Below are 60,094 nucleotides of genomic sequence, written 5' to 3' on the forward strand. Positions count from 1 at the left end.
TATTTTTTTATTCCTATAATCCGTATATTAAAAATCTACAGTGAATATATTGTAATTAATTACACAGATACGTTATACTTACTGGACATCGTTCGACACAGTACTAGGATATAATCTTTAGCTGATATCTCTATACACAACGCGATTTTTTTTCATAAGAAAGTAAATTGCTAAGAAAATACTTATAGTTGTAAGAATTGCTCTACAACAACTCTCTAACTAAATAACAATCAAGACAAAGCTTATCCGGTAACTTTATCAGTTACGCTCAGTACAATTACTTTTAAAGTGCTTTAAATAAAGTTGTTATTGATCCACAAATTACATCTGACGAAATGTTTTGTGGCCCTTAATCACTGCAGTAATGATGACATGCGTTTTATATGGACGGCTGTCTTTTACAATATTTTACTGAGGAGTTCTTACAATCATGATTTTCAAAAAATATACTTAAGAAAAATATACAATAATTTAAGCTTTACCTTTACTTATTTTTTCGTATAGAACTGAAATAAAGTTAGAAACAAAAATATTTTTCTTAGTGCTACACAGAAACGAGAAAAAAACGGGCGTAACTTGGCGATACATAAAAGAAATATAAAATTAAAATAACGATGATGAGACATAGAACATTTCAATTTGTATCGCTTTCAACTTAGCCGAACTAACTTTTAAGTATCACCGAATTGTGCCTTCTCTTATCCCACGTATCATCATAGAATTAAGGCCGCAAGTAAATAAAAGTTTTCGATACTTTAAATTATTTGACACTAAAAAATAATAATGATTATTACACTTTGGTACCAAAAACACACATCTACTTTTGTTTTTAATCCTCATTAAGTCAGACATGTCAAAACATTCAATTCTAAGCGCGTTAGCTCATTAAATTAATAAGGCATAAGGTAATTAAAACTAACTGGTGATGTCGCAATCTAAATTTGACGCTCTCACTACTTGACTTTACAATAACGTAGAGTACGATTAGGTTACCGTGACAATGAGGTGTCAAAAAATATCCGCAGCTTTTGCAGAACATATTGTAATGTGGCGGTTTGTATTACAGTCTAGAATTTCAGCTTCGGAAGAAGTCGAGATGACGGATGTTCTATACTATGATGTAATAAACAATTATTGTATTCAGGAAATTAATTCTTATTTACTTCAATTATTCTCAAGCTTATTTCGGTTTGACTTTACGTTAAAGTGTTTTACTTTCATGACGATGTAAGTAGGTATATTTAAGTATGAATAATTTGTTTCTTTTAGAGTAACATACAAAGAAGTATTTAAGGATTAAACCCTTCTTTTTTATATACAATTCTTATCTTATATATACAATTCTCGTGTCACAATGTTAGGCCGCGTACTTCTCCGAAACGACTTTACTGATTTTAACCAAATTTTATATGCATATTCAGTGGGTCTGAGAATCGGCTACTGGGTACTTTTTATATTGATAAGTGCATCTGTTGAATAAATAATAGTAAATTATTACAACTCGAGACTGACGGCGACCATTGTTTGTGCGACGGGATAGCGATGGACGTTGCCATGGTGACATACATATTTAGTCACTTCAATAAAATAATATGGGTGAAATACTTTATATAGCAAAGAAACGTTTGCCGGGATAGCTAGTTTTATAATAAAAAATCGGAGTGTGTCTGTCTGTCAGCTTTATTTGCATAAACCGTGATTAAAGGTATGGAGTTTAAGTCCCGAGAACAGTTCTAACTAAATGAGCGAATTTCGGCTCAACAGAGTAGCGGGCAACACCTAGTATATTTCAATATTGATGTAATTAATATACCGGTCCAGTAGTACGAGTATGGCAGAGGTTACGCAACGTGGACCTGCACTTGACGGGTTCACTTTTTATAATACGCCCGCGAATATCGGCTGTGACATAAAATACTATCACTATGACATGAATCTTATTAGCTCTACAACTTAGATAAGATAGATTTAACCTTTGGGATCTAGTGATTAAAAGTACTTTAGGTTAGTAGTCTCTGGGTTTTGTAGGTAATAAACTCACGTTTGAACAACGTATTAATTTGATTCCTTTATAAAATGAATTATTTTTTAATTATTTTCTTTTACGTAGGGTTGGATCTCCTAGTACATTTGTGGCAAGAAATTCTATCTTGGGTTGTCGATTTAGGCAATATATTTTCAGTGCTTTGGCACAGAATACATATTAGTAGTACCTACCAAGCTTTGGTCATACGTGGTCCACCATGTAGTTGGGGGTCTGCCTCTAGCTCACTTAGCTGACTAGAGAGACTTTTTTTATAAAATAAGAGGGGGGAAACGAGCAAACGGGTCACCTGATGGAAAGCAACTTCCGTCGCCCATGGACATTCGCAGATTCGCAGCATGAGAAGAGCAGCAGGTGCGTTGCCGGCCTTTTAAGAGGGAATAGGGTCATAGGGGAGGGTAGGGATGTGTATAGAAGGGAATAGAAAAGGGTAGGGAAGGGAATAGGGTAGGGGATTGGGCCTCCGGTAAACTCACTCACTCGGCGAAACACAGCGCAAGCGATGTTTCACGCCGGTTTTCTGTGAGAACGTGGTATTTCTCCGGTCGAGCCGGTCCATTCGTGCCGAAGCATGGCTTTCCCACGTCTAAAATAATTCAGTATTCAATATCTTATATTATTATACAGAGGTAGATCAAGGGTCTTGGAAGACGTATATTGTTCCATCTGACGAGAAAGATTATCTAACAGTTGATGGGCATGCAAAAAGTGTGTACCTGATCCACTTCCCAAACATAGTAGTAGGCAAATTGCTAGTCCTTATGAATAATATTGTACTATGTTCAAGAAAGGTTATTTAAATGTTGCCATAGGGAAAGGCTCGATATTCTTGCAATATTTACTTAAATATTCAATTCAGAAAGGTAAACAAACAGTTGTGAAATAATATATTTTTGCAATGAGACTACAATGTAATAAAATATACCTTCACTTAAAAAGTTAAGTAAGGAGAACCACATTCATAAAATGCACTTTATGTAGATAATAATAAAGATTAGTGCTATGTACTATGCACCTAACTTCAGAAAAACATAGATACCTGTCATCAACAGCGGTTTCGGTCTACAGCTCTTTTCCTGTCGGCTTCACTTTCTTCTTATAATTTAAATACAATCGTCCAAATTTCCATCTACTGGCTAGAGCTTATCTCTATTAAAGAAACAGCCCTTCACCGCCGTTAGTAGAATTATTGATAGCAAAGACAATTATTGTAGCCTTCTTTTCTTTAATTTATTTTTCACTAGCTGTCCCGGTGAACTTCGTATCACTTAAAAACCTTCCTTGGACTTCTACAAATATTTTAAGACTAAAATTAGCCCAATCCGTTTAGCCGTTCTCGAGTTTTGCGCTTAGCAACACATTCAGCGACTCATTTTTATATTATAGATTATTGGACTGTAAAAATGGTATTTTGATACTTTTGTATGAGGTGAACTAGAAAAAGCATCAGTAGCCTTAGCACGGCCACCAGTAGAAATGCGAAAGTATGGACAAACTGTGGGCATAAACTAAAGGTGCCGTTCCGATCTTTACTGCAGCCAATCGCGACCAACAAAAATTCAATTAAAATGCCACTTTATGACAGACTATAGTATATGTCATAGAGTAGGATATTATTTGAATTTTTAGGACTATAGTCTGTCATAAAGTGGCATTTTTGGGAACGAAAAAAGCTCGAAACGCTACCTTAAGTTTATCTCCACAGTTTGTCCATACTTTCGCATTTCTACTGGTGGCCGTGCTAACTACTGATGGTAAGCGATAGCTGCCGCCAATGGACACTCGCAAGTTGCAACACCAGAAGTGTTACACGTGTAGTGTTAACATCCACCACTGCCTAGGTCAGTGACTAGTCAGGTGACCTAGGTAGTGTTGGATGTTAACACTAAAATAGTGGTACGTGTAACTATTCTGGTGTTGCAACTTGCGAATACTTTACACATCGTTGCTTTACGCCAGTTTTCTGTTTGACCATGGCATGCAACGCTATTGAAACGGAAAACAGCTCGCCAAAATTCAAATGCAATTTTGCATTTCAGATTCATTTTGGTGTTATACAAGAACAAATATGCAACACTGATTACAAATGAATATTAATTATTATCAACTACATACTCGTAAGTTATACTTGCTAACATTATAATATGTACCTAAGAGCGTCCGTGGCCTAGTGGGTAAACCTTTGGTTCACACTCGAGATGTTTGATCCCAGATGGAGGCGTACAATGATCTCAAGTACATAATACGGACACTCGTGTACTGTGAAGGAAATCATCGTGAGGAAATCCGCACATAGGTGATCCTAGACGTATTGACCAGTTCTTTCCTCTGGACTAGGCCGACTATGTTGCGAGAATGCTGAATGTGCTTGGGCATACGGACATTCAAAATCTTGTCCCAGGCACTACAGTATATTTTGAAAAGTGGTTTCTTCTTCTTCTTCGCTCTGAAAATACAGTATAAATCAGGGGTCACCAAATGGCGGACCGCGGTCCGCATCCGGACCGCCGACCCATTGTGTGCGGACCGAGCATGTTCAGAGACGATCTTCGATCATCTTAGGACTTCAACATCTCTAAGATAAAGGATTTAATGTCAATCTATAGCTTGCACCAATATTTCACGCCAAACTTCAGAGAGATAATTAGCAACAAAAAATGGTTCCTTTCTCATTGATATCTAAAAAATAGCTTTGTAATTTCGGTAATTACCTTTGTTTAATTTTTTTTTTATATTAAATGTGTGGACCGTGAAGGTTATTTCATGTCTTAAAACGGACCCCGAGCGAAACTAATTGGTAACCCCTGGTATAAATCATCCACAACAGATGAAAATGCTTTGTTTTTTATATACCTAACTAATTTAAATGTTATTTTCTAAAAATTAGCATAAAGCATTATGAGATAGAATGATGCGATATCCGTTTTCACCCGGAAGTAAAGACGCTTTTCCGGAAATAGTCACAAACAAACTAAAAACTGAACTGTCACCGAATATAATAGACAAAATTCTTGCATTTAATTAACAAGCTATTTTAATATACGACTTATTTTAATTTAGTAATCTGTCCGTTTAATCCATACTAATATTATAAATTTGTACGTCTATCTGTCTTGACTCTTGTCTTTATGGAAAGTCTAGATTGCCTAGAAGTTAACAATCTCCTTGCAATATCTCGCCATAATCTAGGTGCGATTTGAACCCAGGACTTGTAAAACACGCTTATCACAAAACCAATGGGGTCATCGGGTAAACTAGAACATTATATAACCTATTGATACCAGCGGATACAAATCAAATAAATTCAATACCTAATTGGTACAAAGCCCACGTACATACGACAATATATTTCAAAACTTAGCCTTAAAGATAATCTTTATTGCCTAGAAATATTGGTAGCCGTTCCCATATATCACAAACATAAGAGCAGTATTCTAATTAGCTAGCGGACTTGGGTGGAATTGAATTCGTAAAGTTACGAAGAAATTTGTAGTTTCGTTAACGGCAATTCAATACAGAACATTTTGTCCTAGTCAACTTCAGGTGAACTGTCGTATCGCTGATTCTATAACGTTTCTGAAAGACTTTGTCCTGTATACACGGTCTATATAAACTTTTTTAACCGACTTCGAAAAAAGGAGGTTATCAATTCGACGCGTATGTATGTAATATTTCCAAAACTGCCCAGTTTTCATATATGTTAGTCTATATCAGCGTCTGAACAAATGTGCCTTCAAAAGTGTATGTATGTATGTATGTTTTTATGTTTGTGTTTGCATATCTCCGGAACTACAGTCCCATTCAAGTGATTTTTTTTTCGTTGTATTAGGTATTGTTCAACTTAGGGAATAGTGCAAGTTTCATCAAAATTGGTTCAGTAGTTTTGGAGATAGGAAGTTTTAATTCTCAATTATGTACAATTTTGACGTCGGTTTTATCTTTTTAAAATACAGTTATGAAATAAGCTGTTACAATCCGTACCATAAAATTACAATTTACAGAAAAACATAATCTATTAGATCAAATTATAATTTTAAACTATTCTCAAACCCACTAAACGCACACGAAAACTATCTTCCTAATCAGTCCACCTGTTTTAAATTGTGAAGCTTAATCATTCTCACGACTAAGAAGAAAGATCCTTATGGCATAATAAACGGCATATATAAATTCGGTTCTGCTGCTGATCTCTGATCTCTCGTCTGTCGTGTGACATCCATTCCACTGGATTCTGAGAGTAAAGGTCAAGAATCAAAAAATATTTTTGTGTATTGCGCATACTTGAAATTTGTAGGAGCTTTTATTAATATCTATGTAATAAGGTATACTAGCTATTTGACCGAGGTTTGCTCGGTATTCGATAAGACACGAATAAAATGACATTTTCTAAAAATGATTCCTAGCTAGATCGATTTATCGCCCCCGAAACCCCTTATTTACTAAATTTCATGAAAATCGTTGGAGCCGATTCCGAGATTCCAATTATATATATACAAGAATTGCTCGTTTAAAGATGTAAGATTTATGACGTATAATAATAATTGAATACACCCAGAAATTAGTGGTATGTAGGTACTTACCATGTTATTTGAGATTAAATTAACTTAGGTCTGAGTAGAAAATCTTGAGTATTGCATATAAACTTGCCCACTAAAAAAATGACACAGTAAAATAATTCAATGAAATCTGCTAGCGACATCGAAATCTATAGGAGTTCTTACTACTATTATTCATAGAGTACATAGGCAAAGTACGGAGTCCACGCAATTTGAGACTAAATGCACTAGATCTATAATCTTGAAATATAGAGTCATGGGGCCGCACCCTCTATATACGACGGCGAATGTAAAAAAGTATGACCCGTTCTTACACATATGTGTTCGGTATATAAGACTTTGCGGGCACACTTTGCTCTCATTTCAAAGTGCGGCTTGCCAAATGCAATTAGTCCTTAAGTGAGTGTACTAAGTTACCGATAAGTGCGAGTGACAATGAAAACGGTTAGTATTAGACTAATTACTAATTACTAATAATTATAATAATAATTAATCAGTTAGTGCTATTAATTATAATGTTGTTAACTAGTTTTGATTTGTAGGTTTTCATTTAAGATTGTAATTTGTAAAAAAAATGTAAAATACTAAAAGCTCTATCTTATCTAGCTTATATTTTAATATTTCGTTGTACTTACGTAATTATTACGATAAGTATGTAGTATTTTTTAACATAATAATATTAAAAATTATAATTTTTTTTTCAACATTGACACTATTTTGGTAGGTACCCATTTAATAACATTTTTCTGTGTGTACCTTTTAAATTTTAATTAGTGTCATAAAAATTATCATTAGTACATAATATTTTCTTTGCAAGTGTTTGTTTTTAAAAATTAGTATTTTAGATTATTTTTAAGTTTCAAATGCATCACCTTTTTTGGTTAAGCGACTTTTTATAAATATTTACAATCTGAACTCTTAAGTAAATATGGTATTACCGGATTTAGATTCTAGGCCTACAAAAACATTAGGTAGCGTACATATAATGCTATGAGATCTTGATATTTGTAAAGACAATTTTAGCCCACAAAACCTGAGCATAGAAGGACATAATTATTATGCTCTAAGCAAGCTATGTTATTGACTAAGCAGGCCCTATCATTACCTCTGACCCCAGGTGTTGTTTCAGATAATACTCCTAACCTTTGCCTGCCTGTCGACTGCACTCGCTTATCACGATCCCGACCTTAACTACCACCTCAGCAAGCTACAGTCAACCCAAGGATGCGGTGATAACGGCTACAACTACGACGCACCCTCGGTCCAACTCACCACGAAAGGAATCGTTTCCGTAGAAAACGCTGACTACTCAAACTCCAATGACTACTCACAATCGCTTTACGATGCACAAAACCTGTACCAAGGAGGATATTCTGCAGCTAACACTGCTGGTCTGAGAGAGCAGTTCGTAGCTCATAAGGAGGAGCACGGGTACACAACATCTGAGGGACTCTCGTCGTCAACCCGAACGGTCGTTCCTCAGCCGACGTATGCCCAAGCGCCAATCATTGCCAAGATTACCGCTGCACCGCTGCAAGCCAAATTCACTTTATCTCCGGCTAAAACATACCTGCCACAAAACCAGGTATCTCAGCAATCTATATTCACTGGTGGATCCTATGCTAAGGCCTCTCTGAACTCCTACACGAAGTCCGACGGCCCTGTGGTCTCTCAAGTATACTCTGCAGCTCCCAGCGCGCAGTACACGACTCACCCGGACCTGAAAGTGTCCAGCTATAATAGCTACAACAGCTACAACCAGGGGCCGGTCGCAAATGCCCAAATTTATAGGGCGCCAGCTGTACAATACAATTCCGCCGTATCGTCTCCAGTGTACAGCCAATACTCATCCAGTAATTATGCTTCTGGTGGATCCAATTTGGCATCATCGTTATCTGTGATCGGAAATCAGTATTCGAGCCCGTCGGTCGCTCAGTACTCAGTTCCTGTTATTCAACAAGCACCTCTTATCAAGCAGTACTCCACACCAGTGGTTGCACAGTATTCTGCTCCTACTGTCGTCCAGCACTCATCAACGGTGACACAGCATGCTGCACCAGCTATTACCAAATACTCAGCACCTGTGGTCGCTCAGGCTGTCAATCAACACGCATATTCTGCGGTCACTCAGCACGCTGCGCCAGCAACGCAGTATGCTGCACCAGCAACGCAGTATGTTGCACCGGTTGTTACACAGCACGTTGCACCAGTTGTAACGCAGCACGTTTCACAAGCAACTCAGTATATTGCACCAGCAACGCAGTATGTTTCACAAGCTGTGCAGTACGCTGCACCTGCGATCTCACAGTATGCTTCATCTGATTCATCAGCATATTCGTCGTCCAGCTTGAACAAGCAGGCATACCGAGTGGGGTACTCTTCGCCAGTGGTTTCTCAGCAAGTGTCAGTCGCCGTAGCTCCTCTGACGAAGCTCTCTGCAGGACACTCGTCTAAAAATGTTCACACTGACTTCTTGGAGAATTATGTAAGTACTAGATGACGCCCGCAACTACGTTGCGCCAAATAGCGTTTATCGCGCAGGAACCGTTCATTTTTCCGGGACAAAAAGTGTCCTATGTCCTTTCCTGGGACTCAAAGTATCTACATACCAAATTTCAGCAATCGATTCAGAGGTTTTGGCGTGAGGAGGTAACAGACAGACAGACAAACACACTTTCGCATTTATAATATTATAGTATATAGTATGGATATGAATTTTTCGTTATTATTATTCTCATTTAAAAATAGGGGTTTTAAGCGGCTATATAAATAATAATAATAATAATAATAAATTAGTTAATTGCCATCAGAAAAATAAATATATAACATTTTAAAGAACATTATAAAGCTGTTATTTCATAGAATATCTTGTTATTATAGCCCCTACACTAAGAAATTCTTGTGCTGTAGGGGTTGCCTGCCAATTATTAACATAAATTATGAAGACGTATTATAAAAGACATCAGAAAGATTTATTTAACAATTCATAATATTTGACCGAGCTTTGCTCGGTATTCGATAAAACACGAATAAAATGACATTTTCTAAAAATGATTCCTAGCTAGATCGATTTATCGCCCCCGAAACCCGCTATATACTAAATTTCATGAAAATCGTTGGAGTAGTATATACAAGAATTGCTCGTTTAAAAATATAAGATATTTACATGAACTAGCCGCTATTAACAGAAGTAAATAACCGCTATCGTAAATACATATTTAAATACTAGATGTGGCCCGCAACTTCGTTGCGCCAAATTTCGTTTATCGCGCAGGAATCGTATATTTTTCCGGGATAAAAAGTGTCCTATGTCCTTTCCCGGGACTCATAGTATCTCCTTACCAGACACACTTTCGCATTTACCTCTACAATATGAAGTACGGAAGTATGGATCTCAACGGTAGAACTAACAAACATGTAATATTTTCATAAAAAACAATAATTATAATTTTAAGTAAAAAAGCTCTTACAGGCGAAGGTAGTTTTATGATTTTACAATTTTTGAGACAACTTTTTGTTATTACTTAACAATTCCAATTTCGTAGCTTTATGATTAAATAATGGTTATGGAGGTGTTTCAAACTGGATTCTCACGCAATTTCTTGTTTCAATGTCATTGCAATCGCGTTTACTTTCAATTAAGCATGGCGCACTTAGAGCTTTTACTGCAAAAAGCTTCGTAAAAAAAGCTTCAACCTAATAATAGACAATTAGACTTGAGTAGGTGGCGCAATGATAATTTATGTGATTCGGTTAAGTTAATAACTTTAATATTGATCTTCGTTTCTAAAGAACACATTCTATTTTTAGAAATCTAGTTTTTGGCCTCGCACTAACTAATATAATAATACTAATAGGTATTTTGTCTTAACGCAACGAGCTAACAGAATAGATTTATTTTTTATGTAAAAATTTGAAATCCAAATTTTAAAGAAACTTTGCCTTTGCCGTGGCTTACTCTCCCTAGCCTGGTAAATTTCAATTAAGTCCGTCCAAATAAGAGTAAGTATAGAACATAAATTATGTTCTATACTTACTCTATAATTCTATACCAACGGACTACTGTCGAGTTTGTCACGAAGCTATATTTTATTCAAACATACAAACAGTAAAATTAAAAAATTATAATACTAGTTTGTTTAATAGTACTTATAACTATACATTAGGCGACAATCAAAAGGAAAATCTTTTAAGATAAGTATCGGAAAAATAATTACGAAATAGATCCAAAGTTTGGGTTTTTCTATTCGTCAAGTTCACTTGATGTATAATCGGTTCATTGCTCTAGATTTGAACCGATCAATCAACTCAATCGCTTTAACCGGCACTTACTGACAATTAGCTTATGTAAAAAATAATCCCAATTATTTCTGTCACTTGTTCTATGCTACCACATCCCAGTTTTGGTGACGCAATGGTCAGCAACAAACAGGTTTCTTACGACACAAAATATGATTTACAAAATATACATACACTCATTTTCGCATTAACTTCCGTCAATCAAAAACGGTGATTAGCCAGTTTTTACTACTTCCTAAAACGTACATTACTTAAGAATTTGATAGTTTGTTTACATTAGTTTTTTTTTTTAATATGGTCCAAACTAGGAGGCAGGTCGCAAAACTTTAAGTTAAGAACAAAACCTCAAGTTTATAATAAAAATGTTACTTACGACCGCACTCAAAGAAATTCAACGATTATTAAACTTCAATTTAATGAAGAGTTTGACAGGTATCATAATATTAATACGCGCACGAAAAACTTTGTAACCCTTTTTACGAAAAATGAGGAAACATAGGTGCATGAAATTTTGCACAGTTATAGTTTACTAGATGTCGCGCGCGGCTTCGCCCGCGTAAATTAGGAATTTTACAGAAACCGTACGTTTTCCCATAAAAAATATTTCCTCCGTTTTTCCCACATTTTCCTGAGTTTCTTCGGTCGTATTAGTCTTAGCGTGATAATACAATATAGCCTATAGTCTTACTCGATAAATGATCTATCTAACACTGAGATAAGTTTTTAAATCGGACCTGTAGTTCCTGAGATTGACGCGTTCAAGCAAACATACTCTTCAGGTTTATAATATTAGGTAGGTATAGATTTTTTAAAATTATCGCTTGACAAACTCGAGTCTCGATCTAAAAGACTATGAAATGGTATAATATGGTAGTGACAGAGTAGACAGAGTTATATCTATTGTGGTAGTGATGATGATGATGATGATGATGAATGTAATTTGCATAGTAGCATATGCTTTCTGTTCTTAAAACAACGCCGAAACTCCCAAACTTGTATCTATAAAGAATCAGGAGTTCTCACAGCACCTTCCGAACCACGGTATACCAGGTATATCTCGGTGCAAAATTTTACTTGTTAGTAGCATATGCTTAGAATACTTCTCACGAAACCGAAGTCACCACATGTTTCCCTATAAGTTTTGAGGAGTTCCCTCGATTACTTATGGATCCTTCATCAGATCACCACTTTTGTGAATATAATACCAAATTGGGATGATACCCTATATATCAAAAGAAAAATTTTGAAAATCGGTTAACAAACGGCGGAGTAATCGTTGAATATAAGAAAACGAACATAACACCTCCCCCATTTTAAAAGTCGGTTAAAATTGTAGCCTATGTGTTATTCTGGTGTATAAGCTATATTATTGTAAAGTTTCATTAAAATCCGTTCAGTAGTTTTTGCGTGAAAGAGTAACAAACATCCATACATCCACACATCCACACATCCATACATCCAAACAAACTTTCGCCTTTATAATATTAGTAGGATACGGTGAAGGAGTGCATCGAACTAATATTATTTTGAAATTATGCTTTTATCATACATTTTTTTAACAAATAAAACATTACACACACTACAACACACACACACATGAGAAATTACAGATTTTTGAGTGACGAGCCTTATTAGCTCAGCTAGCTTAGAGCCGACGATACGAATTATACTCATTTATTTATGGTTGAAGTCTGTTGACAACTTGACAACAAGTTGACAAATTGAAAATAAATTATAGTTTTTTTTATTGAATTTAAGATACTGTTAGACAATGCTTACACGGCCAGTCTGAGATCAGCTAAGTCCCAGAGACAAGAGTTGAAAAAACAATGATAGTCAATATTATTTTTTTACAAAATATAGGTAGTAGTTGGTAGTAGTCCTAATTTCGTTGAAACTAAGGTCGAATTTCGACCATTGGGCGATCTCTAGTAATAATAATTAAGTAATTTATATTATTATTCAAAGACGAATAAGAATGCAATGCAGCAGTTATACTGTACTCGGCAAAAAAGCTACCGCCAGTTATAGGCGATAGCAGTCATTGACCCCCTGTCAAAAAACTTGTCATTTTCTATATAAACCGCGATTGACAATGGACTAGGAACATCTTACACTTCATTGTCAATTGTGGTTTATATTATAGAAAATGACAAGTTTTTGACAGAGAGTCAATGACCGCTACCGCCATGTTTCGCCGAGTACAGTATTTTATTTTAAGCTTTTGATATTTCCTTACTCCATTATTTTTTCTTATTTATTTACTTTTCTTCTATTGTATTTAATCTATATAAGGACCGCCTTTGGCGGTAAAAGCCTCCTCCAAATTTTGCCTCCTGTCTCGAGCCAGTCTCGTCCATAGGACTCCAGCTACTTCTTATGATGTCGTCTTTCCACCTTTTGGCTGGCCTACCACGCCTTCTGGTTTTGTATATAGGGTTCCAGTTAGTCACAGTCTATGTCCATCTCTCATCTGTCGTTCTTTGAATAGGGCCTGCCCATTTCCATTTCTTGGATAGTATTTGTTTAACAGCGACAGTGAGTACAGTATAGTAACATCATAATATTATATTATTATCTCATTCGTTCTTCTATGTGATTCGTAAGCGGAGTATGAAGTCGAAAACCTACATACCTAATTTATCTACTATTTTAGGTGTGTTTTATCAAGACAGGTAGGTAGGTGGTGTCTGATTTAGTCCCACAAGTAACTTATAGAAATGGTTTATTGCTGTGGAATATTCAATACATTGCAATAGACTTAGTCATAGGAATTTTGTTTAACCTAACCCAGAAGCGTAGCGTGCCTTGATGGGACCCGTACAAAAATTTGTTTGGGGGCCCTCAGGAAGGGTACCTAACTTAAGCACGTTTGCGTTGGCCCGGGGGCCCCGTACAATTGATAGCTGTACATCAGATACGGCGGTAGCTAGTAGCTACGCCACTGTCCTAACATAACCTAACATTCATTCTATAAATTTAACAGACTCTAAGATTTACTTTTCGTACTGTCTTTATATGCTACCTACTTTGCAAATAGCTATTCAAGGGATATACCTACTCGTAACTCGTAAGCATGTCACTGGAATAGAACTTATTTGCATTGTTTGCTGTAAACTTCTATACTTATAAATTATAATTTATTATTTATTTATTTATAATATTATAAAGCGTATGAGTTTGTTTGTTTGTTCTTTTGACCGCGATAATCTCAGGAACTACTGGTCCGATTGGAAAAATTCTTTCAGTGTTAGATAGCCCATTCATCGAGGAACGCTATAGGCTTTATTTTATCACACAAAGACGCGATAAACTAATAGGTGCTAAAAATAGAGGATAATGTGAAAAAACCGGGAGAAATTATTTGAAATAGCTTATCTCACAAACTACTGGAGCAATTTTTATGTTATAGGTATGGCACAGATAAGAAGTAGACCACGTGAAGGATCATAGGCTATTTTTTGTGGACTAATTTGTCTGTGAAATATCTAATTTACGCGGGCGAAGCCGCGCGGAATGTCTAATTTTTCATAAATAAGGTTTAAGTTCGTATTTACCCCAGAACTTTACGCTCTACCTAGTTTACCAACTAACCTTTAGATCGGTGTACCACAAAGCACGGTATACAATAGTCGTAAATATATTCTGGCTAGTTACTGCATTTCCTTAGTACTTACAAAACTTGTTACAGTAAAGGGAAATCAATTAGCCGATCAGAGTTAGTTGGTCCGTGACCCAAAATACAAACAATTTACTCTAGAAAACTCTTTCCTGCCTGAATTCTGTGCCTAACGTTTTAGACTGTTTTTTTTCCAACATTCTGCGGACTTCGCCGCTTATTTCGACGGGAAATACCAATCGTATTAATCAATGTTTGCATTTGAAATAATGAGAGAATGGCTGAGGATCACGTATACGAGCTACTTAAAATATGTGGCCAGTAATAGTGTGATAGTGGCCAGCGACAACTTTATAATTTTATACCTGCTGCATAATTAGTTTTCATTACTCTTTCTCTACTATGGTCCAAAATACAAGGAGAATTACAAAATAATTTAGAAAATTTTATGACTAATTTCGTTTCTTGGGAAAAAAATATATCATGCAATAACTATAATAATAACTACCACACCGGTTTCGGTGACGGTGGCCGGCTTCATTGAAACCAGGCCAGTTACGCAGGAGTAATTTTATAGTGCCCAAGTGTGTGCGCAGTACACAAGAGCACTCTGTATTCCTTTTACTCTCACAATCCAGTGGGGCACATCAGGCGCAGGACCGACTTTTTACATGCCCATCCGAAGCATGGATCATCTTATTTGTCAAACAATCAGGCGATCGCTGATCAGCCTGCATTGTCCTAGCCAAACTTGGAAATAACATGTTTCCAACGCAGGAATAGGACCCACGACATCCGAGTCAAGAGCCACGCTCTAAACCACTGGACCACGGAGGAAAATAAAATAAACTATAATATAGTCTATACGCACAGTACCTACCGACTTGGAGCAGTGTGTAAAGAAAATCTAATTATATCGTCAATAGCTTGTAGCTCGTCTACACCGACCCTAAAGGGTTAGAGACATCTCAAGGAATTCATGCTTTCAAACTCATTTTAAGATTACAATATTACAAAGAAACTTGCGGGCACTTGTATTAGTCTTGATAAATGATCTGCATCAACAAAACTACTTCATTTAACGGTTGATTTACCAAAATACAATACAGATAAATTTGTATATCTGACTGTAGACATAAAAGCATTAAGTAAAATTACTGTAGCAAAATGATGGTTTAGTCCGGCAAACGAGCAGGTAATTCTCCTGATGGCCGTCAGGCATTAGATTTATTTAGTTCTTTACGTTCTTTATTCAATTTTTTTGCTTGAGGGGTATAATTAAATATTTCAGGCATTGAAATAAATTAAGAAATTGACCCTAAAGTGCAATCTTTTCAGGACGCGCACCCCCGCTACGCGTTCGAGTACGGGGTTAATGACCCGCACACCGGCGACATCAAGCAGCAGAAGGAGGAGCGAGATGGAGATGTCGTCAAAGGTTCGTCTTTTTATTGGCCAAACTTTTTTCACTCCCCCAGCCTTATGTAAACTACTTTAACTATACTGTACCTACTCGGCGAAACATGGCGGTAGCGGTCATTGACTCCCTGTCAAAAACTAAACTTGAAATTTTCTATATATAACAGCGTTTGATAATTAAGTGTCAGATGTTGTCAATCGCGGCTTTGTATAGAAAATGACAAGTTTTTGACAGGGAGTCAATGACCGCTACCGCCATGTTTCACCGAGTAGGTACAGTATAGTTAAAGTAGTTTACATCGTTAAAGTAGTAGGATAATCAGAACCAAACTATACTGTACTCGGCGAGTACAGTATAGTTTGGTTCTGATTATCCTGAGAGAACCTATAGGTACACTATACTGCAGTGTAAGAAAACTAAGTGATAATACTTTAGGGTGTGTATGTCTTCCTAATACTATCAGACTTATCAGAGAAGTTGATTCCTAGGCAGTTGGGGGACCTACGTAGTTTGGTCGCGACTCGCGTTACGTCAAACCCAGCCGACAGATAACAATTGACATGATGAACATTGAATTGACATGATCCGACTAAATGACGTTGGTCTGTCAACTGCCTAGGAATCGATTTCCTAGATGGTACATAATATAGAGTTCGCTGTAAAAGTATCTAGCAGCGGTGATAGAGCAAATATTTTTCGTGATTTGTATGGGCAAATTCGTGACGCATATAAGGAACACAATATACAATCCCTAAAGTATCACTTAGGTAGTTTTGTTACACCCTCAACAACCCTCTGCAGAAACTAGTAAGTGACCATCGTAAACAGAAGGCTTTGTTTTACTGAACGCCGAGCAGGGGCGGATCTACTATAAGGCTAAATGGGCTGCAGCCCAGGGCCCCGCGAATACAGAGGGCCCCCAACCGAACTGAAACCAATAGACGATATTGTCAATAATAAAAATTATAAAATTTAAAAAAATCGATCATAAGGTTGGCACTTGGCGCATTATCCAAATGCCGTAGACAAACATTTAATGAGTGCATTCAGTTAAAATCTTACTTACTGCAGTCTAAGACAGAGTCTTACACCTCTTGCAGTGAAATTTTTTGGCTAATTTTAAATTTATGAAAAGAAACATATTGATGTTTTCCTAAACTGCTATACCATCTTAAAGATTTTTAACGATGCCGATCTCTAGCTGTGAAGCAGAGCCATAGAGAAATATAATACACGGGGAGCAGAACGTTCTTTCTCCAGGATGTCGTATATAGAAAACAAATACAGGACAACAATGTCAACATTAATATTATCAGTTCTTATATAATTTATAAATTTCGATTTAACAAAGGACCTACACTGCGATGAACAAATAAAAGAGTTTGTTAGTTTGAACGCGCTAATCTCAGGAACTACTGGTCCGATTTGAAAAATTCTTTCAGTGTTAGATAGCCCATTTATCGAGAAAGGGTATAGGCTATATTTTATCACGCTAAGACTAATAGGAGCGAAGAAATAGAGGAAAATGTGGAAAAAACGGGGAGAAATTATTTGACAGGGCTTATTTGAACGCGATAATCTCAGGAACTACTGGTCCGATTTGAAAAATCCTTTCAGTGTTAGATAGACCATTTATCGAGGAAGGCTATAAGCTATATTTGTTACTCTAAGACTAATTGGAGCTAAGAAATAGAGGAAATTATGGAAAAACGGGGGAAATTATTTGAAAGGGCTTATCTCACGAACTACTGGAGCAGCAATTTTTCTGTTATTTGGCATAGTTAAGAAGTAGACCACGTGAAGGATCATAGGCTATTTTTTGTGGACTAATGATGATGGGCAAAAATGTATGGGCTCTGGTATTGGGCTATTGGTATATCCATGTACATTAATGACCAATAGTACGCTTGTCAAGATTCGTTGTACTTTTTGAGTAAATCCATGTCAGTCCATGTTAAAAGTGACATCGGCGCTCATACATTTCATACTGTTAACACGTTACAATATAACATGATTATTTTTAGGGTTCCGTAGTCAACAAGGAACCCTTATATTATAGTTTCGGTCTGTCCGTCCATCCATCCGTCTGTCCGTCTATCCATCCGTCCATCTGTCCGTCCATCCAACCGTCTGTCTGTCCGCGGTTTTTCTCAGAGACTATAGGACCTACAAAGCTGTAATTCAGCACGAATGCACATATTAATGATGCCGACAAAATAGTTTATAAGATCTTTAAAAATATTTTTAAGGTACCTCCCCCTACACATCAAACGGGGATGTTTTTTTTTAATAATGCTCTTGTCCCTGATTTTAAGTTAAGGGATTTAAGTTCTTAACACAATTTATACACTTATACAGTCTTATGTCTGTACACACACTTATCGTATATTTATATTTTCTGTTCTATCATCGTTACCTGCTCCGCCGTCCAAGGGTGAGCAGTATGAGGAAGGGGTTAAAATACTACTGTGAGCGTAAATCTAAGGTGTACTGTCTAAGACAAGACATTCGTAACCTTTCTAAGCGCAAATAAATCTTACCAGATAGACGACAAAAACTACGTCGGTAACGCCGGCCTTGTACGTTGACTGTACATTATTTCAAAAAGTACAGTTGCTAGGGACTGGGCGCCATATAACTTTTTTACCTACTCACTAAAAGCTATCTAATGGTATATATTTTATCTCTGTTGAGACTTATACCAAAATGCCCATGATCCTTTGTCTGTGAAATATCTAATTTACGTGGGCGAAGCCGCACGGAACGTCTAGTATAACATTACCATTTATAACCCATATAAATTTTTTTTTTTTCCTATTTTCTTCCTGTACTTAACATAATATATTACATAACACATATCTTATATCTTTAAACGAGCAATTCTTGTATATATATAAACCTCGGAATCGGCTCCAACGATTTTCATGAAATTTAGTATATAGGGGGTTTCGGGGGCGATAAATCGATCTAGCTAGGAATTATTTCTAGAAAATGTCATTTTCATCGGATACCGAGCAAAGCTCGGTCAAACAGCTAGTTACATAATTATATACATACATATATTACATTACATAACATTACATAATAAATTAAGTAGATATTTCACAGACAAATTAGTCCACAAATAGCCTATGATCCTTTGCGTGGTCTACTTCTTATCTGTGCCAAATAACAGAAAAATTCCTTCAGTAGTTCGTGAGATAAGCCCTTTCAAATAATTTCCCCCGTTTTTTCCACATTTCCCTCTATTTATTCGCTCCTATTAGTCGTAGCGTGATAAAATATAGCTTATAGCCTTTGTCAATAAATGGACTATCTAACACTGAAAGCATTTTTCAAATCGGACCAGTAGTTCCTTAAATTAGCGCGTTCAAATAAGCTCTTTCAAATAATTTCCTCCCGTTTTTTCAACATTTTCCTCTCTTTATTCGCTTCTATTAGTCGTAGCGTGATAAAATATAGCTTATAGCCTTTTCCGATTAATGGGCTATCTAACACTGAAAGAATTTTTCAAATCGGACCAGTAGTTCCTGAGATTAGCGCGTTCAAACAAACAAACAAACAAACTCTTCCCAATTATAATATTAGTATAGATAAGTATCAGAAAGTTAATATACCTAGCGGAATAGAGAAACAAAGGCCTGAGCAAGAGAGATGTCACTATAAGTAACACTGCGTGGTAAAAAGAGACGTGTGGTACATGACAGCAGTACTCTTTTTTTGACGGCCAGTCGGCACGTGCCGCACGATGACAATTTAATCTCATAGAAATAATGTTCAATCATGCTTGTGTAAGTGTGTATGTACACATATTTTTACACACAGATGAAACCAATTTCAGTTACGTTTGACAGCTCGAAATTGTTGCTCTATTCCGCTAGGTACGGTATATTAACTTTATGATTAGTATACCTACATAACTACAGAAAACAGTTTCTTGTCAAAATAGCAATTAGTTGAGTAATTAGGTAGGGCCCCTAAGCAGTATTAGCCCAGGGCCCCACAAATTCAAGATCCGCCCCTGACGCCGAGCCGCAAGCGAGGTTCGAACCAGGAGGCTGGAGGCCTACTCTGAAGACTGAAACGTCGCATTCAAATCTTCGGATTCGACCGAAAGCTAACCGAGGTTTAGAAATTGCCTTACTTTGAAGTTACATCGGGCTCCCTGTCGGCTATTCTAGTCGCCGGACAAACTCGGAGGCACGTGACAGACTTCGGCGATCCCCGGAATTTAGAACGAAAGTGTTTTCGAGTAGGAAACGGCCCGATCATTTGGCCGTAACCTTGAAATTTGCACTTCGGAGTAGACCTCCTACTCCTAGAAGAAGCGATTACGTTAAAATCCCGATTCCCGACAAAAATATTGACAAGTAGCTCAAATACGGCTACGATCCGTTTCCGAGTTGGTATATTGTGTGCTGTAGGCTGTTATATTGTGTGGTTGGTATTTTGTGCCTGTAAGCCTTATTTACTTCCAACAAAGCAGCTACAATTATTCGCGTATGAAAATACAGGCTCTTAATGTAACTTATTTTGTAGGTCAATACTCCCTGGTGGAGCCGGACGGCTCAGTACGGACGGTGGACTACGTGGCGGACTGGGAGACCGGCTTTCACGCCAGCGTCAGGAACAGCAAGGACCAACATTAACAACATCTTGGGGACCGATTGACAATACGGCTCGGATTCGATAGCTATCGGATGGTTAAAGCGGCTTTCCGATCTTCACGGCAAGCGAAAATACTTCATGACATAGCTGGCTACATTGCCTCGCGACCGCAACCTGACACGCGTTAATCGGAACGGTACTCATAGTGTCTAAACATACTAGGCCGAAGTTACGCGGCGGAAATTCCGCATGATTACGCCCGCAGTGTCAAACGCATACAATATACGGACGGAACGCGACGGAATAGTGTGTCATCGGTAATTTAAAATACATTGCAGGCGTAATCATGCGGAATTTCCGCCGCGTAACTTCGGCCTAGTGTGTTTAGACACTTAGAAGAGATATTTCATTTGCCGCTAGGAGGTGCCGCCGTTGCCGGAATTTTGATGAACCCGTGGCTTCGGCAAGGATGGTGCTATTGCAGCTGTATCGCTAAGTTTAAGTGAGTAGGGTTGCGTCCACTTTTTATAATTTGGTAATTTGGTTTGGTAGGACCCAATGCCCAATGCGAAGCGTCGCCTGGTGGACTTGTGTTTTCAAAAACTGTCAAACATTTAAACAACTTTCCGACACTTTCTTACAACCAGATGGAGCTTTGTAGCCAAGGCCTTTCGTGTAGTCGTGTCAATCAGCATATCACACGACTTTCAAAACAATCGCACTGCTGAACCTCACCTAGCGTTGACCAGTAACCGAAAGTTTTCGAATCCGAGACGAATAGAAATTGTGATTCACCCTTCGATCACTAAGATTCACCCTGCATATTTGGACCAGTGCCGTAAATAGGGCGGTGCCACCGGTGCCCAGGCACAGGGCGTAGACTCTGGGGGGCGCAAGAATGGCCAGACCAGGCAGACTCTTATTCTTTCGAATTGCTCCCGAAAAGTACTTCCCGCTGCGCCCCAGAGATGTTTTTCAATGTAGTAAAAAAAATCTACAGCCGAACATAATTATTATAACCTCCTTTTTGGAAGCCAGTTGAAAAACAAGGGTGCAGTTATAAGCTCGCACAGGGCGAAAAAAGACTATTTACGGCACTGATTTGGACAGTAGGAAACGCCGGTATATTCACTGGATCTGCAATATATAATTTACCAATACATGTCTAGTAGTAGCAGGCGCCTACTACTGTATCAAATATGTACTTACATAATACATATCACTGTAGTAAGAATTAAGTTACATATTTTTAAGATTAAATCGAAGTTAACATGGTGACTTTTATGCCAATGGTACAAATGGTAAGCAATCTTATCAAGACTATCCTCGTTAGGTTTGCAGTGAGTAAGAGTAAAAACTCTTTTAAAACCTTTTAAAATTATTTAAAGACACTTGCATAGATATATCAGTGCAACTGTTTCTGTACGTTAGCTTTTGCCACTGGTAGATAATTTCGTAAGATGGCGTATTGAGTGTTCTAAGCTCTCTATTTTCTGACTTAGTATGAATGTATTATGTAATATAAATTTATTTTTAATTTACAATTGGACTCGTTTCTATGATAAAAGACAAATACTTACGTAAAATATTTGTAACTTGTAAATACTATTCCTGTAACTTAATTATGTTTATTTCTAGAGTAACTAGATAGTAATTTGCTTTTAATAAAGTGCCAATCAAAAAAATATTGTCTTTTATTTTAAAATGCTTATAAAAATAGTAACAATTTGGTAACAATTATATAATAACAAACTTCCCACCTAAACTCTGTTCACTGGAGAGAGAAATTTTGAAGAAAGAACTAACGCTTCTTTTCTCTTTCTCTCGCGTACGAAACTAGTAGTAGTCGCGAGGAAATAAGTGGCAAAATAGTGCGCCGCGCAGGTGAAAGAAAAAATTAGCGTCAGGCATTTTTTTGTCTCTATCTGTATCACAAGTCAATAACCTCAACTCTACTATTAAACTATTGAACTTATTGTATAAGGACACACATCTTTGCCATTGAAGTAGCACTTTGGACACACAAAATCCGCATCAGCCATTTTGTTTGCCTGAAAATAAATTACAAATAAATTAGATCTTTTAGAACACCAGTAGAGTAACTTCAATTTAAAAACTTACAATACAATATCGAGATTATATAATTTTTCTAAATAAAATAATTAATTTCAATTACTTATTCAGCAAAGAACTTATCTTTAAATAATATATTGAATGTACTGTAACTTCTTGTTTCAATCATGTGTCATAGTTATTAACTTATTACACACTCATTGAACCCATCAATCCCCAAGCGGCAGCCGCCTGCTGCATAACAATTGAAAATCTATTGTGTCTGTGATACCCACGATGGAGATGCTATTAATGGTTCATAATAATTAATATTACATTAACTTACCATTAAACAATAATAGCAAAATACATGCGAGCAGCCCATAACATGAGGCAGGATAGGCCTCTTACTGCAGCAGGGGCACACTGTGTGTATGGTCATCACAGAAGAACCCGAAATAACAGATGATCGGGTATAACTCTTCCACCACATGTGTCTCAGTAGCTTTGTCACCTTTTGTCTCAATCCAAACATGTTGACTAGAGATAGTACTGTCCCAGTCAATTCCTAAAAGAAGATATAAACTTTAAAGAGATAAAGAAAGAGATAGGATACAATCCATACTAAAAGAAACTCTGCCTTACTGTGACATTCTAATTTCTAACCCAACAACCCCTAAACTGATTTAGATGAAATCTGATATATGGAGATACTTTAAGCACAGGGAAATTCTTATACTTATTATGTCGGCAAGATGTAGGATTTTCTGCATAAACAAACTTGCAGGTTAAACATTAAATTACAAATACATATTACAATGTTTATTACTTTTAAAAAACTTACAATAAGATTATGCCAAAGCAATTCTCTAGTCCAGGAAAAATCACTGAGATTTTCTCTTGTTATTCTATCAGCAGACAAATGGAGGCCAAGGATATAATCAATCAGCATAGGATACTTTCCACTTTGAATGAATCTGAGAAAATTCAGTATGTCACCAACTAACTGAACTTTTTCCACTCTGTTCAAAACATTTTGCACTTTGATATTTGAGGTGTAACTGTAGAGAGCTCTATCTTTTAAGTATCTTAATAGTACTGTATACACATAGTACCAATACAACTTGGAGGTTGTAAAGTTTTCTGTTTTGTATCTCATTGACAGCATTTGCTGACCAAATGTACACTTTTTGTTGTACATGGAGTATTTGAATATCCATGTTCTCAGCAATAATTCTAGCTCAGGTAAAACAGGCTGTAGCAATCCTGGCTGAAATTAAGAAAAAAAAATGTGAGAAAAATAGCTGATATAAGAAATATGAAATAAATAAAGGTGTTTATTAAAAGTGGCCTTGGTAAAAGTTATACATACCTCAAAATATTTGGTTGTTTGAAACAATAAATGTTTGAACAACTCCTCTAACTGATCATCTAAATGGATTGAATCGAGCTGAAAATGAAAAGGAAAATTGTTTGAAGTAAATGTCGGAAGACCGTAGGATTTTTAAACTATCGTTTTACTCGTAACAGATTTACGAGTAACGTTTATAATAAACAAGTACTACTAACATATTTGATATTATATATATTGTATATCAAAGAATTTTTACCTGAGTTACACGGGGTATGTAAGTAATCGACATGGTTAGGACTTAGGAATATTACAATTTCTTAAATTCCAGTTTCAAACTTTCAATTTCCCACACAAACGCACAACACAAACCAATAACTTATTCTTTGAAGTAATATCTTTAATTATTGTACATAATTAATTGAAGTAACATGAACCCTGTATGTAGTTCCCTGTTGGCTGTTCCAAAAATCAAATAAACACAGTTTCCTTTATTTATCATTTATCAGCTGATAAGAACCTTCTACGCCTTCTTTTTTATTTTGATAAAAAATTTAAAAACAATTTGATCGGACGTTAAGGTAATGGCGAAACGAATGAAGAGGATGAATTGATTTGACAGTTAATCAGTTGGTGAATTGTTGTCAAAATACTACAGCAAAATACAAAGCAAATTTAAACTAGTAATCTGTGATACAAAGCACTAGGCAAAAATTTCAATAACATAAAATTTTATAAAATGGTGTTCTTTGAAATGAAAAAGTTTAACGTGTTATTAGTACTACTTCTCTACGTTAAGTTTACCATTTGTGATATTAACTATAACCTGAATCTGATACAAAAAAATGATTTGTAAGTACCTTTTTGGTACCTTTATAACATTGTTTTTACACTTTTCGAAGCAGAATTCGAAGTTTCAACGGATTTCTTTTGCAGTGGCTATAACGGAGAGGCATATCTTAACCCTTATCCCAGAGAATGCTTTGAGATCTTAGAGGCTTTCGCTGCTCATGCCTCAAATTTTACATCATGCTCTATCTTACACGCGCGGCCAATAAGGCTGTGTGAGAAGTGTGTAGACAACTATATACACTTCCATGCTAAGTATCAAGAACTGTTGAAAACAGTTATCAATGGCACGTCTTGTGGCTCTCTGTTTATGGCACAAGACAGACTCAACACAATCAAACAGCAACATGACAGTTTACTTACCATTTGGGACGGAGGACATTGTAACAGTATGTACCTATAACATAGCAATCTCATGTTTATTTTTAACTAACTTCAAAAAAGCAGGTATCAATTTAACAGATATGTATGTAATATTTCCAGACCTGCCTAGTTTCATAAGCATTCAGGCTATGACTTAAATTATAATAAGAATAAAAAAGTTATATGGGGATCTTTCATTTTTTATAAAATAAGACAAAAGCTTTTTTTACATTATTTATTTCACTAATAAAAGTTTATTCTATACAGCATGTTTTGACTGGGGAACAAATGGACCTGAGCTTAAAAATGACACCAAGAACTTTATAAAAAAGTTTAACAACACTATGGAGTGTATCATCAGCAATTTGGGTCCGGAGGATGACATAGTGTGTGAAAAATGTATGAGCACTTATATTGATCTCGATGAATTTTACAAAAGCCTTAGCGAAGATTCTATTGGGGTTGACAGTGTATGCATGGATATTGTTGATTCTGTAAGTGATTACTACTACTGAGCTTATTTCTAATTGTCTACCTAATCTTTTTTAAACTATTGTAATTAATATCAACACCAAAATACATACAGAAGTTATAATTCTTATCTGTCAAGTCACTATTGTACCATTATATCACTATAAAACATAATATTATGTATAGTCACGGTTTTTTTACAGATGTTTAATTTTTACTAATTTACTTAGTTTTATTATAACTACCATTACAGATGAATACAACAAGATCTATATGGAGTAAGACTTTGAAGTGCTGTGGACTACGAAAGTCGCCAGAAATATTTTTCTTATGCTGTACTGGAATAATTTCAAGTTTACCATTGATATTTTATTTGGCAGTAAGATTTTGTAGACCTGTTGGAGGTTTACAAGTTACAGTACTCAAAGGTATGTACAATAGCCTTATAATCGTAATAAAATAAATATACTATAAAATGGCTTAACCCATCAAGCTCACCAGTGAGCAAGACACAATAGATTTCCAAGAATCCACAATCGAAGGATTGATATAATTTTGTAATTAAAAATTACCATTGTTTCAGATTCAAGATTCAAACAGTACTTCTCTGAAAACTAGTTAAGTTTAAGGACATTTTCTAGAAGTGACAGATTATTATTAATGTAAAATTATGTATTTAAATGTATTTAATTATTAAGTGACTTACAAATGTGATAAAATTAATATCCTTTTAGAATTGTTAGGTTAAAAAGTGTTGTCATCAAATTTTTATTTAACATTATTATTATTTTACTGCATTATTAAAGGCTAGCTAAATCCAAATAAGAAATATTATAAAAATTGAATCTCTTGCAGTTTAATTAATCTCCTACACTCATTTGTTTACCGGTGCCTTGCTTTTTTGTTGTTGCTTTTCTTTACGCTACCACTACTACTACTAGATAGCTTATGTTTCAGAGAGTTTGGTGTAGAGTCTCCCTTAGTTAACATGCTGAGATCCTTGTCTTTCGGAGTGCCAGGACGACTGTCTAGTCCGACTGCAGCTAACATTTTTGTGTCACTTGGATAGCTTTTTTGATGAACGATACCAGATGTATTCATTTTTGGTGTAACATTTTGTTTAGCCAGCAATGTGCTCATAGTTTTTTCGATACCACCATTAGTATGTTGTTTACCAGATGGTTTAGAGGCGATGCTTTCTGTAGAGCCATGTATGGTTGTATGATTCAAGCTTCCAATTGCCATATTGCTGCTCAGTTGGGTGTCTGATGAATCTTCATTAGTCTGCGACTCGGTTTCACTATTTCTTTCATCTGTGAAAAGTAATAATTATTTATAGCAACAAATATTAATATTAAAGACATGGAAGTAAATACTTATAAATTAAGTCCAGAATAGTAACTTACTTTTTGGGTCAGCTGGATCAACCAGTCCACTTACAGCCTGAAATAAGCAATTTTCAATGTTAAACAATATCCAAATTTATATTTGGTTATTATTAGCAAAACACTCACAGCAATAGAAGTAATGGATGATTTTGAAAACAATCTCTCAGCCTCCTTGAATTTTCTATTTCTTTTGTCTGCTTTAGAGTTTGTACTTTTGTTGGTAGTCAAATACCGATCCCAACCTCTTATGATGTTACCATACAACTGTGTGTCTTCCAAATATGAACCCTCAAAGGCATAGATTTGCTTTTCCAGACTAGCTAGAGTTTCCTAAAATAAAACATTTGCATCAGATGGGATTTAATGTCTACCTAAATTACATTTCAAAAGTATGATTTTGTTTACATAATGTATGTTTTATTAGCATCAATGTTTGTAAAGGAACAACAACGTATAAGTATTCATAAAGCAAAAGGAGTTTTAATTTACAGCCACTTCAGCCTTCCGTTTAACGAGCTCTGCTAATTCTGCTCTAGTGTCTGCCACAGAAGATTGTTTGGTAGCCATATTGCCTTTCTTGACTTGTGCGCTTTGAGACTCGCTCGCGGGGCTTTGAGGTGAAACGACCATTTTGAGCCTGATTTATACTTTAATCAATTGTGTTTATCTAAAATTATGTTTTTCGCAAGAAGTAACAAATTTATTTTAGTGGTTTTCCACAAATTCTAAATAAATTATTTGCAGTGTTGAATGCACAGATTACTAGTATATATTTGTAGATGTTGACGAATGACGAGTTGACGACCACAGATTACTAGTATATATTTTTGACAACACTCAGAGTCAGGGCAAATGACATTGACAAATGACAATTATGGTCAATTCTGAAATAACGACTTATCCATAGATAAAGTACCTATTATAGTATAGAATGTAGCCCGTCATCGTGTGGCCATTTGTGCTTATTTTCATACAAGTATTTAGTGTGCGTTTATTTTCTTGAATATTTCTATTTGTCGATTTAGATAAGATAGATAAGTGCAAGGAAAGTGTATAATTATTTAATTATTTGTCGATTATTTCGAAGCACATAATGATACAGGAAAGAAAGTCATTTAGTTCATGATATCGATAAACTAATAGTTCTAGTAATGAGAATCCGTAAACATCCGTAAAGAGCTATGCAATTTTTGTAGCCAAATTATTAATTGATGTGACATTTTCAGCACTATTGCCTTCATATATCATTATAATCAGGGATTATAAAACTTATAAATTATCTTTTTATCTTACAAAAATACCGAATACGGAACCACAAAACTCAACAATATCTAGCATTAAATGTTCACTAAAAACCTTTATTAACACTTTTATTACTTGAAATATACAGACCGACTCCTTTGTTATGTCCTAGTAAGTCGAACATAACATTACACGCTTTTGACGCTTATACACCGATATAAGGCTCTCTCCAGTTTATAGTACCTCAATGGACTTAATTTAAAATTTGGATGTTTCCGCATCCTATCGGCCCACCCAGGGCAGTTCAGACTTCAGGTGCCGAAAACGATATAATATGACATATAGTCTGTCAAAAAAGTCATGAAATTAAAAAGTGGCAACATCGTAGAGTCATCCCTTTCAAAAGTTTCAAATCAATCTAGCTAAGAAACTACGGAACCCTAAAAAGGGATGACACTACGACGCGATGTTGCCATCTGTTTCCTTATTCATTGTGTTGCCACTTTTTAATTTCATGACTTTTTTGACAGACTGTACATGATACGGTTTGCTACAGCTCTAGAGAAGTGAAAAAGACTGATGGAATAGTGTCATTTGTCAAGAATGTCAAGTTTCCTACTTCTGTAAATATACCACTTGCTTCCAATGATAAATATGCATACATATAATTGTTTATCTAATTGCTTAACATTAAATAATATTAATATTTAGAAGAAGTTATATTTTATTTAGTTTATTGTAGAATTTAATTTACCAAAATACCACACTGTTTTAATTAACTTTATTTCTTCCAAATTCCGTTATTTTTATATTCCTTCCGCCGTTCCTTACCTTTTTACCTTGTCTGTGGCACAACATACGCCATAGACATAATATAACGCTATATTATGTCTATGACATACGCCCTTAGAGTATACATTAGCAAGCTATAGAGCGCGCGCATCGCTCGTTCCCCGTTGTGCCGATCGTAAGCAGAAGTTCTATAGATACTTGTCAAACGTATAACGCAAGTCTAGTGATGTTCCATGCGCCATCGTTTGACGCTTATAGGAAAATATGTTCACACTCGTGCTTACAGTTCATACCTTGTTAGAAGCACTCTATAGCTTGCTATAATGTATACTCTATGCATACGCCATAGACATAATGACATACGCATCCTTTGTGTCAAGTTGCCAAAATAGAAGAAAAAGAAGAAAGAAAGAAAGAATGTCAAGTGTCAACTGTCATCTTTGTTTTCAATTTTCATCGAAAATCTAATTTTATTTGTTTACCTAATTGTTTGAAATTTTACTTTATTTTATACAAGATTATTTATCTTGAAACTCTTACTAATCAAATCCGAAAATGTTTGGGCTTAGACGATAACTTTAACCCATCGATCGTGGAATAACGAGACACAATAGCTTATCTACTGTTATCGCGGCCGGACGCGGCCGCTTAGGGCTTCATGAATAGCAAAAAAAACATTCAAAACATATTTTAATTAATGGGTTAGGTTAGAGTTAAGAGTTAAGACTACTTATCACAAACTTTTCCGATTTCTAATTATGGAAGAAGCAAATTCAACACCTGAAGCGTTGCAAAGGAAGCTTTACTTCCTCCTGGAGCAATTACAAGTCATGGCAAGAGAATTGCCACCGTTAGTACACTAATTTTATGTTGCACTATAATATGTAGTCACTTAAATAACATTCGACTTATATTTATTCAAATAATTTACTTCGATAACTCAACTTTTAAAATTTCAGAAAATACCAAATGAGAGTACCAATAGAACTCCTGTCGGGACTCGCAAATTGCCTCCTAAATGAGACTGTGTTTGAAATAGTAAAAGGTCTAATGGAAATACAGCATGTCACAGAAAAACATTTATTCCAGCAGCGGCTTCATATCATAAACAAACATACATGTAAGTTTGAATCTTTGTACATGATCAACTTTTTTTTTTCACATAATCATGCAATCAGTCTTTGCGACTATGCAGGTATAGAGCATCATGGCAGATGGAGATTGTTCCCCATTGGGCACATCTCTTTATTGATTATTTTGAATATTAATCCAGTGTCTAAGTCCAGAATATTTTGCCTTTGAAGATGGTTATTAGTGTCTCTGTGTTGGAGCGTTTGAACCAGCTGGTTTGGGTGGTTTTTTAGCCTAACTAATTAATGATTAAAGAAATAGCCTCAAAAAATAAGCCTATAAAATTATAATTTTAGTGGAAATAAGGGACATGATAAATAGTACACCTAGCCCTGAGCAGCAAGAAGTTAAAAGAAATATTTTGTTAAGGAGACAAAAGGAAGAGCTTAAACAGACTGATATGAAGTTAGTAATACAATTGGACCAAAAAGTAAGATAAAGTTACATTAAAAGCTCTTAAATATGTAGTACTATCAGAGAAGTTGATTCCTATGCAGATGGGGGACCTACGTAGTTTGGTCGTGTTATGTCAAACCCAGCCAACAGATCACAATTAACCGCCGCCGAGCTGAAAATCAATTGTCGTGCCTGTAGCGCCAGCACCATAAATCGAAAAATTTATACCTGCAACAAATAGTGATGTGCGATACTTATCTTTTTCGATGTCGATAATTTATTTCTTAATTTATAATTTATATAAAGTATAAACTGATATCTAGTATTTGAATCCATAATGTTGTTAGTAAATATACAACGCTGGCAAAAACATTAGATAAAAACAGCTTGAATAGTGAAGTAACATAATTCCCGATATTTGTTATTACATTTCAAATAATATTAATTTCATAGTTTCCACGGATTAAATAATTGAGTTGTTTAAATATATAACCTACTACAAATATAGATTTTCAATAGTAGATCGATATCCCATCCCCTTTACACGCATACAATTTCATCTAAATGTCGTAGCTGACAGACAGATAGGAAAGCGTTACTTTATAATTTATTGAAATTTTATTTCTAATTTAAGTATCCACTACAATCACATTTATCGATAGCATCATCATAAACACAACACTAGTAGAATATTCTAGAAGGCGACACTCGCTTATGACGTCAGAAGCGGTCGTCTTTTTCCGACCGTGGCGAAGGGTGTGCTGACAACATTCGTTTCTAAACATGCAGGCTAGGGATGGGAATCGTCTATTCAATCACTGAAATTTTTATACTATACTAGATGTCCCGCGCGGCTTCGCCCGCGTAAATTAGAAATTTTACAGAATCCGTAGGTACATTTTCCCATAAAAAATATTTCCCCCGTTTTTCCCACATTTTCCTGAGTTTCTTCTGTCGTATTAGTCTTAGAGTAATAATATAATATAACCTTCTCGATAAATGATGAGTCTTACTCGATAAATGATCTATCTAACACTGAGATAAGTTTTTAAATCGGACCTGTAGTTTCTGAGATTGACGCGTTCAAGCAAACATACTCTTCAGGTTTATAATATTAGGTAGATATAGATTTTTTTTAATTATCGCTTGACAAACTCGAGTCTCGATCTAAAAGACTATGAAATGGTATAATATGGTAGTGATGATGATGATGATGATGATGAAGAATGTAATTTGCATAGCATATGCTTTCTGTTCTTAAAACAACGCCGAAACTCCCAAACTTGTATCTATAAAGAATCAGGAATTCTCTCAGCACCTTCCGAACCACGGTATACCAGGTATATCTCGGTGCAAAATCTTACTTGTTGGTAGCATATGCTTAGAATACTTCTCACGAAACCGAAGTCACCATATGTTTCCCTATAAGTTTTGAGGAGTTCCCTCGATTACTTATGGATCCTTCATCAGATCACCACTTTTCTGAATATAATACCAAATTGGGATATATACCAAAAGAAAAATTTTGAAAATCGGTTAACAAACGGCGGAGTAATCGTTGAATATAAGAAAACGAACATAACACCTCCCCCATTTTGAAAGTCGGTTAAAATTGTAGCCTATGTGTTATTTATTTAATATTTTAATCAGCACATGAATTGAATAACAAATTTTTTTTCAAATTAATCGTAGCACCATCTGTCAGGACAAACTAAAATTGAAATAGAATAATATTGAATGCCATGATAGCGCCGTCCGCCGGATCTAATGTAAAACATTCCAAAATCAACAACTCCTTATAAATAAGAAATTAATTGAAAAAACATTTTCCAGTAGACCAAACTGTAAATCTAAACCATTCTCGAATCTCCACGAACACACACAAAAAATTTCATCAAAATTGGTCCAGTCGTTTAGGAGGAGTTCAGTCACATACACACGCACACAAGAAATATATATATTAAGATTTATTATAAATTAAGTAAAACAAACACGTTTATTGGTTCAGTAACCATTGCTTTGTTTTATGATAAATTATCTTTGATATTGAATTATCTAGATTTTTGTATCAGTAAATCATTGCTTATGTCCCGTCCCTACTTTCGGATTTTTCCGATTGGGGCGTTGGACATCAATACAATTTTCTAAGAATATTTTCGGTAATTTATTTAACTTAAGACATTATTTTTAGGACTTCTAATTAAGAACTAAAGTGTAATCAATTGTTAATGATTACTTCGTTAACTATTTACCAAGTATAAACATTTTGCGACCGCCCGGTGCAAACGAAGACGTCACGCTCCTGCAGTCCCCTCGTGACCACGGCCGTTGCAACTTGCAACACGGCCGAAACGTCGAGAAAAAGTATGTACTCGTAGTAGCATTACTACTTAAATAAGTCGCGTTAAGTTCCGATTAAAAAGTTTCATTAAGTATAAACATTGTTTAAATAAAATACAGTACTATCAAACAAAAAAGGCAGATTAACCGAGTAGTGGTACTGGTCGTAAATATCCGACCTTGGCGAAATGGGCACGAAAATATTTGTCGGATTATTCCGACCTTGGCGGCTAAAGGGTTAATATTGAATTGTGGCGACCAACCAAGTGACGTTGGCCTGTCAACTGCCTAGGAATCAATTTCCTTGATGGTATATAATAGTAAATTTTATTAACATCATATTTTTTTGTAGGTAAGTGATCAGCAGGACACCTTAGAAAAGGCTGGAGTACCAGGATTTTTTGTCACTAGCAAACCAATAGAAGTCAAAGTTCAAATGTATCTGCTCGACTTTATACTTAGGCTTAGTAAAATGAATATACCTTGAGTGGCGATTTGACTTTCTATTAGAATAATATTGAATGGTGCAACCCTACTTCCATGATTGCCAACAAAAATTGAAGAAGAGGTTAATATATTATGTATAATTTACCTATGTATAATAATTTATGTGAATTTTTCACTTTATAAACTAACTTTTTGTATCTTTTGAAGTATCTTGGAGGTTACAGGAATAAATAAAAAATTAAAGTATGCAAAGGATTTAATAAAAATGTTAATACAATAACAAGTATAAACAAACATCACCAACCAACATTTAATTTAATACAAAACAACAACCAAACTGTGTGCATTGCAACATAATACTTGGGAACTCAACTTGCTATAGAGCCTCCTTCTGAAAAATTAGGAAGTAAAAATAGAATTTCAAAAGCAAAGTTCTTGAAATGAAATTTGGAAAAGAATGCTGTGTTTCTGGTGTTCTTAATATTATCTTTTTAAAGTAAGCTAAAATTATGCCAATTATGCATAAAGCTAATTACAAATAATATCTACCAATAATAGTTTATTTATAGAACCTATACCTACGAATAATAAAAACTAAGGAAACGTAACTCCCATACTTTTTTTTTTTTATGAAATAAGGGGGCAAACGAGCAAACGGGTCACCTGATGGAAAGCAACTTCCGTCGCCCATGGACACTCGCAGCATCAGAAGAGCTGCAAGTGCGTTGCCGGCCTTTTAAGAGGGAATAGGGTAATAGGGGAGGGTAGGGAAGGGAAGGGAATAGTTGAGGGTAGGGAAGGGAATAGGGTAGGGGTTAGGGGATTGGGCCTCCGGTAAACTCACTCACTCGGCGAAACACAGCGCAAGCGCTGTTTCACGCCGGTTTTCTGTGAGAACGTGGTATCTATCCGGTCGGTGGCATGGCTCTCCCACGTATAAAATACTATAACCGTTTTAAATTTGGTTCCTTTCGAACTGTCATGTAACGTCAGCCTGATACCGCTGAAGGCCACCTAAATATTGCAAATGTATTGAAAATGTGTACCTAGGTATACATTTTTGACAAGTATCGTAGAACATGTTTTTCAATGGAGTTACTTTTCCTTAGTTTTTATTACTCATAGACCTATACACATATTTTGTTGTTCATAAATATTAAATACTGTTTTATGTATTTTAAATATGAGCTTCATAAGTATCACACAAAACATTGTACACAACTTATATTATTTTGTGCATAGTTAAAAATAAATTTGTCACATCAAAATCTCAAAAATTTTGGGGTTTAACATGAATGATACAAAATATTTGTTACAGAGTATATACAGGTCACAATCAGAACAACTATTATTAAGACAAAGTAACCTTCACCTTTGTAATACTAGAGTTCTATATCAAATATAAAAATACTTTGTAGTTTTAGATAGGTACAAATATAAAAACTAAATTGTATAGATACAAAATAAACACTAGAAAATACCACTTGTATAGACCAATTGTATAGATACAAAATAAACACTAGAAGAGACTTTAAATTAATGACAATATTGTTATGTAATATTTTTCTTCAGACCAATCCGAAAATTTCTAGCTTCATTTCTGCTGACAAACTTGATATCTTAGGAAGATATCAAGTTGATATGAAATTTTCGGATTACACATTATACACATTAGTGTGTATATTATAGATGTTATGAAGGTCACCTGTCACTGATCTGGGTCATCTCAGCTCTGGGTTAAAATTTACTGTAATAAAAATAAATAATAATAAAAAGTAAATGGGATAACATGATATTTATCTGGATAACTTTAAGATTACAAAAGGACCACCAGCTTCAGACCAATGACTGCATAGCATTATAAAATATAAAAATTCTATTTGTGCAATGTATTTTAAATTGCTTTTATAACCTTTATAAGAAAAAACGTACAATGCATCCAAAACACACTTTGGTTCATTTCACTATTAATAAAATATAGTTATGCACAATTTTTGTGCAGTTAAGTTAAACAGTTAATATCTATAAATAAATTATAAATAATGTATGTACTCAATTTCACAATGTACTACATACAAATTTATTCATAGGCAGATGGCTGACCTAGGTAATTTGATTGGGTTATATCAAGTCCAGAATCCCGATTTAGGGCCAGGCCACAACACTGCCTTGCGGCGTCGTATCGCAACATCGCACAGACATGCGATGCGTATGCTACGCAAAATTTCATATAGTGTAGCACTCTTTACATCGCAAATTTTCACGGTGCGTTCTGCGGCGTCGTAGATTTATACGATGCACGCAGTGTTGTGGCCTGGTCCTTACGACTTACATTAACATAACGCAGCCAAATGATAATGGCCCGCCTATGAATTAAATTCTCTAACGGTACATTAGTATCGTAGATTTTTTTTATACAAAACAATAAAATATACTTAAATAAAACATTACAGTTACAAATTACAATTTATACACTATTTTACGCATATAATATTTGTGTTACATACGTAATTTGTGTGTCAGTCGGCACTATTTTTTCTCTGTGCCGTATGAGGAACCTTGACTGATCTGGGACATTCCAATTGACTTTTGAAGTAGAATGTAAACTGAAACAAAAATATATTATGTTAAAAATGCAAACATATACATACTTCTGCAAAATATTCAAAATCGATATCCCGTTTCTGATATTATGTTCATCGCACATTAATATAGGTCAGTTGGGCCTTGTAATCAATTCTCAAGAAACTTGTCCTTTTTGCATTTTTGGCGCTGTTACTTTCACAGTGAAATCTCCACCTTATTATTAGTATTAATAGCTCTTATTTTTGTTACGCAAGAGGCTTTAAGAGTCCGTATACGAAATTTTGCCGATTTCGCACATTTTACAGACGTGATTAAACAGTTAAAATACAGTATTTCTATAAGTTTTAATGCACAAAATGTAAAATCATTTCAATTATAATCTAATGTTGCAGCTATATTTTTATTTTTTTTAAGTATCTTTAAATAATCCAACTTAAACCCGCGACAGTTTTATGATTTTTGCTTTAAAAGGTGTAGAATATCACCTGTTTATGGATTGTATTGACGTCTTAACGGTATGAAAAAAATAAAATGTACTGTTGAGAAAGTCGTCTATCCAATGTTGGAATTACTTTTTACCACTTTCATATAAAAACCCCTTTAAAAACCAGAAAACCTATAACTGCCCGCTAACTTGGCGATCGTCCTTTTTCACCCGGCATATGAAAGACGGGCGTGAGTGTGGAAGAGAGCAGTAGAAAAGGGAGTACGGTCTCTTAAGCAGTTAAATCTAATCTCTCTTAAGGTGCGTTATGACGTGCGCTTTTTCTGCGTGCGCGGATTCACCTCGCGTGTTTATCCAGCAATCTTACTTTACCATGATATTAATAAATAGGTACCTCTAAAAAGTATTTCCAAATAATACTGATGAACCCTTAATATTTTTGTGCAGGCTAATTAAAATAAAGGTTAATACTTACATGCACCAAGAATAGCGCATCCGATAGAAAAATACAATAGTTTTCCACTTAACAGAAGTCCAAGTAGATAGTACAGCATCGGTGTTAGTGTTACAACTGCCCAACCTAATGTGTTCACGAGTGAGTATATACGGTTAGGCCGCTCAAAAGGTTCTACTCTCTCAACACCTGATTCTAGGAAGAAATCTCCAGTGTTCATGAAGGAATCTTGCATTTTATCCTGCAAAAAAAAGCAAAAACTTTCATGTATCACCCCCATTTTCTTGTACAATCTATACAAGAAAATGGGGGACCTCTAAATCTTAAATTAATCTTAGCATCCGCTACATTGAAATCGCACCGTTCCGAATGTGAATGGTCAAAAATAATATTATGACAGCATTATTTAAAGGTGAGACAGCACTGTGCGACACTACGCGGCACTTCAATTTCCAGCCAACACGACGTTTCACAAACGTCAAATGGCACGTGATGTGTCGTAAGTCGTGACTCGTGTCGTATAGTCAATTCATTACACTACCTACCATCCGATGTATTGTTAATTCTCGGTGTTATGTTATTGTGTTTCTGATTTATTCGTGTTGTACTGTTATGTTTTAATGTTTGTATTACAAATCGTTATGTAACATTGTAGTGTAATGTCCTATTGGGTCAAATAAAATATGTTTATTTAATTTGTTATTTATTTAATTCAGACCGCTATAATAACGCAACGCGTAGATGCATTTCTAAATTTGTATGGATTTGACAGATTTGCAAGATGTCTCACGCAATTGAAATCTGTCAATTCAGTACAATTTTAGAGTCTGCGTCGACGCAGCGCGGCTACCGTTGCGTTGTTTTACATACAAATATCCAAGGTGTTCACACAGCGCGCTGCGTCGTCGCAACGCACACATGACGGACAGCAGCCCCCGAGACGAAGCGGGTGTTGACATTAAGAGGATACAACAGGGGCTAGAGAAATGAAAAAAAAGTACGTGTAATATCTATAGCTGTCTCCCTTACCTCAAGCCGATACCGCAGAATGCGATAGAGACAACTGCAGAAAATCCAGAAAATCAACGATTCGTTGTCCCCTGATTCCTTCTCCAAAACTTAACCGATTTAAGTACTTTTTTCACTAAAGATTAAAAAAAGGCTTGAGCTGTGTTCCTATGTTTTGCTTTTTTTGTATAATCTAGCCAAATCTGTTTTCAGGACGTTTGAACACAGCGGAAAATCTGGCCATTTTTTTGGGTTTTTGAACGTTCATATCTTATTTAATAATTAAATTATGAAAAAAAAGAAAACATAGGGACATTGTATTAGTGGCCGTAGATATTCAGGAAAAAAATTATAACTCTACTAGCATTATCCAGGGAGGAAACAGGGGACAACGTTTGTATGGAAAAAAGGGCGGTGTGGAATCCTCTTAAGACTGCTTCGTAATAACGCGATGACGCAACGCCCGTGTGGCCGACGGCCGTCTATGCGTCAAACGGCAGCGCTGCGTTGACGCAACGCGCAGTGTGACAGGCTCTTATAGAAGTGCATCTACGCGTCGCGTTGCGGTCTGAATTGGCCCTTAGTGAGGCATTGCCTTAGTCCGATAGTGTACATCGCGTCAGGCCCGACACCGTTGCTGAGGACACGGGAAAAATATAGTTTAGGTTAGGTTAGGTTAGGTTAGGTTAGGTTAGGTTAGGTTAGTTGAATGCCACTCAATTTGAGGCAGCCCTGGATTTATAAACAGGCCACATAGGCCACGAGTCACGACTTACGGGCGCAGCGTCTCAGGGGGGCAGCGTACTAGGGAGCGGCTGCAGATTTCATAAAACGGCCTACACTCATAAAAAATATAAATCCGATACTTATTTGAGGGGCTTTTTAATATTGGGCCTTTGTTTTTGGCCCTTTAGTAACGCTAGTTTGGTTCATTTCTAATCATTTGTAGTATCTTACTTTTTCATTCATATATTATGTACCATCGAGGAAATTGATTCCTAGGCAATTGACAGACCAACGTTATTTGGTCGGATCATGTCAATTTTATCTTAATTGTGATCTGTCGGCTGGGTTTGACGTGACGCGACCAAACTAAGTAGGACCCCAGTCCCCATCTACCTAGGAATCAACTTCTCTGATAGACCTGACAGTACATGAAGAACAAGACATCTATACTAATATTATAAATGCGAAAGTATCTCTGTCTGTCTGTCTGACGTCAAAACTACTGAACCGATTGTAATAAAATTCTGTACACGGATAGTCTAAAGCCTGAGAAAGGACATAGGCTACTTTTTAACCGGAAAAATGGGTTGTAAGGGGGTGAAAATGCGTAAATTTGTTCAAATTAAGTTAGTTCCAAAAATTCATAATAGATGGCGCCGTTCGTCTGCTACATCGCGCTATCGCTTGCTCATGCATCTTTCTATAAGAGGTGGTACCATGTTGAAGTATGTTTTTCGATTCTTTCGATTGTTATACACTGTATCATATACAGTATACAGTTATACACGTCGATAATGAATAACTCAGTACTTTATCTACGCAGTGATGAGTGACGAAACCTTAAACCTACCAATGCTAAATAGTTTATATGGGTAAAGCTAAAGTTGTGTAATGGGGGACTAAATAAAAGCTTTAGGTTTAATTTTTAAAAATGAAATAGGTATTATGTGCGCACTGTACAGCTGTTTTTGGGTATTTTGATTTATGGGGTACATTTGACACCAATTTTGTTGACACCGCGCGCTATAAACTGAAGTCTACGCGGACGAAGTCGCGGGCAACAGCTAGTAACATAATATTTAGCTAAGGACTTGAACTCTAACTACGCCTAATCAGCGCCCGACCGCGCCGCTCTCAATTTGCCGCCCCTCATTTTTGCTGCCCCGGGCAATTGCCCGGTTTGCCCCCCCCCCCCCCCCCCCCCCCTATAGATCGGGCTCTGCGCCTAATGGCATCATGTTGACGTTGTTTCAACACAACAGCATTGACATGGAGTTGACTATGTCAATGTCGGTCATTGGTACTGACAACTGAGTTTGAACAATGTAACATTTGATTATGCACTTGTTTACTGTTTATCTATAATTTTGAATGTAGCATTCGATCTATATTTCTATATCTAACCAGTTGCATATAAAATTAGAAAACTTTATTTAACAAATTTTACTCAGTAATTAATATTTTTTAGTTATCTACCTTCCTGTTTACTGTTATCTTTTGCTAATAGATACTAGCTATTAGCCTATTAATCATTATTGTCGTCATGAGAACTGCATAATATTTGGCAATTTTTTATAGTAGGGCTCTGCCATACATAGTATATTTTTAGATGTGTTTTTAACTTCTAAAAAACTGCTTAACTAGATATTATCAATATTAATAATATTGTACTATCAGAGAAGTTCATTCGTAGGCAGATGGCGGACCTATGAATGAGGTCTTCTTCGATGATATATCAAAGATTTTCAAAGTAGGGATGAGCTACAATATAGCAGTAGCGACGTAAGGGGGTGGGACGCTGGGCGACCGCCCAGGGCGCCGGATAGAAAGGGGCGTCGAACGCAAACCTCACGAGTCACGTTACATTGGTAAATAGGCCTGTCCTTACCTTGGTAACATACAATTGGTGGAGCCATTTCGTGGCTTCCGCCTCGTCCTCAGGAATACTGTCCACAGGGATCCTCTGTATGTACAAATGTGCGTGGACTGGCTTGCCACACAGCAGCGTCATTAGTGTAGGAGGTACCTGTAAAACCAGACAACATAAATATATTTGTTGAATATGGAGGCAAGGCCTTAGACATAGGTTACACGGTCAGTCTGGCATCAGTTCGGTCCATCAGTTTCAGACTGACGCCAGACTGATGGCCGGAACATAATAAAAAAAAGATTAATCCGTCAATCATACGGTTACACGATCATTCTAGACCAGACTGATGGACTGAACTGGTGCCAGCAGCCAGACTTACCGTGTAACCTATGTCTTAAAGAAGGCTGCCTCGCGAGGCCGCTCGCTTGGTCAGTACGCGGCTAGCTTAATAATCTAAGGACCACACCCCACGTCTGGGAAGTCCCACATACCACGGCCGGATGTCCTCCGCCGATACGCCGGGGATGCGGAAAGTATTTCTCCAAGTAAAAAAGCCACTTGTACAGTACAAGTGGCCCTATAAGCGACTTCATTTTATGTGATCAGTAAGCAGGTTTTTAGTACTCAACACGCACCAAAAAAGGATCGTCGCTACTACGCGTCATAAATATTAATCAAACAATTACCTATCGGCATTATATTGTGATACGTGTTACAAAGGCAAATAGTAATCTTAACGAATAGAATAGACTATGATATGTTTACAAAAAATATTGTTCTACTTCTATAACATTATTATATTGTAAATTAATAATGGCAATACCCATTTTTTTAAATCTTTTTCAAAATGTGAGTCACAAGTCAAGTCGTCTTTCTTAATCTTATTAAGTATTGAAATTTGAACATTATATCCTACAAGAATTATGTGTCTGTATGCCACAAAAATGGCTATTATTTTATAGAAGTAAAAAAATAATTATTTGACCGCAAACAAGGAAGTTAGCTCTTGACCTTGCTTAACAATGTCTATGATTATCAAAAATAAATAATAATTATATATAGATACTAGTTCGAAGTGATTCATTCATTTAACGTGATAATTTTAAAACGTGATATCGAATATCGATTAGATAATAACAGGTGGTAACAAACGAACAAAATATAATCATAAAAATTCTATCGTATTATATCTTAGCTTATCAATTCAGTTAACAATATTGCTATTACTGATATGAATAATAACAATCTTTGGACTTAGAGTGAAGCCAAACGAGCGTAATTTGTGAGTTGTGAGTCGCAGAATTTCTGCCGCGTAAATATCTTTTCATACAAATCATGACTCACAAAATTACGCTCGTGTGAATTAAACAGGACTTTTGTATGAAACTGAGTGCAGCATAATTTCTGCCAGCCGAAATTCTGCGACTCATAACTCACAAATTACGCTCGTTTGGCTTCACCCTTACGAGTTACGATTTACCAATATCAAAATATATAATATTTAGTTAAAATACGAAAACGTTCACTCGTTCCTTAAAAATTAACGCCTAGAATTTATTTTTAGATAATCTTAGATCTTCACATAAGAGTATCTTTTGTTTTCATATCTTTTTGTGAACAATTATTTTTAGTAAGTACATAATAATATTGTATGAAATCTACATATCTAACATTAAAGTCATCATTGACAAAAAAGAATCATTATCAAAAATTTGCAAACGTTTCTTGTATACAATACCTATTTTTGTGGAGTGTGTGAAATAAACAACCTGCCTTCCTGGTATAATTTAGACATGTTGAATAAAAATAATTTTTCCTGTTTCTAAATTAGACCTGGTAACAATTTTAACCCACCCCACGTCAGATAAAAATAGCTTATTTTCGTAGCTCTCCCCAACATTGCCTGATAAGAATGTCACACGTGTGACTTTAGGGGAGGGGGCCAGGCCCCCCTCTTTGCTTATCTCCAAACCAACTAGCAACAGACTAGTTATAGCCACGATTAAACTACCATGGTCTTAACCAGACCAGTAGCTTAGACCCTTTCGAAAAAAAAAACGAATATAATAACAATTCAAAAACAGTATTGATGAGAGCGATAATAAGGCCTATGAATTATGATGAAACTACAAACACCTAAATCTAAAGCATATATTGTATATTTCATCATTTCCGCAACTATCCCTTCGGTAGTTAAGCATCATGGGGTTTTAATGGTATACCTTTCGTCTGGGGATCTCATATACCCCGACAATGTAAAAAGGGCTAAAATTTGGTTAAGAACCTTACCTTGCTATCCCTCTCAAAGGCAAGCTGTATGTTGTAGATGGCTGGTATTTTCCCTCTGAAATACTGGAGGCTGGTGGTAAAACCTCGCGTTCGGGGTGTAAGATGATGCTTGAGGATGGGTAGATTCTTTTCCTTCGCAAACTTGAGTGACGCTTCATGCTTCTTTGGCGTGAATCGCGTCCCTTCAGGCGTTAATAATAGCTGCAAAAAAAGTTAAATACCTTTATTAAATTGTCCATAATATTACAATTATAAAAAATAATAGCTATATGAATGTCAAATAAATTAAATCATGTCAATAAATAAAATACAATGTCCATAAAATTATATAAAATTAATCGTATTTGGAAGAAAAATTCTACCAAGTTGTAAAAAATACCATGATGCTTGCAACCCTAAGGTTTGTTTTGATTATATTTAATTATTTAAAACTACCGACGTTAAACTTACACCTGATGATGATTTGTTTACCGGTCGTGTAATTTGTTAAAAGTTGTAATAATATCTTAATATAGTGGAAAAAGTGCACGGAAAGTTGTGTTTTATTAGTGTTTAACTTGTAGGGCAATGTTCAATTCCATACACGACACACAGACAGACAACACAATATCAGAGCACTAACATTTTAACTATTAATGTGGGCAGTGGGGGCCTCTTTAGGCTTACTATGCCACTGCTAATCATACCTAAGTGGGATCATGGTTATAATTATATTATTCTAAACCTACGATACCCGAACAATTATTTATTTTTCTGCATACATATTATACCATCACAATATAATTATACTTAAGTAATAATATTAATGTTGCAGCGAATTTCAAAGGAAAAAAACGATGTTTTTCCCCGCTCAATTCAAAAATCATGTTTGAATTTAATGTAAGAAAGATTTTATTAAGAATCAAAATTATAACTATTTGCAAAATTTAACATATTGCAGCAGAGTTTAAATACGTTATTGTAGTAATCATTGTATGATTACTACAATAACGTATTTAAACTCATTAAGTATGCATAATTTAATTAGGAAACAAGAAAATTATCATCCAAAAATACGTGAATACATATTTTGTTTATCTTGAATTATTCTTTTTCTGTTCATTTAAAAACATATTTATCAGTTTATGCTCAAAAGGAAGTACAAAGTTTACGGATTGTTTTTGTTTGCATGTAACTTTGAATGACTTTTGGAATCATTAACAAAAAGGTAAACGAAGGTGCTTTGACATCAGAACGGCAGACCTCATACAAATATACGTGGGAGAGCCATGCTTCGGCACGAATGGGCCGGCTCGACCGGAGAAATACCACGTTCTCACAGAAAACCGGCGTGAAACAGCGCTTACGCTGTGTTTCGCCGAGTGAGTGAGTTTACCGGAGGCCCAATCCTCTACCCTATTCCCTTCCTACCCTCCCCTATTCCCTTCCTACCCTCCCCTATTCCCTTCCCTTTCCATCCCTACCCTCCCCTATTACCCTAATCCCACTTAAAAGGCCGGCAACGCACCTGCAGCTCTTCTGATGCTGCGAGTGTCCATGTGCGACGGAAGTTGCTTTCCATCAGGTGACCCGTTTGCTCGTTTGCCCCCTTATTTTCATAAAAAAAAAATTCCTTGCATCAAGTACACACTACACATACATGTAGTATGTATACATGTAGTCTGTCAAAAAAGTAAAGAAATTAAAAAGTGGCAACATCGTAGTGTCATCCTTTTCGAATCAATTTAAGGCTGCCTTCACATTAAGTCGCGAGTAGTGCGGCAGCCGCACGACTTCTATGCTAAAACGAGCCGCGCGGCTGTCGACACGTGCCGCCGACTGCCGACGACTCACGACACGTGCCGTTCGTCTGTAAGAAGCCTAAGATAAAAGGGATGACACTACAATGTTGCCACTTTTTAATTTCTTCACTTTTTTGACAGACTATAAGTTGAGATAAATATTATGCAGAGTTCGCTCGCTCTCACGGCTTCGACGCATAAGACTCGCACAGCGCGCTATTTCCACTATAATATTTACTTTAATTCATAACAATTTTAGCAAAATACGCAACCGATCGATTAAGTTTTTTCAAGACTTTGTCAAAAACGGTCGTGTATTTTGCTAAAATTGTTATAAATTAAAGTAAATGTAGTGGAAGCAGTGCTAAGCAAGTGTGTTTAATTACCTAATGTTGAACTTTAATTTCCGCCCTTTTTATCCGTCGCCCTGGGCGGTCGCCCAGCGTCGCTCCTTCTAACGCCGCTACTGCATACCAAATTATATCAAAATCAGTTCAATTTACGCTTATTACCGTTTCTAAAAACGGTAAACTTTTTATGACCGACACACTTTCGCATTAATAATATTTATTAGTATAGATTACGCTGCCGCTACTTCTTGGGTGTTATACGACATTTACACTCAGCCCTGTTGGACAGGGAAGTGGGGAGGGAAGTGGGCAGCGTAAATAGGTGACTCGCGCTCAGTAAGGCACACATAAAGATACCTACGGCCTAACGTGACAATTTCATACATCGCGTGAGTATAGTGATCTCCGTTTGCACTTTGCTCACGCTAATTTAGCAGTCTAGTACTTATCATTCACGTCTACACGAGACTCTGATAAAACAACGATAACCTTAATGTAATATACGATTAATCGATATTTCGTGCCTATTAAATAGGTATTAATCTGGGGGCACGGGAGTGCCCCCGCCAAGATGAGCCAAGCGAAGCGCGCAAGGGCACTACCTACCTTTCCTCGAAACGTTTCGTCGTATTTTTTAAACTTTGGTTTGAATAATTCCAGATAGTTGAAATTTTTAAGATATAGTGACATGGGTATAGTTATTAAATGCGCAGTTTGAATATCGTAGCTATTATGCTTTAAATTTTATAGGTGTCCAAAAACCCACAATTTGGTCACTGACTCACCGATCATCAAAACTGTTAGGGTACTTCCTGAAGTCTTAGAAAGCTGAAATTTGGTATGTAACATGATATTAGTACTAGAACAACAAAAAAATTATCAAACCCAACTTAACCTATATCCGTACCATTATAGAGCAAAATTGGGCAAAAATTTGTGTTTTTTGTATGGGAGCCCCCCTTAATTATTTTTTTTTATATTATTATTAAATATTAAAGTAGACATATAATTAAGGACCTTGAGAAAAATTCAAGTAGGTACCTACCTGTTGCTATTATTGATATAGAGCAAAAAAGGCCAAAAAATCGCGTTTCTTGTATGGGAGCCCCCCTTTAATATTACTTTTATTTTATTTTTAGTATTTGTTGTTACAGCGGCAATAGATATACATAATTTGTGAAAATTTCAACTCTCTAGCTATTACCGTTCTTGAGTTACAGCCTAGAGACAGACAGACAGACAGACGGATAGACGGAAAGACAACGAAGTCTTAGTAATAGGATCCCGTTTTTACCCTTTGGGTACGTAAGTTCGTAAGTTCGAAGAATAGTCGTAGTCTTAGCATTTCTTTGCAAATATTTAATTAATAAGAATATTTCATTAATTATAATAATAATAATTAGTTACTTAACTATCAATCTATTTCAAGTTTACTTGTCTTAAAATATATTTTTAATGCAAACAACATCGGTTTACGGTTAGTTATAAACAAAAATAACGTCTAAAGTTAAACGGCTATACCAAACATCTTCGCGTCATCGATAGTGCGATGTAGGTGCCCAACAGTGACATCTCTTGTCGATTAGAGTGCATCAACAACTATATGAAACTGTTTGTGCAAGCTATATCGCGATGTAGACGACCAGCAGCGACATCTATTATTATCAAGAGGAAAAAATAGCGAAAAATCACGTTTGTTGTATAAGAGCCCCCCCCGAAATATTAAATAAATTTGTTTTTAGTATTTATTGCTATAGCGGCAACAGAAATACATAATCGAGGAAAATTTCAACTCTCTAATTCTACCGTTCTTGAGATACATCCTAGAGACAGATAGAAATACAGACAGACAGACAGACGGACAGACGGACAGCGGACAGACATCGAAGTCTCAGTAATAGGCTCCCGTTTTTCCCTATGGGTACTGAACCCTAAAAAATGAACTAAATAAAAGAAAAAACAACGTAAACTAGCTAACAAAAAGAAATGAAATCCCACCAAAAACATTTTCATGTAAAAATGTTGCCAAGATGAGAACATAATAATTTTATAGTTCGTCGTGTCAAAAAGTAGTGAGATCTCATGTAGAGCCAAGTTTCTAACCTTACATACTCAGCCCTAAATCTAAAAACCTTAATTTTACACTAAAGCGCGGCAAAATATTTGATAATTATATTATAATGTGTCAGCCGCACGAGAAGAATCTAAAAACTCTACACATTAGTCAAAATCGGTGGCTTGCAGGTCTTTGAACTTAATGATATTATACCGTAACTAATGATAAATGGCCAGGCCACCGATGTCGTATGAGAATATGGGGTGTTTGGACGCCATATTTAACTTTAACTTTACCCACGCCTCTGGTGCAACCCAGTCTTAATGTTACGTAACGTAGGTAGTAGGTATTGCGTAGTGTATACCGGAGGGTGGTCGACCTTCGACAACGAACTTTTGAATGTTATCGTAATAAGAACGACTTTTTGATTTTTAATTTTTCACTTTTTATTTTTTTATTTTTACCAATAATGTCTGTTTTCAGTTCCTCACTGTAAAGTCTTCACTAGCCTTCATATTATTTTTTATATTAGAGCACTTTTTGGATTTTTGTTAGGTGTAAATGTCTTAATTTAAATTTATATTTAGAATGTTAGTTTACACTACTTTCCGGACATTAGACAGCCAATTTGGGCCACAGAAGCTCTCAATGAAGATTTTATTTATTTGTCAAAACAAGAGGGGAAGAAAACTAGTCAACTATTACTTAGCCTATTGGAGGACGCGGTAGGGCAACCACCCAGGGTGTCGGATAAAAAGGGGCGCCGAAGCCAAACAACAAGCACACACCCTAGGGTGCCCCTTTTCATTAGTGGTGAAATCTCGCCCAGGGCGCTCGTTATAGTGCTAAAGCCGCCAGTGGCATGCAGTGGAGTTTATATTTCTTGAGTAAGATTAATGTTGTATTTCCAAGGCATTTCAAGTAGAGCAGCAAAATAGCTTGCGTTTTTAGCTCATACATACACTGGATAAAGGCACTAGTTTACTGAAGGTTTCTGCTTAAACTTCACAAAATATAAGGCTAGACATTTTTTAACAACCATACATTTTTCTATTTCCTTTTCCATATCCACTTTATCTATACTTAGGGCCTGTTTCACCACTTTCTGATAAAGTGCTTAATAAGCTATTCACAACTTTTTTGACAGATTCTCCATACTTCATCTGTCAAGTTAATTGGTGGATAGCCTTTATCAGGAAGTGGTGAAACAGGCCTTAATATCAAAATTGGTCCAGTAACATGAGCCAATTAAATACTACATAACTAGAGATGGAGAGATGTACATAAATTATCACAGGAATATACATACCCATACAGGATCCGGATAGTCACATAGCTCTGTAATTTGCCTTTTGATTATTTCTTTGTCCTTATCAAAGGAACGGTCCAAAAATACAAACTCGGAGAACTTCCACATCCAACCGATTGGTGGCAGGTACTGAATAGACTTCTTCGCGTATGCTTTACAGTTCTAGAATATACAAAGAATATACACTTTTCATAGAATATACAAAGAATATATAGTAGGGCAACAAACAGCAAAGTCGCAAAAATGTAGCAAGTTCCTAGTTTCAAACTTTATTAAATCTCATAATTACATTTAGCATAATATTCTTTTGTTGATGCAGATAATATTTAATGAAATTAACAAAATCATATAAATTACTAGATGACACCCGCAACACTGTTGTGCCAAAATTTGTTTTAAATCATGTAGGATTTGTACATTTTTACAGGATCAAAGGTATCCTATCCTTTCCCGGGACACAAAACTTGTCTTTATATATCAAATTTCAACAAAATTGGTTTGAGCGGAAAGAGATAACAGCAGACGTATTAGTATGTATATGTTGCAGCCAACTTTTTTATACATATAGCCGTTCAAACAGCTAGCCCTTTGACTGTACAAAGTCATTCAATTACACATCTAGCTTTTTAATTGAATATTTAAGTCGCTCAAAAAGTTCAACACTACAGCTGATTCAAAAGCCGCCATTTGATTGAATTAGTTCAGCGCTCACCACCGCGGCTTAAACCAGTTGGCCGCGACATATACATATAATATGTATAGTATGGATACTGATACTTACACCTAAAACTTGTATACCATCACAAAAATGCCAGCCCATTAGCCAGTCTATTTCGTAGCTGTGGTTCATGATTAGATACCCATGCTCCTTGCCATAGTACTTCTCATACTCGTCTTTCTTAACATAGATAGACAGTTTTGTTGCTGACCACCATTCTGACATAAACACTAATTCTGAAATGCAAAAAAGTGTTTAAGATTTATTATAAAAAAAACTTACAAGAAATTCTACTAGATGTAATGTCATTTATGTTTAAAGCATGTTTGAATTATAAAATTTTAACAGACAATGTGTTTAGAAAATGAAATATTATTTTTTCTTATGCTGCCAAGTTTTCTTGCCATGTATAATTATTAATCCTTTGATTGCGGATTCTCGGAAATCTATTGTTCCTGCGGCCACATGGAGTTGAAGCTTTAATCTATACAAATAAAAAAATACTTACGACAGTAAAAGGAATACGAAAGATAGTAATTGATTTTTCTGTATAAATATTTATTAAACGGTTTTAGTCCAAAGTATAGTGTAGCCTGGATAAGGCTCAAGATTAGTCCTGAAGTGAAGTATGATATTGCAAAGCATAGTTGTACCACTGTTGACTGCTTCAACAAAGTTAGGTAGCTCATATTGTGTCAACTCTTCTGCGTTTTCATGGAACTAAAAAAAAATCACTGCATGATTAATTTTATCACTATCAGCTATATTTTAGGTTAAAATTTATTTATCTCATATTTTTTCAAAACACTCGATCAGATTAGTTTCTCATTGGAAATATTTGTAGTAAGTATTAATCTGACACAACATTTTAAACCAAGCTAAGAATGTATAACAAGCAAGAAGTATTCTTGCTGCTACCAAACCATATAAAAATGTTGGATTAGGATTTATTCACAAAAATATTTTGTCGTCGTACATTATTTTAATTCAGTCACTGAAATTTCATACGTAAAACCCAGGTACGGTATTCGTTAAAAAAGAAAGAGAATTTTATCTCATAGTTAAAAAAGATGGTAATATACTTAAAATAAACCATCACTGAAGTAAAGCTTTGGCGTAAAAGCGACAAGGATATACCAATATTATTAATTTTAGGAATTAAATTTCAAAATAAAAATTACGAACCAAAATTACTTCCTTGCAATATTTGCGAACAAATTGAGTTTTGTAGCGATACGATTTACGAATGATACCACAGATTACTATATATTTGTCAGTGTTGCCAGTGCTGTATGTTCGAAAGTTACTTAATGTCATGCAAAAAGTAACATTTTGTGGGGAAAAGTAACATTTCGTATTATTTAATATTTTAAATGCCGGGGGGGGGGGGGGGGGGGGGGGGGGGAGGATCCAGAATGCACGAAAAATACTATACATATAGAGATGAAGTTATTTATTTTTAGGGTTCCGTACCCAAAGGGTAAAACGGGACCCTATTACTAAGACTTTAATGTATGTCCGTCTATCCGTGTGTCTGTCCCCAGGCTGTATCGCAAGAACCGCTATAGCTAGACTTATGAAATTTTCACAGATTATGTATTTCTGTTCCCGCTATAACAACAAATACTAAAAACAAAATATTATAGTTAAAGGGGGCTCCTATAACTTGATTTCTTGGCATTTTTTGCTGGATATCAATAATAGGTAGGCACTTGATATTTCCACAAAATCCCATGTGTACTTTATTTATACTTAAATAAAAAAATATTCAAATTAACATATTATAATAAAATAAGCTCTTATACAAAAAAAAAACACAATTTTTGACCTATTTTTGCTCTATCACGGTATGGAACCCTTTATGAGCGAGTCAGACTCACACTTGGCCGATTATATTTTATTTTTACGAAGGCATTTTATTTTGTTTAGCTCCAAGTCTACCAATAGGACCGTCATTAAAACTTTAAACTAAGGTGCGACAAGGCTTTAATTTTATGAACGTGGGCGGGGGCGTTTTTGTATGATGGCAGCATTAGTTCCTTTTTTCGCCACGTTCATTTAAAGCTTTGTCAGCTGTGACGACAAAACTCAATAAAACTTAGTGCGTTTCGTTATGGTTTCGTTTTCGCATTTTTGGTTTCAAATATCTTTTTTTTTTCAATTACCAAAAGTAACGTAAAAGTAACATCTGTAGTCATGTCACATGAATGTAACATGCAAGGGTCAAAAGTAACGTAAAATGTTACAAAAGTAACATTCTGGCAACGCTGATATTTGTAGAAATGATACGAGTTACCTACGACTGTTGTTCAGTGTCGCCAACTTTTTTTATACTAACCCACCAAATTCAGCAGTGTAAGCCACCAGAAACCGCTAAAACCTAAATGGCCTCTCAAACCACCAGAATTCCACTAAATAAAGTAAAGACAACAACAACCTATCTGAATATAAGTTGAAAATAATACAACAACAACGTTATTATTATTATGAAATAATTATTTTTGTTACTACAAAAAGGAAAATTTTAGCTACCTATGTACCTATGTATAAGTAGGTACTTAAGAATAAAGATGAACGTCTTCTTTTTCTCTTTAGTTCTAGTTTTTGTAATACGGTATTTGGTATTATGTTGTTATTACAGCATTTGCTTTCGCGTGCTAACCTTGCACGAAAGAAAGGCGATCAAACTTCATCTGGTTTCTCTGTTAAGTCTTGACAACATTCATCATGCTAAATAATCGCTCTATATCAGTGTTAGAATGCGGCAAAACAAATAAAGATAATAATAATATAATTAAGTTTCCAATGTGCGTCTTTAAGGGTTACAAAAATAATAAAAAAAACTAGTGGTTTAACGTCGAAGCTACCACTAATTTACTTAATCTAATCCACTAAGAAATCCACCAGCCACTAAAACCAAATTTTTCCCGCCGAAAGGTACGTCTAAACCACCAGATCTAGTGGAAATTCCACTAAGTTGGCAACACTGCTGATGTTGCCAATTGCCAAAAACCAAATGTCAATTGTCAATGAGGGATTTTACTATTATTTTTTTTAATTTGATTGTCAAACAATTTCCATTTTAGTAACTAGATGGCGTGTGGGTAGACAACTATCGGTAATACCAGGGAATAATTATCAATAATTGCTACAAAACTGGGCAAAAGAATGTATAACTTGATACATTTCAGTTTGAAAAAGACGCAATAATATTCCAATGAATAGGATAATAAAGTTATTATAACGATGTTTTAGCTAAAATTCACGGAAGAAATAGCCCTATTTACCGATATTCACACCAAATGTCACAGGAATTATACATTTTGGTATATATACTAGTAATCTGTGATTTTGGTTTTGACAACATCTTACCTGCACTTGTTCTTTTTTTTTTTTTTTTTTTTTTTATTAAATAAGGGGGCAAACGAGCAAACGGGTCACCTGATGGTAAGCAACTACCGCCGCCCATGGACACTCGCAACATCAGAAGAGCTGCAGGTGCGTTGCCGGCCTTTAAATATCCGTTATCTGTTCAAGATAACGGATATTTAATGACTAATATTTTACCAATAATGAATATCAAAAACCCAAATAACTATGATAAAAACCAAAAAAATAAGAAAAACCACACCAACAATAAAAAGTAGAAGAAGTTTGAAAGTGACATGCCCGCCAAAACTCTTTCAGTTGTCAAGTTTCAGTTTGACAAGTTTTTATTATGTCAGCGTGTTTCTAAACTATTACCAGTGTACTGGCCTAATCGCTTAGGCCAATGATCGCTTAGGTTTAAGATATTTTGATTTATGTCACACTTGACAGTACACTGATATTTTTTGGAAACACAACCTTAAATACCTACAAATTACAATTCGACAAGGCTTTATTTGAACGTGGCGAGAAAAGAAACGGGAGTTTTTGGGAGAATGTGAAAGAGTGATGTTGTGTTTTTATATTATTTTCCTAAAATTGTGTTATCTGGGTTTTTAATGTGTAATATTGGTAAGATATTAACCATTAAATATTCGTTATCGTGCACAAGTGTGGGAAAGTGATGTAGTAACCAGAAACGTGCTCTTTTGTGTTCCCTCCAAAACTCCATCAAAAGTTTCAGTAAAGCGTCCTACCACTTTACTGAATCGACCGACTTGACTTCTTGACTGTATTGACTTTATACTTAGACTTTGACTAGACTTTGGACCTGACTGACCTGACGATAATTTATTAAAAAAATGTATTAAAGAATATTGTTTTCCCGCCATAATATTATACTCGACACTGGCCATGGTTATAGCCGAAGTGCCATTATATGAAAAAAAAAAAAGAGAAAAGAAACTAAACGCTTCTTAGATCATAGTAAAACGTCATTTTTGACATGTGTTTGACAGGTCTCCTTTACCAGCAGCGCTCCCGTCAATGTCACCATCGTTCAAAAATATAAGAGCCTTGCCGAACTCACAAGTCACAAGGTACTTCTTTTACTCGCATCGTGTCGCTGCTGTCGAATTACGACGCCCTCTTATGGCCCCTCTTCAAGATGGGCCAGCGCTGGGCGATCGAATGGCGCATGCGATGGCTATGCAATGGTCGCAACGCCTCTACATGATGGCCGTGTTCAGTTGTGATCTAAACGTCGTTCAAGATGGACGTGTAAGCATTAGCCATTGCGGCAATGCAAAACGTGCATTTTTAATAATTTATGACTTCACCAGATGACCCGGTGAACTTCGTATCACCTCCCTCCTTATATGAACCTTCTCTTGAATTCTACGAATAATTATTTCGAGACTTAAATTAAAATAATGGTTTATGGTAGTGATGATGACAATGATGAATGTAATAATAGCATAATATGCTTTCCGTTCTTAAAACAATGCCTAAACTACCAAAATTATATCTTTAAAAGTCAGGAGTTATGTATTATACATATCTTTCATCTTTAAACGACTTTAATATAAAAGCTATAATTATTGTAAAGTTTCATTAAAATTCGTTCAGTAGTTTTGAGTAAAAGAGTAACAAAAGTAAAAAAACATCCATACAAACTTTCGGCTTTATCATATTAATATAGTTTCATTCATTATGAGACCACATACTCGTAATTTTGAATGAAATTCGTAAATTATAATACGAATTACGACGTCCTCACTCGACCGCGGTCAGGAACCGACTGTCGTATCACCAGCGTGTAGAGGCGTACCGCCATCGCTGGGCCATTATCCTTTGATGTGCGGCCGAAAAACCGACACCGCCGCCATTTCACGGCCAGCGCTGGCGCCATCGGTCATCCTACGTCCTCCATACGCTGGGCCATCGTGATGGCCCACTACGCTGGCCCATCGTGAAGAGCCGCAATTACCTCTATAGTTTCTGCACGCTCCCTTATCTGTGGACTGTGATTATAGCAAATATATTATACTCATAGACTTAATATATAGCATTATAGGTTTATCGCCGCCCTAGTGCTTGAATGGCCAATCGACCAGTGAGCAAATTTTACAGGAGACGTTTTTTTTAATTACTTATGGATATTATTAGAAGTTTATTAAACTTTTGCTGATTTAAAAAAAAATGTAGTATTTCTTTATATGTATAGAAATAGTAATTGAAAATAATAACTATAGCACTCATTATATTTCATTTAATTATTGGAGATTGGCCAAAATTCTTCCAACATAATTATGTATATGGAGATTGAGCACAACGACATGGAGATAGTTCTCTAAAATAACGTGCCAGTTTAGTGCTTGTTTGTCCAAAATACCACCATGTTCGCTATACAGTTTGTTTATCTTTTTATAAAATTATTAAAAAATGTATATGTCCGTGTATGTGTGTATGTATACTATGATGTTTGTTTATCCGCAATTATCGCTCGTTGGGCTGAACCGATGCTGATGCGGTTTTCAGAACAATATTTGTCACATTTAGGGTCAATTTAAACTAGCACAGAATCGAAACGAATTACCAAAACTGAACATAGCAAATTCAACCTTAACTCCAAAGCGTTAACGCACACATTACTTCTGAGAATTTAAAAAGGCGCGCGCATTCGCGCGAATGCGCCCGACGAACGCTGATTTGCCTCGCAGAAGTAATGTGTGCATTATGCTCTGGAGTTAAGGTTGCAAATGCTATGTTCAGTATCATACATACATACATACATAGAGGTCAATCTGAGAACCTACTTTTTTTAAGTGGGCTTAGTCCTTCGATCGGGGATTCTTGGAAATGCTATTATATTCTATTGTTGTCACGATCACCGATGCTCGTATGGGGCTTGAAGGATTAAAATAGTATGAACGGATCATGGCTTGCATGTGACAAGGTAATAATTTATTTATTGAGTACTTACTAATAATCATTCTGTATTTACCCTCAAGTAACTTCGAACACTAAAACAAAATTGAAACAAAAGAATATATCAAGAAACTGGCAACGTACCTTTCCAAATCAACTTCGCTTAAATTAAAATCCATTTTTTCGTTGTTATAGACTTAAATATTTTAAATTTGTCGTAGTAAGCAAATAATACGTAATAAACAAGCAAAATGGCGTCGCGTGACCTTCAAAATGCTTGATCGTGATTGGTCATTTGAGCAAAATATGGAGTTAGTCTACTCAAGCACTTAAAACAGTTTTATATGGTAGATGAGAAATTTTATTTTTGCTAAAAAAGCAAGTTATATGCAAGGTAAATAAAAAATATTTATATTGTAAAGTGGGTAATCGGGATTACTAATAGTTTGAAATAAAAAGTCTATTTTGATAAAATTGGTCGATTGGCCACTCAAGCACTAGGGCGGCGTTATATACTAGTAATCTGTGGATTATAGTCTGTAGAAAGAAGAAGAAGAATAACTTGAACTATAACCTCAAAATTTAGACGAATGATGAAACTTGATTTTTTTAACTAATACTACGAAATTTTGATATTATTGTACAAATTGTACCAAGTGACGCCGTACACTATAGAAATACTAAGACCAGTAGGCAGTATCACAGACCACAGTCATAATATTCCTTAGTAACCACTAACCATAAACCAACTTTTGTAGGAAGGTCGTCGTAGGGTAGGAATCTCCGTCCGTAATTTTCATGTGTTACTACAATATAGAAAGAATTTCATAGTCTAATACCACATAGTCTACACTCTACATGTAATCTCTAAAATGCTATCACGAAAATTGTTTTGTAAAGTTTTAAACAAGTATGTTTGTAACCAAGATGTTCATAGCATTAGCAAACGACTTGTGAGTACCAGCATAAGTTTCTCACCGCAGACTTGCGTACTAGGCATTGAAACTTCGTGTGACGATACAGGATGTGCTGTAGTCAATGGCGACGGTATTATATTAGGAGAAGCAATTTGCTCACAAACTAAATTGCATGTGAAATTTGGTGGCATCAACCCAATAATTGCACGCGACCTACACAAAGACAACATAGATCGTCTCGTGAATGAAGCATTGGGATGTGCCAACAAAGGAGTTGATGATATAGATGCCATCGCAGTTACTGTAAAACCTGGGCTACTAGTCAGTTTAGAAGTAGGTGTTAAGTATGCAAAGTATTTATCAAGAAAGTACAATAAGCCATTGATACCAATTCATCACATGGAAGCTCATGCCCTCATAGCTAGGATGTTCCATAAAATTAAATTTCCATTTCTATCCCTTTTGATATCAGGTGGACATTGTTTACTTGTTGTTGTCAAGGACATAGACGACTTTCTCTTACTGGGTACTACTGTTGACAATTCCCCTGGAGAGGTGTTAGACAAGGTAGCGAGAAGAATGAAATTAAAGAACATTGAGGAACTGTCAAAACTATCTGGTGGTAGAGCTATTGAGGAAGCGGCCAAAACCTCTTGTGGAACTCATATTTTTCAGTTTCCAGTTCCCCTAGTCAGGGATCGAGATTGCAACTTCAGTTTCAGTGGTCTCAATGAAGCATTCTTAAAACATTTGGCTGTCAAGGAATCAGAACACCAAATAGCTGGAGATGAAATTATTCCCGAATATGAGGATCTGTGTGCAGCATTTCAAACTGCAGTAACTGAACATATCCTGCATCGGACCGAGCGTGCTATTCTATTTTGCCAAAAAAATAACTTTTTAAATGATGGCTTCAACATAGTAGTATCAGGCGGTGTTGCCTGCAATAATTTTATTTTTAATAGTATAGAAAAATTGGGTATAAAATATAATTATTCAGTATATAGGCCTCCACCTCAGTACTGTACAGATAATGGTGTTATGATAGCTTGGAATGGAATGGAAAAGATTCGCAATAAATGCGATATTAATTTACCTGTAGAGATAGATCCCAATGCACCATTAGGAGAAAGTATCATTAACGATGTAAAGAAAGCTAACTTAAAATGTAGAGTAATAAGGGTAAATAAATTATTAAGATAGTTCATTTTTATGTTTAATCAATTTTGTTATGTGTTACAAGAAAATAAATCAATATTAACTCAACAGTTGTTTATTTCATAGTTTTACTAATAAATAAGAGTTTTGAATGATGGTCTGGATTTCATCTTCTACTTTGATGCTTGAGCCGCTGAAAAATTTAAATCACAGATAAATATTCATTTTTGTTGGTATGTTAAAAAATTAGTTCTGCAGGTATCTTCTATTTTATGGAATTCTACTCTACAAAATATATTTATGATTTTTTTAAATATAATAAAGGAGACAGTATTGCGGAACATGTTATTCAGGAAGTAAAAAAGCAAAACAAACAATTATTAGTATGTTTGGACAGTTCAACCCAACTTACTGAAATAGGATAGATCCAAAGAGCATCAGTTTGATGGAATTAACTTAAAATTATTCAGTAAATTAGGCTTTAAAAATATAATACACTCTGAATGCTGCGGCTGCACATGCATCTATCGTCTCATAGCACGAAGCTTCGTGACAATAGACGCATGTGTGGCCGCAGCATTACTAATAAAACAGTTCACAACTAATCTATATGCAAAAACAGTTCTTTTGTAAGTTCAGGCGGGACATTCACTTTGTGTTAATAAAACACATGCTATGTTTCTTACTTATAGCCTGACTTACTCTTAGCTTAATCCTTTTCATCTGAAATTGTATTAATAATAATTATATAAACAATGTTTGATAAGAGCTAGATTATACTAGCATAAAACTATAACTAAAACTACAGGTTTATAGTTTAACATGGTTTAACCCACAATTCCCAAGCAGCAGCCGCCTGCTGCATAACAATTGAAAATCTATTGTCTCCGATATCGTGGATGGAGGTATAATAAGAAAAATAATTGCTAAATACTAGTAAACTGTAAATTAAATTTTAAACTGAGGAGTTAAGATATATATTGAAATAATTTTCCTTCTAAAAATAGGACTCGAATAAATAAATGACTACTTGAGTTGGTACAATACTCTCATGACCTCCTAAGTCTTTTGTAGGTTGTAAGACCAGGCTCGCGGACAAACATTAATAATTTTGTAAATTGTCCGTCGTACAAAGGTGAAGAAAAATTGAAACTTACGCGCTGGACGGCCATTAGCCCATGGGGTTATACGAACGTGGGATTCATCTCTTCGTAGGGCTTCGGTCCTCAGTTGGGGCTTAAGTGAGCGCCTTAAAACTTTGGCAGCAATGTTTGAGTAGTTTATGTAACTAAAAATATAAGTTCATAAGGTTATTTGGAAACATGAAAGACAATTATATTATACTACATTTCAACCTACTTTAAACCAGCTTGCCTCCAGGCACTCATGATGGTATTTTATTAGTTTTCTATGTTCAAAATCTATTCAAAGTAGAAGATTTACGCCGGAAAATTGGCCTAAAAATCCAAAATTGTGATGTAACCAGTGCAGTGTTGCCAGATGGCAATGTCCACAGATTACTAGTATATATTTGTAGAGCACTAAAAGCGGTGCGAACTGCACTAGATCTGTGGTATTTTCGACTTCAAAGCACTAAATATTTAAAATTGACATGGATTTAAAAAAAAAAGACATATAAAATTCAAAACATAGTTTTTAATACCTATATTTTAATACGACATTAAATCAATCAACTTACAATTTCAAAATATTTAAAGTCAACAGAAAGTATAAAAGTTCAAACTAAACACTTATCAAGGGAAACAATGTAGCTGATTAAACGCAAAACAAAACGTATGTACGTACGCGTTAAGGAACGACTTGACTGAGTACTGAAAAAAATCCCCGGCCATAGAGCAGAGAGCGACACTAGTGTGGTGAGTGGTGACTGGTGAGTGGTGACATCATAAACCTATAATGCTAAATAAAGACCAACAAAGAGTGCGAGAGAGAAGAAAATCCTTTATGGAATTATAACAAGATGAAAAGAGAGAGGCAGTCTAATGAAAATTGTAACCACTTTCATTTGACAGGTCGTCAAAAGACGTCAGTCGTTTTTATGCCCTTTCGGTATTTCCAATATATTGTTCAATTTGTTTGTTATTTTGAATAAATATTATTATTTTAAAAAATTGTGACTTGTGCTGTAAGTATTTGCAGCTAATAGTCCTGAAAAATATACATTTCACAGGTAATTAATCTTCATGTCCTAATTGCTACGATGTGTTTGTGTGAATTTTTGTTATCAGAAATTCGGAAAATGTGCGGCCGGACTAAAAAGGACATATTATCTTATTTTAACTAATATAATATAGTATAATATAGCTATTATAATAGCTAATATAATATAACTATTATAATATAGAGTGACTCTAAAACTAGAGGAAGGTTTATATTTATATATCATAATCATTTGTTTTACAGATTCCCTCAAGATCCTCTAATAAGAGGAAAATGGCTGAAATTAATTGGGCGTGTTGGTTGGAATCCCAAGAAGGTTATTAATCGAAAGATTTTGAACATTTTCTGGGACCATATTTTCCCATTTGAATATCAAGAAGTCACCTCGATTTCTCATGGTTACCATCACCAGACCACCACTTTTGTGAACATGATACCTACTCGAAACAAGACAATGTACAACAAAAGAAAAATTTTGAAAATCGGTTCATAAACGGCGGAATAACATACATCAATATGTATATATAATATATATATACATATTGATGTATGTAATAAATCGTTGAACATACATAAAAATA

General features: G+C 35.5%; 8 protein-coding genes across 9 annotated transcripts; 4 read left to right on the forward strand and 4 right to left on the reverse strand.

The window, feature by feature from the left end:
• The first annotated feature begins 6,973 nt into the window (after positions 1 to 6,973).
• Positions 6,974 to 20,603, forward strand: LOC121731403. The gene is made up of 4 exons (XM_042120810.1): positions 6,974 to 7,044; positions 7,730 to 9,085; positions 15,857 to 15,956; positions 20,478 to 20,603. The coding sequence occupies exons 1-4, from the start codon at positions 7,036 to 7,038 to the stop codon at positions 20,585 to 20,587; spliced, it is 1,575 nt and encodes a 524-aa protein (XP_041976744.1). The 5' UTR covers positions 6,974 to 7,035; the 3' UTR covers positions 20,588 to 20,603.
• Positions 20,604 to 22,224: 1,621 nt separating this feature from the next.
• Positions 22,225 to 24,401, reverse strand: LOC121731411 (peroxisome biogenesis factor 2). Its single transcript, XM_042120823.1, has 5 exons — positions 24,209 to 24,401; positions 23,971 to 24,048; positions 23,443 to 23,868; positions 22,945 to 23,166; positions 22,225 to 22,597 (listed from the first exon to the last, which is right to left on the reverse strand). The coding sequence occupies exons 1-5, from the start codon at positions 24,239 to 24,241 to the stop codon at positions 22,505 to 22,507; spliced, it is 852 nt and encodes a 283-aa protein (XP_041976757.1). The 5' UTR covers positions 24,242 to 24,401; the 3' UTR covers positions 22,225 to 22,504.
• A 238-nt stretch (positions 24,402 to 24,639) lies between these two features.
• Positions 24,640 to 26,309, forward strand: LOC121731410 (osteopetrosis-associated transmembrane protein 1). The gene is made up of 5 exons (XM_042120822.1): positions 24,640 to 24,801; positions 24,886 to 25,187; positions 25,429 to 25,655; positions 25,886 to 26,060; positions 26,216 to 26,309. The coding sequence occupies exons 1-5, from the start codon at positions 24,689 to 24,691 to the stop codon at positions 26,248 to 26,250; spliced, it is 852 nt and encodes a 283-aa protein (XP_041976756.1). The 5' UTR covers positions 24,640 to 24,688; the 3' UTR covers positions 26,251 to 26,309.
• On the reverse strand, positions 25,971 to 27,760 carry LOC121731412 (chromatin modification-related protein MEAF6). The gene is made up of 4 exons (XM_042120824.1): positions 27,510 to 27,760; positions 27,147 to 27,350; positions 27,039 to 27,075; positions 25,971 to 26,945 (listed from the first exon to the last, which is right to left on the reverse strand). Exons 1-4 carry the CDS (start codon positions 27,648 to 27,650, stop codon positions 26,515 to 26,517), a joined length of 813 nt encoding a protein of 270 aa, XP_041976758.1. The 5' UTR covers positions 27,651 to 27,760; the 3' UTR covers positions 25,971 to 26,514.
• A 1,970-nt stretch (positions 27,761 to 29,730) lies between these two features.
• Positions 29,731 to 33,413, forward strand: LOC121731418 (gonadal protein gdl). The gene is made up of 4 exons (XM_042120831.1): positions 29,731 to 29,904; positions 30,014 to 30,174; positions 30,482 to 30,615; positions 33,274 to 33,413. The coding sequence occupies exons 1-4, from the start codon at positions 29,813 to 29,815 to the stop codon at positions 33,406 to 33,408; spliced, it is 522 nt and encodes a 173-aa protein (XP_041976765.1). The 5' UTR covers positions 29,731 to 29,812; the 3' UTR covers positions 33,409 to 33,413.
• A 1,623-nt stretch (positions 33,414 to 35,036) lies between these two features.
• On the reverse strand, positions 35,037 to 50,224 carry LOC121731407 (1-acyl-sn-glycerol-3-phosphate acyltransferase gamma-like). Its single transcript, XM_042120815.1, has 8 exons — positions 50,146 to 50,224; positions 49,469 to 49,680; positions 49,024 to 49,196; positions 48,243 to 48,404; positions 42,747 to 42,947; positions 40,476 to 40,613; positions 36,875 to 37,094; positions 35,037 to 35,974 (listed from the first exon to the last, which is right to left on the reverse strand). Exons 2-8 carry the CDS (start codon positions 49,647 to 49,649, stop codon positions 35,898 to 35,900), a joined length of 1,152 nt encoding a protein of 383 aa, XP_041976749.1. The 5' UTR covers positions 49,650 to 49,680; positions 50,146 to 50,224; the 3' UTR covers positions 35,037 to 35,897.
• Positions 50,225 to 55,857: 5,633 nt separating this feature from the next.
• On the forward strand, positions 55,858 to 57,440 carry LOC121731404 (probable tRNA N6-adenosine threonylcarbamoyltransferase, mitochondrial). Its single transcript, XM_042120811.1, has one exon. The coding sequence runs from the start codon at positions 56,130 to 56,132 to the stop codon at positions 57,375 to 57,377; it is 1,248 nt and encodes a 415-aa protein (XP_041976745.1). The 5' UTR covers positions 55,858 to 56,129; the 3' UTR covers positions 57,378 to 57,440.
• On the reverse strand, positions 57,432 to 58,839 carry LOC121731422 (protein stunted-like). 2 transcript variants are annotated; one of them, XM_042120836.1, is made up of 4 exons: positions 58,692 to 58,839; positions 58,490 to 58,620; positions 58,035 to 58,055; positions 57,432 to 57,525 (listed from the first exon to the last, which is right to left on the reverse strand). In XM_042120836.1, exons 1-3 carry the CDS (start codon positions 58,718 to 58,720, stop codon positions 58,042 to 58,044), a joined length of 174 nt encoding a protein of 57 aa, XP_041976770.1. In that variant the 5' UTR covers positions 58,721 to 58,839; the 3' UTR covers positions 57,432 to 57,525; positions 58,035 to 58,041. The 2 variants fall into 2 exon arrangements, with proteins under 2 accessions (XP_041976770.1, XP_041976769.1); XM_042120835.1 differs by lacking the exon at positions 58,035 to 58,055.
• Positions 58,840 to 60,094: the final 1,255 nt, after the last annotated feature.

Source organism: Aricia agestis, chromosome 10, assembly GCF_905147365.1.
Source record: "Aricia agestis chromosome 10, ilAriAges1.1, whole genome shotgun sequence".
In the NCBI taxonomy this organism is placed as follows: domain Eukaryota; kingdom Metazoa; phylum Arthropoda; class Insecta; order Lepidoptera; family Lycaenidae; genus Aricia; species Aricia agestis.

Excerpts from the sequence above, each read along its gene's own strand:
- LOC121731418 (XM_042120831.1), top strand. The coding sequence starts at position 29,813 with ATGGAAGAAGCAAATTCAACACCTGAAGCGTTGCAAAGGAAGCTTTAC. Across the intron at positions 30,175-30,481 it reads TATCATAAACAAACATACAT|TGGAAATAAGGGACATGATA; the intron begins GTAAGTTTGAAT and ends TTATAATTTTAG. Across the intron at positions 30,616-33,273 it reads TAATACAATTGGACCAAAAA|GTAAGTGATCAGCAGGACAC; the intron begins GTAAGATAAAGT and ends ATTTTTTTGTAG.
- LOC121731422 (XM_042120835.1), bottom strand. The coding sequence starts at position 58,720 with ATGAGTGCCTGGAGGCAAGCTGGTTTAAA. Across the intron at positions 58,621-58,691 it reads TGGAGGCAAGCTGGTTTAAA|TTACATAAACTACTCAAACA; the intron begins GTAGGTTGAAAT and ends TTATATTTTTAG. Across the intron at positions 57,526-58,489 it reads GGCTAATGGCCGTCCAGCGC|CGGCTCAAGCATCAAAGTAG; the intron begins GTAAGTTTCAAT and ends TAAATTTTTCAG.
- LOC121731404 (XM_042120811.1), top strand. The coding sequence starts at position 56,130 with ATGCTATCACGAAAATTGTTTTGTAAAGTTTTAAACAAGTATGTTTGT.
- LOC121731412 (XM_042120824.1), bottom strand. The coding sequence starts at position 27,650 with ATGGTCGTTTCACCTCAAAGCCCCGCGAGCGAGTCTCAAAGCGCACAA. Across the intron at positions 27,351-27,509 it reads AACGGAAGGCTGAAGTGGCT|GAAACTCTAGCTAGTCTGGA; the intron begins GTAAATTAAAAC and ends GTTTTATTTTAG. Across the intron at positions 27,076-27,146 it reads CATCCATTACTTCTATTGCT|GCTGTAAGTGGACTGGTTGA; the intron begins GTGAGTGTTTTG and ends TGCTTATTTCAG.
- LOC121731403 (XM_042120810.1), top strand. Across the intron at positions 9,086-15,856 it reads CTGACTTCTTGGAGAATTAT|GACGCGCACCCCCGCTACGC; the intron begins GTAAGTACTAGA and ends CAATCTTTTCAG. Across the intron at positions 15,957-20,477 it reads AGATGGAGATGTCGTCAAAG|GTCAATACTCCCTGGTGGAG; the intron begins GTTCGTCTTTTT and ends CTTATTTTGTAG.
- LOC121731407 (XM_042120815.1), bottom strand. The coding sequence starts at position 49,649 with ATGAGCTACCTAACTTTGTTGAAGCAGTCAACAGTGGTACAACTATGC. Across the intron at positions 42,948-48,242 it reads ACTATCCGGATCCTGTATGG|CTATTATTAACGCCTGAAGG; the intron begins GTATGTATATTC and ends CTTTTTTTGCAG. Across the intron at positions 35,975-36,874 it reads ATGCGCTATTCTTGGTGCAT|TTTACATTCTACTTCAAAAG; the intron begins GTAAGTATTAAC and ends TTTTTGTTTCAG.
- LOC121731410 (XM_042120822.1), top strand. The coding sequence starts at position 24,689 with ATGGTGTTCTTTGAAATGAAAAAGTTTAACGTGTTATTAGTACTACTT. Across the intron at positions 24,802-24,885 it reads CTGATACAAAAAAATGATTT|TGGCTATAACGGAGAGGCAT; the intron begins GTAAGTACCTTT and ends TTTCTTTTGCAG. Across the intron at positions 25,188-25,428 it reads GGACGGAGGACATTGTAACA|CATGTTTTGACTGGGGAACA; the intron begins GTATGTACCTAT and ends TATTCTATACAG.
- LOC121731411 (XM_042120823.1), bottom strand. The coding sequence starts at position 24,241 with ATGTCGATTACTTACATACCCCGTGTAACTCAG. Across the intron at positions 24,049-24,208 it reads ACATACCCCGTGTAACTCAG|CTCGATTCAATCCATTTAGA; the intron begins GTAAAAATTCTT and ends TTTCATTTTCAG. Across the intron at positions 23,167-23,442 it reads TGCTTTGGCATAATCTTATT|GAATTGACTGGGACAGTACT; the intron begins GTAAGTTTTTTA and ends ATCTTCTTTTAG.